The sequence below is a fragment of the Papaver somniferum genome, chromosome 7 (genome assembly GCF_003573695.1).
Source record: "Papaver somniferum cultivar HN1 chromosome 7, ASM357369v1, whole genome shotgun sequence".
NCBI classification, from domain to species: Eukaryota; Viridiplantae; Streptophyta; class Magnoliopsida; order Ranunculales; family Papaveraceae; genus Papaver; species Papaver somniferum.
The window spans coordinates 72,367,804-72,439,892 of record NC_039364.1 but is presented as its reverse complement, the minus strand read 5'-3'; the positions used below and the strand labels follow the sequence as shown (position 1 = coordinate 72,439,892).

General features: G+C 36.6%; 1 protein-coding gene and 1 long non-coding RNA gene across 2 annotated transcripts; one reads left to right on the top strand and one right to left on the bottom strand.

Moving 5' to 3' along the window:
• The first annotated feature begins 31,629 nt into the window (after nt 1–31,629).
• LOC113294756 lies at nt 31,630–35,710 on the top strand. The gene is made up of 4 exons (XM_026543132.1): nt 31,630–32,574; nt 32,721–34,418; nt 34,506–34,662; nt 34,896–35,710. The coding sequence occupies exons 1-4, from the start codon at nt 31,630–31,632 to the stop codon at nt 35,708–35,710; spliced, it is 3,615 nt and encodes a 1,204-aa protein (XP_026398917.1).
• Nucleotides 35,711–41,117: 5,407 nt separating this feature from the next.
• Nucleotides 41,118–42,669, bottom strand: LOC113292734. The gene is made up of 3 exons (XR_003331845.1): nt 42,398–42,669; nt 41,954–42,071; nt 41,118–41,576 (listed from the first exon to the last, which is right to left on the bottom strand). It is a non-coding gene; the product is annotated as an uncharacterized LOC113292734 (long non-coding RNA).
• Between the last annotated feature and the right edge of the window lie 29,420 nt (nt 42,670–72,089).

Sequence of the window (72,089 nt, the reverse complement as noted above, 5' to 3'; positions counted from 1 at the left end):
AAGTCCAATAATAATATGTCCACCAAGCCCATATGTGAGGAATGCCCAAGTGAAAATATGTCCCAAAAGATAGTCGCCGGAAAACGGGTACATGTGCCGGAAATTGGCTGGAGAAGTCACCGGAAAAGAGCTCAGGTGACCGGCAAAGTCAAACCGGTCACCAGTCAACGAGTCAACTCATTCAAAGGCACCGAGTCAGATGACTCAACTCAGTGATGTCAGATTGTGTCTAGTCAGACCTGAGTCAGGGTCTGAGTCACCTTGGCTTAAGCCACAGTTGCAAAGGCTTGAGCCATTTCACATGATAGATTCTGTGCTGCACCATCATTGTGCATCACTGCCAGCCATGATGTCTATTCATCTTGTCTGCACTCAGGTTCAAGACTGAGCTCAAAACCTCTAACCCATAGAACTGCAACTCTGACACTCAACTGCAACATTCAAAAGCTCCACCAGCTTCACTATAGCCTGCAATTCAGTGCCACCAGTTCCTTCTCAAGCAACACAACATCATTCTTATTAAAACTGCACCTGCAATCTCTCCATAACTAGCAAACCAGCACCAAGCACCTCCTGTAACTTTATTAGCCGCAGCTCACTAACAGAATTCACCACCTGCAATTTGTAGCTCTTATAGCTTATTCTTGTCTATCTGCATCAACTCCATAACAAACCCTCTGCACCTCATAATGTCACAGCACTACAGTTTGTGTAACAGCCGCAATTGTAAACACCCACCAGCATAGACCTCCACCATTACTCATACATTTCCAGAACCAATTTCAGTCACTTGCATTCATACCCATCTCAGTTCATCTCAGCTTCTTCAACACCACCTGAACTGTCACAAATGACACAGCCTAACCACCAGCTTTGCAATTGCACTCAACTGCAACTTCAGCCTGTTGCAGAAACCAACAATCACCACCAACTCTGTCTTGAGCAAATTTACAGCTCCATGTGCATCTCAGCAACTGCAATTGCACTTCCCTGTAACCAACACCTTAAGAAAAACCTAAGCATACATCTAAGCATTTCAACTCCTCCTGCATTCACATCTCAACCACCATTTGTAGCTCCCTCTTCAGTTTCATTACCACCTGCATCTGACCTTCACCAATGTCACTAGGTCTAACTCAACATCAGTTTCTTTTCTCCCATTGGCTGCAACATCACCTACAACAATCTCAGACACTATCATTAGCAGCTCAACCTTCAGCTGCTACATAACACAGCAGCACCAGCACAATCCCAACATCCATATCCACACAACATCACTTGTATCTTCACCATTTAGCTGCCAACATATATTCAACTGCAAACCAAACCTTACCACCATACTATTCTTCATCTGACTTGCAACCCCATTCTCAGATCACTTCACAATAGCTCACCCATCTTCTCAAATCTCTTCTCCATCAGGTGACTAATCAAAACCCATTTGAATCTCGACTTTAATCTTCACTTTCATCACCAGTACACAACAACAATTCATCATTTAAATCTCATCAACATAACTCTAATTTCTTCAGCTCAGTTCTCGATTGAGAGTTCAAACTCGACAAAACCCTAGCTTCAGAAACTCAGAAACTTCTCTATTCATGCTCAAATGCAATTCCAAAACCCAAATATAAAATCAACCCAGATTCAACATCTACTAACCCTAAATCATTATCAGTTGTTCCATCATCGTTTTGAACAAAACCCATGTCAGATTTCTTCCTCCATTCAACTCCAGCTGCAGCGTCTTCTTAATTTTGTTCTTGACTGCAACAGATTCAAAACCCCCATCTCAATTCGTCTGAATCTTCTCTCATATGTGTTCTTCTCGCAAACCCTAACAATCAATACATATCTTATCTCTAACAACTTCATCTCCTTCTCTGCTCAAATTCTACCACTCTGAATTTCCTTTCTGTGAAGATAATGAAGCCGCCAGGTAATGAAGATAATGATGAGAAGAATTGTCTCCTCTCTGAATTTTAGGGTATGTGTAGGAGTATAAATTGACAAGGACACTCAGGTGCAGTCGATAAGGGCCACCCAATTCATCTTTGGCTTGTCAGTTTCGCAGAACTAACTGCCTACTATGTTTTCTTGCTCAATTGTCAGTTGCACGGAACTGACAGATATTATTCACCATTTTGCTGCATCACTTTAGCTAGCTCCAAGTATCACTCGCCTTGAATTGGTCTTTTTGCCATTTTCGCTCCAAATGAATGATTTCTCCTTCTTTTGCTTCCAATGAGTCCATTGCACCTAATAAACTCAAACTCACACATAAGATACATAATTCTCAAGAAAAATAGCAAAGAAAACATAAACATAGATATAAAATTAGGTGTTTTACAACACCTATCATGGGACCGGCCACGACTAGGGCATAGCCGGTCGGCTAGTAGACACGGTCCCACGACACCTTTCCCAATTTTATATTATTTCCTTGATGCGAAGGAAACACCATGAAATCGAGGAGTTTCTTTAAAACGAAGGATATTTGTTCAAATGAAGGGATTTTCATGAGATCAAGGAAAATAATAAAAATATGATAAAATATAGAATTGGGCGTGGGACTGGCCACGACACGACCGGCCGGCCGGTGGGCCCAGTCCCCCAGCGCCTTGATTAATATTTTATTATTTATTATTTTTGTTCCTTGCATAGGTTCATCGTTCCTTCGTGTTTTTGGAATGCTCGTTCGTGCATTTAGATGCTCGTTAGTGCATTACTGCTGAGTACACTTGCACCATTTTGGTCGGGGCTTACTCGATAGTAGCTCAGATGCCCGTGTGTTGAATATTTATTACTAACCCATGGAATTTTGCTGGGAAGAACCATGAATTGAAGTAATGAAATATTATGGAAAACATAGAATACTTTCCAGGGATTCAGTTAATGAATCTGATGATTTAAGATTAATTAATTAAAGGCTCTATACTAGTACGATCGTCTAGGAGCATTAATTATTCATGAATTGAGTGATATGAGCTTGTTGAAGCGTCATACTTCTTTTATATAGTCAGGGAAAACAATTGTTACATCCTGAAGACGTTATTGCTCTATACTAGCAGGCAAGCTGTCTAGGAGCCGTCCAATCTTTCGATTCTATATATAAATAATTACTGAAATTGCTCAGTATTCATAAGATATGTTGTTACCTCAACTGAGAGACTACACATCTACATATACTCTGAGAGACAGTATTCTCAGTCAGAGATCTTTGTGGCATGAGCTTTCACGCTTTCGATAAGATACATGAGCCTCAATACTCATCTGATTGCTGGATCAGGAGTATGTATAATTATGGGTTTACGATTTTACCCTTTGTCGAAAATCCACCATCTACATTAAGTCCCCTGCTTAGTGAGGGACAGTCATGTTCCTCAGTCACCACTGAATGGTGATTTTCCGGTTACAAACAATATAAGCAATTGAACTTTTGCCATAAGATGATACTTTACCGGATTTTTGATAGTACGAGCAAACCACGGCTTGAACGAAGATTCTGGTGGCATCATATAGCATCGCCTAATGATCATGAATTTGTGTTGAACCGCTGATTTTGATGACGGGACCTTGGTCATTTTAGGATTCACGGGCAGGGCCCAATAAGGAAATCCTTGTGAGATTAGGTTTTGGAAATAAAATTTGATATAAAAGGGAATTAATCCTTTTTTTATATTTATTTCTCTCCCACGACCGACCACCACCTTGACCTCTTCACCTTCTTCACGCCCGAGCAGAGGAAGAAAGTAGATAATTTTCGCCGGAGCTTTCTAGCCGGAACAGCCGCCGTCCGATCACCGTCCGACCATATTCCGGCTGACGCCGACAGGTGAGCGATTTTAAAAAAAAAAAAAAAAACTGGCAGTTTGTTTATGAGTTGTTCGTGCTTTGATCATGTTGAAGTTATATACATGTGTATATATGAGTGTGAGTTTTGTAGAAAACCCTTGTTTTTAGAAAAGGTATGTTCGTTCAATCCTTAGTTTAAGAAACTAATAATAATCCCTGACTTAGGAGAGATATTTTTTTTATACATAGACTTGTGTCCAGTGATAAAATTTTGTGTACGAGCTTTCATGAGAACCAAAACTTTATCTTAAAAGGTGTGAGTTTTCACAAAATCGAAATAAACCCTCGTTTCGAAGACGTATGATAGTACGAAGGAAAAATATTTTTTTTTTTATAAAACCATGGCCTGTTCATGGATTTTTTTTTTGATGAAACCGTGGAATATCCGCAAATTTTATTTACGTGAGCCTTGCTCACGTCACAATTTTTATTTACGTGAATAAATCACGTTTTTTTTAATTTATATATATATGAATATATATATTAAAAATCAAAACTTGAATTTTGTGTAGTCATTATAAGTAAACAATTATTTATGATGAAATAATGTTTTAGTTTTCATAACTCCATGGTGAATGTTCATACCGTAGAAATGTTCATGATTTCATGAAAATCTGAGTTTTGCTCGTCTTTTGTAGATCATTTTGGTAGAGGCTAGTTGAGCATTTTTCCATTTGTATGATTCCATCATCTCTTGTCGAAGTTTGTATCTGGATGATGTAGTGAAGTAGAATGTTATGTGAACTTTACAGCTACTTCGCAAAGATGTCCGATTCTCAAGCTAATGACGCCTCCAGAGATGATACATGTGTGGACAATGATGCCTCCAGGGAAGATTCATATATAGATAATGATGCCTCTAAGGATGATTCATGATGTAGTTGCTTTGTTGCATCTTCCAATCACGGGTAACCTTCCTGAAGGTCTTTCTTCATCAGAGGAAATTGAAATATCTAACATCTTGACAACCACAATGGAGGAGATTAATAAGGCATCCAGCAGAAAAGGTTGTTATGCTCATTGGTTAATACACTGGTGGCCAAGAGATACTCCTCTGGAGTGGCCTGTTGACGGTACGTAATCTATTGCTGCTTTCTTGTGTTTATGGCTGTCCATAGATGTATTTGAAGATGCTGGAAATTTGTTGAAGCCGTTCGTGATTACCTTTGCAATTAATATGGCTCAGGGTGAGCAACTCCCAATAGGTAGTTTGTTTATGGGTTCTTTGTACTCTAACTTGGACTCCTTGATTATAAACTCCAGCATCTCGAGTGGTTTTATGAAGATTGAATGCTATGCCAATACAATGTTTCTTCAAGCTTTGATATGGGAGCGTTTCAAGAATTATGCTCCCATTCCATGTACTATTTTGCAAAGATTGAACGCTGATGCTCGCCATGTTTTCTCTGAGAAGGCCAATGCCAGGATCATGCGCTGGTCCACAAAGCAACCTCGGCTCAAGACATCGACCGTCAATCTGAATTCAACTTCCACTCATGGGTGTCAGTTCCTTCTTACATCTCTCAGTTGACAACTTTTAATGATGAAGAGAGTATGACTTTGAAATCTGGTGCTGATTTGAACGACGGCGAGAGGTCTTTTATGCTAAGTTGTACTCCTTGTCATTTGATATCCATAATTCATGGCGAATTCTTAGTGGAAGAATACAATATTGATAGGGCGTCTCGGAAAATGGGTATGGATCAGTATGTTCCGACTTTTCGAAAGAGGAAACCATCAGTTGAGAAACTCATGACCCGTTTAGACCGCACACATGTTGAAGGAAGTGAATACTGGTTCCCTAGCTCTGAGCGAATCACATATGTAACTCCAGGTTACATAAACTTTTGGGATCATCAACTCGAGCGCTTGCATAATTTTGTGAAAGATGATCAGCCTTTGGTGAAGGAGCCTCCTTCTCCTGAGATGATTGCTACTCGCCCAAGACTGAAGCATTTCCCTGGTGGTGATAAGCGAAAAACGTCTCCGGGAGGTTCACAAGTAAGTATTCTTTACGAAGTATTCATAAGATTATGATAATTGTATTTTGATTATTGCATCAAAATTTTCCACAGGACGGTCGTAACGTAAGACCTCGAATCGATGTAGATCTCTCAGAAACTGAAGCGACTATTCATGGTGGAGAGGGAAGGAATAAGAATTATAAGATGTCACCTAACAACATAAAGTCCCCAGTGATTTCTTTGGTGAGTCGTAGATATATTTTCCACCATGACTTCTTCTCATCCGTGTAATTAGGATCGTAAAACCAATGTTCGTTACTTTGTTACAGAATTTTACCCCATCGAGTATTGTCGGTCTTCAGTTCTCTGCTGCTGGGCAAACAACTTCTGATTTGAGTGATGGAGAAGAGGCCGTAAGTATTTCTTCATACAAAAAATTATGATGCTTTGTAGATAAAATGATAATTGTTAAGAATATATCCAGTTAGATGTCTCCATGGAAGTGGAGAGCACTGATGATGTTCGTTTGGAGGATGGCGATAAAGGAAACTCCCAAAGCTCGAAACTGAATGAAAATAATGGTGATGTTGATGCTGATACGAGCAATTCTGATTCTTCAAACGCTTCAGAGGTCACTCAAGTAAGTATTTCCCTTGAATTTTATCCATAGAAGCGTAAACTTGTTGATTTATGATTGAATAAATGAGAATGCATTTGAATATATGAAAAGCTTTGCCGAAAATACATCACCGGAAAATTCAGAGCTCAGCCTTTTAGCAAAATCGCCATAAAATCTTCGTCCGGTGTCAGATTTTCGCGATCCACGTATGTATCCTTATTCCCAGGAAATTTCCAAGCTTTAGCGAAGAATATTTTTAAGTTTTGAGCACTTATAAGTGTCGAAATAGATGAAACAATAAACATTCAGGAGACTTTCAGGAAATTTTCAGCTGTCATGTAGTCAGATGTTTGGCCACATCGTTTTGCTCGTTCATCCGATTACTATGAAATTTTTACATGTTGTAGGTAACATCCATACAAAGAGAATGGTATATAAATCAACCATTTATTCTTCACCAATTGCTCCCAGTTCATCGTTTTGTACAGGGCTGTTAAAATATTCTCAGACGAGCTTATCGTAAAATATGTTTTTGTGACTTTCACGTTGTTTGCTGATGTTTAGCATGTAACATGAAGAAATTTGATGATGTTAGACCACTTGTATGTTATAGTTAATGATTTCCTTTGGTTTCATGCTTGGATGATCCTAATCTCATGTAATCTTCGTATTAGGTGCAAAATACTGAAGTTGAGAATGAAGGAGCCAATAATGAAACGAGCAACCCTAGGGTTATTGATAAAGAGGTAACCATCTCAGAACTTCAAGGCCATGAGAGTGTTGTTGTTTAAGAGATCGAGGCTTCAATTGTTGTTGCTTCAGTAGCAGAAGAAGCTGAACCACGCATTGAAGAAATTGTTGCTATGACTGTAGAAGTTGCTCCAGTGATTGAGAATCGTATAGTGGTGCATGAATACCCGAGCACAGGGATTGATTTTGATCCTCCATTTGATGCATCACTCCCATATCACGAACTGGTTGGTGGATTCAGCGTTCCCATTGGATATGCCGGCTTGTACAAGAAAATATGGAAGAAATTTGGTCACATCATCGTTACCAGAGATCCCAAGCGTTCTTATTATTAATAATGCAAGTAAGTGTTATCTTGCGTGTTGTAAGTGACATATGCGCTAGGGTCAGAAATACTGTCACTCCAGATGTACTCTTTGATTGGGATTTCAACTTGGAGAATTCTGAGAGACATGGCTTCAACGTGAAGTGGCTTCGTAAGAAGATAAATGCTATCAAGGACTCATGTGAGAATAACATACCCTTTCCCAATGATGCTGTGATGGAGAAAGAAGAGAAGATCGCTCGGATGACTGAAGAATTGAACATGGAGAAGGCGGCTTCACAAGTCCTGAAGGATGCGGAGGAGCAAAAATCCTTCTTTGCTGATTTTCTTTGATTTCTTTTCCATAATCTCTTGAACTTTTGAACTTCTGAGAGATGTGAGGTTTTATTTCTGGTTTTTATTGATTTTGGATAAGTAAATGATTGAGGATTTTCTTTGGATCTGACAGAGATTTTCTTTAAGTAAACTGAATTTTGATAAATTGCTGAATTTAAACTACTGGATGCAAGTATTGCAAACATTTTGGAGGAAATTGAAATACAGTGAAAGAAAATTCTAAAAGCCAAATTCAGGTATTTAGAGACGTCCATGTCTTGAAACCGAATACCTCAAATATCCAATAATCTCACGCATCAAATGCTTTGAGCCAATTCTCATGTATTATTGCCACGTTCGACTTGCCATCCATGTTGATCAATCTGTGGTACCCACCAGCAACATGCCTAGAGATCATAAAAGGTCCTTCCCAGTTGGAATTCTTTGCAGAATGAGAATTACGCTTAGTTTCTTTGAGAACTAAATCTCCTTCTTGGAACTTGTTAAGCTTGGCCGTCCGTGCTCTGAACATCTTCTGCTGATTCAGAATTCCTCGTGTAGTAGAGTTCCATGGTTGTGGTATGTATGGACATTCATGCAGAGGAGAGTATTTGAGATATTGTTTGTCATGTTTGGCTATGTCCTCAGCAATAAGCTTTCCGATAGTATGCTCAATTTGAAGAAGCCCTGGACTTAACCATTTGGTGAAATATTGCTGAGACGAGGTTATCCATTCGTAGCATTTTTCAATTGCTAAGTTGTTGGTGGAGTAGAGCCCTCGAACCAAAGCAGCATATTTGAAAACTGACACTATGGACACATGAGGAGGAATAAGACTTGCCTGACCGTGAAACCTTTTGATGAAAGCATTTACATTTTCTTCAGGATTTTGTGTCAGTTCCGTCAAGGCTTTGATTTCCTTTAGATACTCAAACGGTGGAGTATCCTCTATTTCTTCTTCCGAATCAGAGCTTTCATCAACGGAAAAATGTGCAACTGAAGTTGAAGGTGTTGGGGTTACCTTTCCAACATGAATCCACGTACATCTAAGAATCATATAATATCCTGGATCTTCACGGATTATGTAAAATTTTGTTTCTGTCCAGGCTGAGTTTATGTTCACACTGATTCAAGGTACAATTGCGCTCCTTATGTCTCTGATCCCATCAGGATACTACGCACTTGATTCCCTTGGCTGATCTCACCCACAACCAAGAGCTGCTACAACCCAAAGTCGAAGAATTTAATAAACAAATTTGTATCACACAGAAAAGTCTATGATGATAGATAAATCTGTCTCCCACAGATAAACCTAAAAGTTTTGTTCTGTCTTTTGATAAAATCAAGGTGAACAGGAACCAATTGATAACCCGGACTTATATTCCCGAAGAACAGCCTAGAATTATCAATCAACTTACAATAATCTAAATCTTATGGTAGTGAAACTAGATATCGTGGAATCACAAACGATGAGACGAAGATGTTTGTGATTTTTTTTTATCTTGCCCCATCGGAGATATAATCTCAAGTCAATTACTTAATTGAAATCGTACGATAGAAAATGGCAAGATCAGATCGCTCAACTACAAGAGAAGTAGTTTCGCCTGGCTTCACAATCCCAATGAAGTCTTTCAGTCGTTAACCTACAAGGTCTCGAGAAGAAACCTAAGGTTAAAGGAGAACCAACTCTAGAAAAAGCAACTAATATCACACAGGAGGTGTGGGGATCCGTTTTCCAGTTGCTAGATGTCTCCTTTATATAGTTTTCAAATCAGGGTTTGCAATCTTAGTTACCTTGGTAACAAAGCATTCAATATTCACCGTTAAATGAAAAACCTGATTTAACCAAGCTAATATCTTTCAACCGTTAGATCAAAACTTAGCTTTTCACACACAAATAAAATGTATTTCATTTAGGTTTGAGTAACCGTACCTAAACGTGTACACTTAGTTGGTTCACAAATAGTTAACCAATGGTTAGCCATATGAGTACTTTCATATTAACTGTATTCATCTTCTTCACATAACTAGTTCAAATGACTCATAAGAACTAGTTGAAGATTTGTTCAATTGCTTAGGTCTTTCAGAATAGACACAATTGAAACAAAATCGGTTTGATTTACTTGAATCAATTCATGAACAATATAGCCACGGTTTGCAAAGATTGTATTCCTTATTGATTTATTGTTTAAGTTCATGAACTTCTGATTTGAGAAATATAACCAGCTTGGATACACGTACGGGTACGTGTACCGTAGCTATCGGATTTGAGTTTAGAAACTCAGCAGAAATTTTCGGTCTAAAACTTTCGTGGGTACGCGTACCTAAGGTGACTGGTTTAACAGTTTGCAAACTTACAAACTCAGCAGAAATTTTCGGTTCAAAAACTTCCGCTGGTACGCGTACCCAACCTGTCTCCTTCACCAATACCGTATGCACACATATGCATACACTTGGTTTCCGGCACATGGATTTATACACTAATGTGCGAACACACTATATATGCTTATATCCATAGTTGGTTACGTAATCTCAACTCTACATCTCAATCATTGAAACGTTCTTCTATAATGTTATAATAGTCGCTATTCACAACTATCGTCATCAAAGCTATTTTCAAGATTGAAACGTCATCATGACTTTCGTCACATGTTAAGATGAAAAGTGGTTAAAGCAAAAACTTACCAACACATATTTCGAGAAAAATATAGGCGAGTAAACTCGGCTCGAAATAGCAAATGTGTATGTATTAAAGCTATCATACTTATACGACTTTGTCTCAAGAGTAGGAGATAGAGTAGATAGACTTTTGAGTGATAGATAAGTTCAAGTATCCACATACCTTTTAGTCGGATGAATTTCCACTGGTTCCTTGAGTAGTTCTTCGTCTTCGTAAGATGATCACCATGGAGTCTGGAGCTCAACTACACTAAACTGTCCTAAACCTAGACTTAGCCATAAGTAGTCTAGAAATCACGACATATAGTTTTGACAACTAAACTTGAAAAACATGCTTGAGATAGCAACACATGCGAGTTCGACCGAGCAATACTCTAACAGACGTATGCTCATGATCAAAGATCTTTAGCTTCCCAAACAACGTATTTCTGGATAGCGTTGCGAGATTATTCCCTTCAACGATGGCATGCTTCTTAGAATCGTATCTAGATGGCAGAGATCTGAGAATTTTCATCACAATGTCCTTTTCAGGAATAGTCTTACCCAATGCAAAAGATGCATTAATAATTTCAGACACTTTGTGATTAAACTCATCAAATGATTCTTCATGTACCATACGAAGGTTTTCCCAATAAGAATTTAGGTTTTGAAGCCTAGCTTATTTCTCACTGGTATTTCCTTCAAATACGGTTTCTAAGATATCCCAGTCTTCTTTAGACTTAGTGCACATAGTCACATGGTGCTGAAGATCTGGGGTAATGGCATGTATGATAGCATTTAATCCGTCAGACTTTTTTTTTGCAGCAAGAATTTCTTCTGGACTATATCTACCAATATCCTTAGGTATAGATACATTGCCTTCTGTATTTACCGAAGGATCATAGCCATTAACAACACATACCCATGTTTGAAAATCACGAGCTTTAAGAAAAGCACGCATAGCAATTTTCCACCATAAGTAGTTTGAGCCATCGAAGACTGGTGGTGCGTTTATGGAGATAGAATTCCTGTCCATAAAGTCAGGTCGCTACAAACACAGACTTTTAAGGTCTTTAAACATGTTTGCCTGCTATGATATCAATTGAAAAAGCGGGGGGTCTAACAAACACACCCAATATTTCGCTTAGCAATCTGTATGGACTAACTCCAATATACTTTTAATAGAATCGACTAGACCGTCAGACTCAATCTTAATAAAAGTAAATCAAAGACTTATATATCACTTTCTCAATTCAATACTTACTCAAGCAAATAGAAATCTGCGAGTCTAATTGAATACAAGAGAAATCACTTGAACGGTACCAAAGACCAATGTTCAAGGATCAATCAATTTCAATCAACAACCAAAGGTTGGATTTCCCAATTGATCGATTCAACGCACAACCTGTGATATTTCAATTATATAAAAAAATATAATGTGGAAAAGAAATAACACAGACATCAGAAGTTTTGTTAACGAGGAAACCGCAAATGCAGAAAAACCCCGGGACCTAGTCCAGATTGAACACATATTGTATTAAGCCGCTACGGACACTAGCCTACTACAAACTAACTTCGGTCTGGACTGTAGTTGAACCCCAATCAATCTCACACTGATCAAAGGTACAGTTGCGCTTTTTACGTCTCCGATCCCAACAAGATACTACACACTTGATTCCCTTAGCTGATCTCACCCACAACTAAGAGTTGCTATGACCCAAAGTCGAAGACTTTAATAAACAAATCTGTATCACACAGAAAAGTCTACGGTAATAGATAAATCTGTCTCCCACAGAAATACGTACGAGTTTTTTGTTCCGTCTTTTGATAAATCAAGGTGAACAGGAACCAACTGATAATGCGGACTTATATTCCCGAAGAACAACCTAGAATTATCAATCACCTCACAATAATCTTAATCGAATAGCGAAATAAGATATTGCGGAATCACAAGCGATGAGACGAAGGTGTTTCTGACTTCTTTTATATCCTGCCTATCGGAGAAATCAATCTCAAGCCAATCTTACGATTGTACTCAAACACGATAGAAACAGCAAGATCAGATCACGCAACTACAAATAAAATAGTTGGGTCTGGCTTCACAATCCCAATGAACTCTTCAAGTCGTTAACCTACAGGGTCTCGAGAAGAAACCTAAGGTTAAAGGAGAATCGAATGTAGCTAATACAACTAGTATCACACAGAAGGTGTGGGGATTAGGTTTACCAGTTTCTAGAGTACTCCTTTATATAGACTTTCAAATCAGGGTTTGCAATCTAAGTTACCTTGGTAACAAAGCATTCAATATTCACCGTTAGATGAAAACCTGATTAGATTCAAGCTAATATATTTCAACCGTTAGATCGAAACTTATCTTGTTACACAAAAATGAAATGCACGTTTTAGGTTTGTGTAACCGTACCCAAACATGTACATTTAGTTGGTTCAACAGTAGTTAACCAAATGGTTAGCCATATGAGCACTTTCATATCAACCATATTCTTCTTTACCATAACTAGTTCAAATGACTCAAATGAACTAGTTAGAGAGTTTTTCAATTGCTTAGATCTTATAGAAGTATACAAGACACAATCGAAGCAAAAACAATTTGATTCACTCGAACCGATTCATGAACTTTATAGCCACGGTTTGTAAATATGCATTCCTTAGTTTATATAAGTTTAAGTTCACGAATAATCGTTTTTAGAAAATAACCAACCTAAGTACGCGAACTTAATTACCCGGAATAAGTTTGTTTTCAGTTTACAAACTCCAGCAGATTTTCACGGGACGTGAGCTTCCGATGGTGCGCGTACTGGTACGCGGACTTTAGTTCCGGTTTTCCTGATCAGCAAAGTACGCATGCTTTGGTTCAAGGAATAAGGACTTACACACGTATGAGTTATCACACAATGTTTATATCCAACAATGGTTATATATTCTAAACTCCCATTTCAATCATTGACACATTCTTAGAGGACTTTATATATTTGTTATTCACAAACCATTTTTCGTCAAAGAAATTTTGAAGTAATTGAAACTTAATATGACCTTTGTCACCAGTAGAGATGAACTTGGCCAAAGCGAAAGCTTACCAACACATGTTTCGAGAAATAGATAAGCGAGATAAAATCGGCTCGAAATAGCAAATGTGTATAATCATAGTCTATATAGCAATACGACTTTTGTCTCAAGATTGGAGATAGAGTAGATAGACTTTCGGGTGATACATAAGTTCAAGTCTCCACATACCTTTTAGTCGATGAAGTTCCACCAGTTCCTTGAGTAGTTCTTCGTCTTTGTATGATGATCGCCATGGAGTCTAGAGCTCAACTACACTAGTCCGAGACTTAGCTATAAGTAGACTAGAAATCAAGACTTATAGTTTTGATCACTAACATTGACAAACATGCTTGAGATAGAAACGCATGCGAGTTCGACCGAGTAGTGCTTTAACATCATCAAAATGATAGAATTAAATAATCAAGCGTAACTTAAACTTGAATCACCATCAAAATGAAAAATTGTTAAGAAGATAAAAATTCAAATTATGATAAAACTGTTAAAAGAAGAAATGTTTTCTAATAAAAATGGCTCACTTACAACAAGAACAAGATTATTTAAGGTGTAAAACAAAATTTCTGTAGTACCCCACCCAACGAGAATTCTATGTACATGAAAAATTTTCATAGTGCCCCACCCAACAAAATTTCTTAGCTTGTTACACACAAATGAAATGCACATTTATTTAGGTTTGTGTAACCGTACCCAAACATGTACACTTAGTTGGTTCAACAGTAGTTAACCAAATGGTTAGCCATATGAGCACTTACATATCAACCATATTCTTCTCTACCACAACTAGTTCAAATGACTCAAATGAACTAGTTAGAGAGTTTTTCAATTGCTTAGATATTACAGAAGTATACAAGACACAACCGAAGCAAAAACGATTTGATTCACTCGAATCAATTCATGAACTTTATAGCCACGGTTTGCAAGTATGCATTCCTTAGTTTATATAAAATTTAAGTTCACGAATAATCGTTTTTAGAAAATAACCAACTTAAGTACGCATACTAGTACGTGGACTTAAGTACCCGGAATAAGTTTGTTTTCAGTTCACAAACTCCAGCAGAAATTCACGGGACGTGAACTTCCGGCAGTGCGCGTACTGGTACGCGGACTTTAGTTCCGGTTTTCCTGAGCAGCAAAGTACGCATACTTTGGTTCGTGGAATAAGGACTTACACACGTATGTGTTACCACACAATGTTTATATCCTTCCAAGGTTATATATTCTAAACTCTCATTTCAATCATTGAAACATTCTTAGAGGACGTTATATAGTTGTTGTTCACAAGCTATTTTTCGTCAAAGCGATTTTCAAATAATTGAAACTAATATGACTTTCGTCACTAGTAAAGATGAACTTGGCCAAAGCGAAAGCTTACCAACACATATTTCGAGAAATAGATAAGCGAGATAAACTCGGCTCGAAATAGAAAATGTGTATAATCAAAGTCTATTTAGCAATACTACTTTTGTCTCAAGATAGGAGATAGAGTAGATAGACTTTTGATTGATAGATAAGTTCAAGTCTCCACATACCTTTTAGTCGATGAAGTTCCACCAGTTCCTTCAGTAGTTCTTCGTTTTTGTATGATGATCACCATGGAGTCTTGAGCTCAACTACACTTTCTATCCTAGTCCGAGACTTAGCTATAAGTAGATTAGAAATCAAGACTTATAGTTTTGGTCACTAACATTGACAAACATGCTTAAGATAGCAACGCATGCGAGTTCGACCGAGCAGTGCTCTAACACTAATAACCACAAATGGAGAGACTTGGCATTTCGATTCAACTACATTAAAAGTGCAATGCGAGAGTACGTAAAAGTTAGAAATATGGTGTACGACCATCATCCAGAGCTCCTCTTAGGGGAAAGTGAGTAATCCGATAATATTTTTACTTTTGTCATCATTAAAAGTTACTAACGTTTAAGATTCATCGTTTAATTTCAGCTAGAACGTTTCAATGGGTTATGGAAAATTCGTAATGGGGAAACTAAGATCATTCACCACAAAGAATATACAACGTTGTATCGACGTGCAAGAAGGTTTATTGACGAATACTTGATGTGTCAGATTCCAGATTACCCATACTAGCTCTTTTGTAATGCGAGATTGATGTAATGTTATCTTCTTAATGAAATCCATGGACTTTTTCCTTCCAATTCAAAGTTTCTACAAAGGGTCTTCAACACCTTAAATCTATGTAGTGACGATCCTTGTTTGATAGGTAGAGTCATTCATGCATAATTATAAGGTTGACGACCCTTGCACTAATTTTTTTTAGGTATCTCCTGGAAGTTTTGTTATGAAGGAGTCGTTATTTGGCTCTAAATATCAAGCTGACGACTCTAAGGCTGAAAAACAAAATTAATTTGTTAGGTTTAGAGTCGTCATCCTTAACGACTCTAGGACTGAGATGGAATATTTCAACTTGTCAGCTTTCGGGTCGTTATTCTGCTAAATATACAGTTGACGACCCTTACGCTGCCACAGTATTCATCTTGTCAGCTTCATAGTCCTTATTCATTCTAACAAACAATTAAACAAAGAAACTTCTAAACATCGTTATAAAATATTAGGAAAGCAAAATAGTTTCAACAAACTATTCAAACCAAAACCCTAGTATCTATTACAAAAAATAGTTGCATCTAAGAAAAGTTAAAGAAATATAAGTTCAAGTCGACAGTAACATCTCCTCACTCAGGACCACCACCTCGACCTCCGCCTCAACCACTTTGACCTCCCTGATTTGATGATTTTCGGCTTCTCTTAGGACCCTGACTTCTACTGCCCCCTAAGGAACCACCATCTTCTCTATTGCCTTGTTCATCATGAGGTTGGCTACCTTGTCCCTGTTCAACACGTTCTTCTCTTAGTTGGCTACGTGTTTTCCTGGTCATCTTACCTACCTTATCCATCTCACTAAAAATTTTCTTTGCATTGGGATTTTCAACATGTCTGCAGTAATCAACATACCGATGTTGTTTGTCATAATCGAATACTTCCCCTTTGTCAGCCGAGCAATACAATGCCTTGACAAAAAGCTTCATTCGTTCCCTCTATTTGCATTCAAATACAAATTCACATTAACAAACTTATATTTGTATGTATATGAATAACACAATTACGAAAATAAATACTCACCACAAGCTTAAGAATGGTAGAATCGTCTCTAGTGTCATCTAGCCTAGAGTGTTTAGTATTCCAATGCATGGTATCAGGTTCAGGTTCGTAAACCACCTTCATGCCTGACACGTCAGCCTCGCATTTGTCTAACTTGTGCTTGAACGTAGGTACATAGTCATCATCGGGTGAATCTTGAATAAACCCAAGTTGACGCATGATTCTCAGTGGACTATACATTGAAAATCCGTAAGGGTAAAACAGAGGTCCATGGTAATACACGACATCTTCCATTGTGCCAACTCTACCATTCTTGTACGGATCAAAGATTACCTCTTTCGCTGTGATGTTGTCCAATTTTTGGCGCATTTCTAACAACGCGTTAGTTTGTTCCTTATCCTGAGACCTAGTGAACAAGTATCGGGTTCCTCTTGAATTAGGATTGCTCCATTCTGGGTTGAGTTGCACATCTTCATTATCTTTGAACAATGAGGGGAAATGATCGTAAATTCACATCTATAACAAGCAAAGTTGAAAAAATTAAAAAAATCCAATAAACATAAAAATATTCAAGGAAAAAATGTACACAAAGAAGACAACTTTCATAAATCCAAATACCCGGAGTAGAGCCAAATTCCCATTAATTTGAGAAGTTTGTTCCCGAGATGCCTGGGAAAGCTGACCATTCAAATGTGCTACTATGGAAGTCCCCCAAGAGTACGTTTTCACTTCTTCTAAAGGATCCAAAAGATGAAGTAGGTTGACGCTGACCCTGTTACCTTTGTTGGCTGGAAATACAACCGACGCAAGGACGTACAACAAATATGCAGCTGCCAAAGCACGAACTTCTGTTTCAGAGAGGAGGCCACAATTTTCTCCATCTTTGATCAATGACCCAGCATACATTTTCCTTATTTCTACAAGTCTGAACTCCTTCTTTGGGTATTTCTTTCCCGGCACGAAAAGGCCATCAGTCGTCTCTTTATCCCAGCCAAACAAGTTCCTGGTCGATTCATAAATTCTTTCCCAACTAAGCATTTTCTTAAACTTGTCATTGGTGGATTTACCTTCGACCTGCAGCCCTAATATCTGTTCTGCATCATCATGAGTCACAGTCATCTCTCTAAAAGGGAATTAGAATGTGTCGACTTCACTGTAATACCTCTCACAAAAACTAGATATTGCGACCTTGTCATACACAATCACAGAGTTCAGAACGACATTAAATAAACCGGAGTTTTCAACATAATCTCTAACTCTTGCACATTCACCTTCTAGCGGCCACAGTTTCATTCTCTTAAATTGGTTCCTGAAAAGACGTGTGGCATTCTTATGATCCTACAAAAAAGAAACAAGTAAATATAAAAAAAAATTAGAAAGTTAACATCAACTAATCAAATAACACGCAAAGTTGGGATTACGATTGTCTCATAGATGGTACGATCCCACGATCTGGGATATCCAAATAGAACTTCGCAACCACCTCTTGGTTCTCCTATGGATTTACCACTGCGAAGACGTTCCAGCTGCAAATGAATGGGGGAATGTGTCTCGCGCTGGATGCAATTTCCTTTCCATCCTTCCGTACCCGTGTCGGCTTTGACTGTTCATCCTCTTACTCCTCATCATTGTCACCATCATTATTACCTTCATCTTCTTCCTCCTCCTTATCACCAAAATCATTACCTTTATCCTCTTCCTCCTCATTATCACCAGCATCATTACCTTCATCCTCTTTATCCTCCTCATCACCACCATTACCATCAACCTCACTATCATCAGAATCATCACCACTACCATTATCTTCAACATCATTATCACTCTCTTCTTCTTCACCTCATACCGGAAGTTCTTCTTCTATATCATATTCTTCTTCATCGCTACCGTTAGCAGAAATAATAGGATAGGATGAATCTGACGAGTCCTACAACTCATTACCTTTGTCTCTTGGTTCGCTGATAGAAAAGGCTACCTCACCCGTCTTTTTTCCGCGTAATGGACCGACAATTAAGTATCCTTCGTGGTAGGGAGGTCTTGAAGGAGGAATTATCATGGAAACTTTTCTTTGGTCTTGGTACAATTGTCCAAGGAGAAAAAGGAACCAATAAGATATCATTTCTATGATACCAGTTAAAGGGTCATCAATGGGATAATCTTTAAAGCAAACGACCCTTCAAGAAAATATGACGACTCTAAGTTATTTTATGACGATTCTATATCAGATAATGATGGCTCTACCAATTACAGATGACGACCCTTCCAATTATTTAGACAAAGAGGTTGTAATTTATCTTACAGAGTCGTTATTGTTTAACAATGGGTCGTCAAAAAGGAAATGACGATTGGGATGATGACTCTAGAGCATATAGCTAAATGATAAATCTATGGGACCTAAGATGACGACACTATCATTTTTTGAAACAGAAGGTTGTTCGAGTTCCATCTAGAGTCGTTAACCAGTAAAAAAGGGTCGTCATATAAGGATCGTCAGAAGTTTCTATTATAGAGTAACGACTCTATTCTATGGCAAAAAATGTTGAAGTAGCAGAATTAGGGTCGTCATCTTCAACATAATACACTAACGATTTTTAATAGAATCCACATGTAAATAAAAAATCGTTATGGTTTATCAATTCGACAATAACGACCCATTCAGTGTAACTGCAAATTTTCAGTTGCCAAACTCAATTTCACAATCAAAACTCAAGAAAAAAACGAATAAAAGGTGGGTTTAAGTTCAAGTACCTTCTAATTGGAGCCATATCTTCCTCCGGCTTCGATTGATTTGATTTTTTTGGTTTTCCTCACAGAAACCTTTCTTTCGTTTCTTTTTATTACTTCAACAACATTAGGGTTATTAGGGTGCTTAATCGATAATCTAACGGTCTGCTTGGTACGAGCCATGTTTGTAGAAGAGGTTAATTGTCGACTAAAGTTTTCGCATCGACGATTACGCGATGAATCGGGTGAAGATTTTTTTTTCTTCACAGGGTTGCCAATGGTGGTGGAGAAGAGAAAGGGGAGGAGAAGAAAATGAAAGGAATAGGAGAACTGATTTTTGGTTTTAGGTTTAGAATAAAAATGAATTGGGGGCCTAATTAGAGTTTTTAATTAAGGGTTAAATGATTTTTAAGATTTAGGTTTAGTCAAGGGTAAAACAATATTTTCACAGTCGGTTTAATACGTCTCTGAATAATTTGGGGTGCAAATAAAATGACAAAGCCCCTAATTAGTTTTTAGGGTCCCCAATTAAATGAGGAAAAAGAACTCTGGTTTGTTAATTATTTTTGTTTTGAGATTGATTTCCCACCCCTTGGTTTTTTATTGGTGTGATGAGATAATTACTAATTTATTATGGATGTCTTGAAATTAAAAAGAAAAGTGTTTCTGGACATTTTTGAATCCTCAAATATACAAACTGGTTTGGTCAGTACGTAAATTTTGATTGCTTATAAGAATTTCTTGGACGCTTTTTATAGCTTAAATAAAGAACTAATTTGGACAGTCCATAAACTTTTAAATATGAAAAGTCTATGAACATTATGATGACAATTTGTTCACAAATTGTTTTGGGCAGTCCATGAACTCATTTAGTTTTTGAGAATTACTGAACTCCATGATTCCTTGATGGTTTCCAGATAACTTAACCATTGTTTTTGAGCTAACCATTTGATACACATAGCTTATATCGATACTCAAGAGCATCTCCTCTTTCTCTGCAAAGTTGCATTCTTAGTTTGGTCTTTACTGCTAGCCAACTCTTGTTGTGCTTGGGTCATTCCTCGTTCGGTAATGCAGTTAGCTCTTTGCTGGCACAATACTAATTTTTCACACAATGGAAACTATAATCTGGAGATTAATTTTTGCTGCAATTTTCTGGTCCTTGTGGAAGGAACGCAACAGCCGTACCTTTGATGTAAATCACTTCTTTAAAACAGCCGATGATGCTAGATATTTTCAATAAACCCTTGAATTGAAGGCATTTAGGCTGTTCTAGGGTTCCCATTGTCAGTTAGAAAACTGAACAGAAAACTCGTTTCACCAATGGACGCATTGAAGGAAGAGACGCGCCTGTTCACTCTGAAAAGATGCCTGTATAGTTGAAGAGTCATCTCCAAAGGGTGTGATTTTCTCTTTAAATATGAGACTTGTTTTCATTCAAAAAACATCTCTCAACTTTCTTTGTTTTCTTTCTTACAAGCATCATCAGTATCAAAACCAGTGTGTTCTTGGTTGGATCAAGGTCGTACAAGCTTTGAATCCAACAACTGTTGTGGGGCTTCAAGTATCCTGACGGCGATATTCATTGACCTGTTTGTACTCGCCAATTCAATTGGGAAAGGGTCGAATAATTGTCGAAAAGAATCTTTCATTAGAGCCTTGAACCCTAATACAATATTCTTTTCTTCACCCTGTTTTAGTGTCTATTTTCCAACAGATGATCTGGGTAATGAAGTTAAAACCTCAATTCTTCTTTGTGCAATTTCACGTGAAGTTTTCTAGTTCTGTTATAAATGATTGGGATACTCTGTTCCTGTAATGCTACTTTTTTTCCCTCACTGACTACCTTTGGTAGTCTTTTGTAAATCCTCTTTTTTAAATATATATCCTCTTTTCTGATCAAAAATATCGATAATTATGCGGGTGCATAATCTTCTTTCTTGTGACAGCCCGGGTTTTCGGACTTCCAGCAGACACGGATTCGAACTTGTGGGTCAATTCCGATCTAGCTAGCAAGTCCAAATTTCCGGACCGCCATTCGTGTAGGACCAGATTTTTCGTTCCAAAAGATTTTAGTGAAATACAAAACTCAACTCAAATGATATTTATAAAATAAAATATAATATTACTTTTAAAATTACAAAACTGTAAAATAATAATTACAAAATCAAAGTATATTAAAACAAACCAACACTCTTGTTTAATTCAAAATGCGCAAACACCAAATCCTCATGAATATAAAGAATAATTTCTTTTACGGCTAGTGTTTATTTATTCTCTGGGAAAAAGGGAGGAAAAGGGGTGAGCAAACCACAACCCAGTAGGAAGTTTCCAAAAATAATAGAATGCATCGAAAATCAAACACATGCAACCGATACCATAATTTAAACCATGCATAAAAATTGGCAATAATACTTACGCCATTTTAACCATAAATATTTAACACTTTCTTACTCAAATCTTCAACCTTAAAATCAAGATCATTAATCTAGTTGTCATAGTTATTCCGGTAAACAAACCACTACTATTCCCCGAACAGTCTTCTTTTTCTTTATTCAAATGATTTTTAATCTAGATGTCATAGTTATTTCGGTAATAAACCATTACTGTTCACCGGACATTCTTCCCAGGGTAGCCACCAGTGGTGGGATGCCATAAAGACCTGACATTTCAGCAACAAACATATATATTTTTCTATAACTCATTTCAAATAAGTGCATTTAATCCCACACGCACCAAACCATGTTGAGAATCCCAAAAACTTAATCGAAGTAAGATCCATTCACTAATGCATTAAACTCACTTTCGCAAATCTAAACTCAATTTTGTTCACTAATATATATAATACACCATTGTAGCTTTCAAAAACCACAACTTAATAATTATGCATTAATATACTTTTATACTAATAATTAAAAAAAAGGTATTACCTAGATATAATGTTTAAAATCAAAATCTTGAAAAATTAACCATAATGATTAGTAATTAATCAATACATATAATTTTGTAAGTGAATCAGTTTATACAAAATAACATAATAAATTTTAAAACAAACACCATGATTATTAACAAGAAAATCAAAAGAAATCAATATAATTATAATGATAAAATAGGTTTTGATTTTTGTATTAGGTAGAAACCCATACCTCAAATAGCAATCCACAAATTTTGTTGCAAGTACAAACATCTATTTCCAAGAATAATAAATCTAATGCTTTTATTATCTTTTTCTTGTATAAATAAGACTATGAGAAGAAGGTACTAAAAGTGATAGGAAAAAGAGTTTTGTTTTCTTTTGTTGTTTCAAGGGTACGTTATTTATATGTCCTTACTTTTGACACCCAATAAATATATCCTTATACAACAATAAATATATCCATACTTCTTAATAACTATATCCATTTAAAATTAGATTACCTTAATACCCTCACTCATATAATATTTTTCTTTATTTCAAAATGGAACAAATTTCTTCCTCTACCACTTCACCACCACTACTAGCACCATCACCACCAACATTCAACTACCATTCCACCACCACCGTTCAACAACCACCACCTACCAACCGCCACCACCATTAATATTCCACCACCACTCCTTCACCACCACCATTACACCACCTCCAGTCCTCCGCAACCACTAGTCCGTTGCCGCCGCCACCACTAGTCCGCCGCCGCCGCCACCGCCGCCCCACCACCGTCGCCGTCGCGGCCACCACTGGTTCAGATATTTTTGTATCAACAACAGTAGTTGATCCAAATAAAAATAGAACCAATAGTAGAAGTTGATCCAATTTAGGGGATCAACAATGGTAGCTGATCCAAAAAAAAAGGATCAACAGTAGAAGTTGATCCATGTAAATGGAGTAAACTTGGCATGAGTCGAACACACATCATCTGACATGGGGTCAGTCATGCTACCATTGCACCACAAGTTCAACATTGGAAGAAATTTACATGATTTAAACTACAAGCATGATTATACTAATCCAAGGAAATAATGTCAATAATAGGAGTTGATCGGATCAACAACAATAGTTGATCTCATAAAATATTGGGTCAACAACAACAATTGGTCCCATAAAAACATATAAACAACAATAATTGATCATCACCTGTAGCTTCATAAACAACAACGACTTCAACACCATTAATTCGAGTCATTCATTATCAACACCAGTGCATATCCAACCATTTTTCCATAAATCCCATAACAGCACCGCAACAAACACCACTGCAGCATTCAGATTCACAACACCATGTATTTATTCTGTTAGAGCATAGCTCGGTTGAACCCACCAAGCGTTGGTATGTCAAGTTTGGTTGTCATATTTCAGTGAATCAAAACTCATTTAAAGAGTCGCTTGATTATGTACTAGAGTCAACTTCGTATAGGTTAGCTTGAAAGTATTAGGATATGAGACATTACAAGTATTGCGAAGACTTGAAGAAGTAAAAAGCTGCAACGACAACATCATCCTTCCACTTGAGGTTAGTGATATTTGACTTGAACTGTTTCATTCCCTAACGTATCTTTCAATTCGTGCATATTAAAAATAAAACTGTGAAGCATGAACACTCTAGATAGACATAGTATTAAGGAATACAATACGAGGTTTATTGCTTAACCATTAAACTTTGTAGATAAGACATCGACATAATCGTTTAAATGCTATTGTGATTATATATGGGTATAAGGTGAGGATTTCATCCTAGGAAACAATGTTATTGTGATTACCATTAAACTTTGTGTTCTTGGTAAAACTATTCACAAAGGCCTGACTTATGTATTGGTATGACTTTTATTAGTGAAACTGATCTTAAGTAATCACCTGAGATGGTATGATCGAGTTTGTGATTTTGTGTAAGACCGACTCTGGGTAAAGGGGAACTGATCCTAGTAAGAGGTGCAATACATCACAAAGGGGAATCGAACCTTGTATGAGGTGCAGCATGGTTTAGCAGAAAGGGGAACCGATCTTATGGACATGCGCAACACGTTTTTAGGCAAAGGGAAACCGATACTATGGACATATGCAACACATTCAACTTAGATACCATATATATGTGGGGAACCGATCTTAGTACCTAGTCAACCGAATTTTGGAAAGCTAGGGTAACTATGCACAGTACTAACATGGAGGTAGAACCGAAACTTTTTTTGGTAGAACCGTTAAACCCATGATTTGTGATTGAGTGTTCTTGATCAATCACATAGTTCTTGAAAGTCAGATGAACCAATTCTAAACTTGTTTGGAGATGTGTCAAATCGGTTTCAAGATTGTAAGTATGAAAGAGGACTTACAGAGTAAAGATGTCGACATACTTTGAACATGTGTTGTAACGCTTATCTTTAATTGTTCAAAGTTATTCCTTAATAGATAAAGGAAGAAAATCCCAGGATCGAAATATAAATAAGTTAAAAATCTTTTATTTAAGGTTTTTAATTTTATTTTAGGAAAACGAGAATTAGTAATGTGCATTTACTAGTTAAAGATTTTACAAAGAGATTTTCGGTCATTATTTTAGACAGAGCATTTCCAGGAATTATGGAAACCGAATTTGGAATATATTGCATATCTTGAGAATATTTTCGGTTTTGGAAATTCCTTGGTGTCCAAACTTCCTTTTCTATAAATACTTGAAGTTTGCATTTCTAGCAAACTAATCCTTCGTGACAGCAAACTTCCTCGGTTGTCTTGTTACTGGTGAAGCCGCCTATTCGGAAAGGAGAGTAACCTAATTAGGCGAAATCTCTTACAACCGCTCAGTTTAAAGTCTTCTTTGGGATTGAGAAGCTCTATTAGTAGCGTTGGTGGGAAACTAGATAATTGCGGTTTATCTTGTGTTTTCGATTGATTTGATTGACTAACAGTGGTTGAACTTTGATTGCACCTAGTTTGTTTATGCTTGAGAATCTTCTCTTCTGATATAAGATTCACTCAAACTAGATCGAAGTTTCGACAGGGATATTTAGACTGTTTGTTGATCTAAAGACATCTTGTGATAATCCATTGTTAACAGACTCCTTTCCGTGCGTGATTGATCACAAGAGATTCAAGTTGTTGTGTGCAGGTATTTAATGAAGATCTAAGAAGATTTGAAGACAAAGAAGATATTGAAGATTTCTGATTTGGGGTTCATAATCTTTGGTGTGCACAATACTTGTTTCGGTATAGAGGATCCAACTATAATCGGTTTATCCTTGTGGTAGATTGGATTGATTAGTTGTGTAGATCGGCATCAATACAATTATCTGTGATTAAAAGTATTGATTGCAAAATCTTAACAATTACCTTTGGTAGTTGAGAATAAGATAAATCTAAGAACCTGACGAAGGAGTTTATTGAGATAAACAAAAGAGCCTTTGTCGAACTCACATCACTTGGTTGAAGAGAGTTGCTACCAAACAGATTTGTTGTTCCTTTACTGTTTGGAATACGAACCAAAGGAATTGTTCCAAGTACGTGACTTATTCATAAGTTGGAGGCGTGGGAATACAGACGGAACTAGGTGAACTATAGGTTTAGTTGCTTGGTCTCAATTATACGAATTTGGTTTAATTTTGTGTAGCGGCTTAATCCTGAGAGTATTCAATTCTGGATAAGGTCCCGGGGTTTTTCTACATTTGCGGTTTCCTCGTTAACCAAATCTTGCTGTGTCATTTACTTTTATTTTCGGCATTATAATTGTTTTATTATAATTAAAGTAAATTACACAAACGTTAATTCCTATTTACTTGATAGCAATACTATTGTGTTTGGTTAAATCCGAACCTCTTATCAAGTAAACATACTTCGTTGTTGTATTATGTCGATCTCGTATCCATAGAAGATCACACGAAGTGTGAACCGATTAGTTGTATTATCTCGACTCAGTCCATAGACAATCACTTTCGGAGAAAGGACTTATAGGTAGGAAAAGTTTTAGCTTGAGGTATATTTGGGTACCCTCGCCTTTTCAATTGGTATCAGAGCAGGCAAACACGAAAAGATCTAACAATCTATGTTTGGTGCGATCCAACCTATAAGAATGAACTCGAGCTCTCATGAATCGACTTCAGTTAACGTACTGCCAAGATTTGACGGAACAAACTATCTATGGTGGAAATATTCTATGAGATCTTTTCTTCAATCACGATACTTTAATACTTTGCTATTAGTCATCGATGGTTATATTCGTCCAAAGACAGAAAATTCAGAAACTGAGTTTAAACGCTTAGTATATTTTTCAAACGAAAGAAGCTTGAATACTATAATACATACTGTAAGTCGTGATCTACAACATCATGTATCAACATGTCAAACTTCGAAAGAAGCTTGGGATAATCTTCAAATCGTATTCGAAGGAAACACTTCAGAGAAAGAAGCTGGACTTCAAACTCTTACGTCCGATTTGAAAAACCTTCGAATGGATGACAACGACATTTTTGAAGAGTTTCATCTTAAACTCTCTGAGATAATTAATTCTTGTTTCTCTCTTGGAAAGAATATCTCTGAAAAAGATATAGTGTGCAAAATTCTCAGATCGTTGCCACCAAGATATGATTCTAAGAAGCATGCAATCATAGAAGCAAATGATCTATCAACTCTCTCAGGAAGCACACTCGTTGGAAAGTTAAATATCTTTGATCATGAATTACAGTCTAATCAAAATAAAGGAATTGCTTTTAAATCTGCAAAAATTCCGAAAGCTCCAATGGAGAGGAATAGACAGATGGATGATTCAGATGAACAGATTGCAGAAAATTCTGATGATGAAATTGAACAATCATTATCATTGATTACCAGACAGTTTCGAGACCTCTTAAAGAAAAGAAATAAGAGATTCATAAAGGATACTCATCGATCTTCTCGTCCAGATGATCGAGTTCCTGTCAAAAAGGATCATGAAGAAGATGATGAATATCAGCCGCAATGCTTTAAGTCTATAGGGTTTGGTCATATTGCTAAAGACTGTCCCAATCTTAAGAAATACACTGGAAGCAAGGCTTTGGATGTAACTCTAGATGAGACCTCTGATTCATACGATTCTGAAGAAGAGGAAACAACTAATATTGCATTAGTTGTCAATTTTATTTCTTCCTCCTACGTTAATAATTTACCCATTTTAAATATGGACATGTCTTCCGATATTATTAAATCATCTAATGGTAAAGGGAATAATAAGACAAGATGCAAAAACTGTCTTAAAAACAGAATTGCTAAAAGTTGCATAGGCAACCTAAGTCAATCTCAAGATACTTCGCTAGTTCGAGGTAACAAGAAGAGAATTTCTCATACGATACTAGATCAAGGACACTCTGGTTGTTCGAAATCCCATAATGAGAGAAAATCTCATACTAATACCACTTGATCGATATTAGAATTCTTTCCTCACCTTGTGTGCCAAATTGAGTGAGGAAGAAGGAAAATCAAGGCACTTATGTGTAGATTATAGGGATAAAATCTAGTATTTAAAAATATTTGATATATTCGTATTTATAGGAATATTATATTTTCGGAAGTATGAAAATTATAAAAAGATCCTTCCCCTTCTTTGGTCATTCCTTGTCCGAACCATGAGTCTAGATCCAACATTTTCTTATGGCAAGATGCTAGATCAGAAAGATCAACTTAAGATTAAGTTTGGATCTTCTCTTGATATCAAGAGTAAAATCAAAAAGGGAGATTGGCTTACCAAGAAGGAAAGAGAGAATACGCTGAGGAAAGGCCAATGTATTGAAGCATTGACACACTTTTGTGTTCAATCAAATACAGAATTACATGCTCTTGTAGAGTCATTCGCAAAGATTTCCCACCTGCAAGAAGTTCTGGTCAAGCAACAAGGTTTTCTACTTGAAGAAATTCACAAGCTGAAGACTGAAAGTAGTAATCCGCCTTCATTTAGCACTGATATGAAGGACTGAATTGCAAAAAGAAGTAGACATCAATTTTTGATTTCTTTCAATGATTGTATTAAGTCTATTATGAATAAAATTATTTGATTTATAATTTTTCATGTGATAGTTTTTGATTTACATAGCCTTTGCTTGAATGCTTAGTGATTATTTCTATGTATATTTATGGGATGTTTGATTTCGGTTTTATTACCTTGATATTCGATCTCATAATGTTGTGAACCCTTATGGTATGGGTGACTTTTTGATTTAGCAGGATTAAGTTCTAGCCCATGTTGGTAGGCTTTATCAAAGGATCATGAGGGGTTCTGATAGAAATAATATGTGAAAAAGTCACAATATGTTGAATCGGTTTTGGTTTAGCATAAAAGCATATGTTTTTCGGGGGTTTTCAACTTTTGCTTGCAATAGTTAAAAACCGGTTTTCAACCTTTCTCTGGTAAAGGTTGGTTGTTGGTATTCTTTTGTTTTGCATAAGTATGACAACATAATGATATTTCAATATCAATTCTCCCTGGAAGAAGATGCAAACATATTGGAGAAGAGGATCCAAAATTTGAGGTAACAATCTTGCTAGTTAATTGTTTTCCTGTTTAAGAAAAGCCTGATTTTTATTTCATATATTTATTGCTTTTGCTTAACAAAATTTCGGTACAATTGATGTTTTATTCCATTATGTGCGTATGGATGTGTATGTGATTCAATTGGTTCCGGTTAAGAAAAACTGTTGTTATCTTGCTTTATTGTGTGGTATCAATTGTTTAGGCTTACAAAATTTTGGTGCAATTGCGGTGCTATAATGTCTATGTTGTTTCGATTGCTTCCGGTTGAGGTGAATAATTATGCAAGTTGATTTATTTTGGTTTGTATGAATTGTTTATGGCTTAACGAAAGAAAAGGTTTACGGGGTGAATTGTTTAGTCCAATTCGATTCCGGATAAGAAAAACTAAGTTAATTCTGATCTTAGTTAGATTTATCAAAGTGGAGGTTTCGGTTATTCAAGTCTAATCGAATGCCTTAACAAGAAATACTAGTTAACTAACCTAGTACTTGTCTTGTTTAAAACTGAAAGGTCTAAGTTATACGGATAATTAGAGCCTGATGAGAAAAATAGAGTTATCTTTATTTTGGTCTTATAGAACAAGCGATTGTACTTGTACAATGGTATCACTAAGGAAAAGAACATTGGTGCTTAAACGTTTATCTAAGGAAAGAGTGAAAGCATAGACTAAGGGGGAGTAACATATCATTACAAATGAATAACAAACACGTGCGGATTGATAAAATCTATCTATCTTACCTTTAGGGGGAGTAATATTCTTTGTTATCATAATGTCAACAACGACATTTAAGGATTGAATGTATACAGGTTATTTTGTTGTTGAATTCGGGAATCAAGCGTATGTGTAATGAATTCTTGTAATTTGTTTATCCATATGATGTAAGAGTTTTGCCACTAATTGACAAAGGGGGAGATTGTTAGAGTATAGCTCGGTTGAACCCACCAAGCGTTGGTATGTCAAGTTTGTTTGTCATATTTTGGTGAATCAAAAATCATTTAAAGAGTCGCTTGATTATGTACTAGAGCGAAACTCATTTATCGTATAAGTTAGCTTGAAAGTATTAGGATATGAGACATTATAAGTATTGAGAAGACTTGAAGAAGTGAAGAAGTAAGAAGCTACAACGACAACATCATCCTTCCACTTGAGGTTAGTGATATTTGACTTGAACTGTTTCATTCCTAACGTATCTTTCAAGTGGTGCATATTGAGAACAAAACTGCGAAGCATGAACACTCTAGATAGATATAGTATTAAGGAATACAATACGAGGTTTATTGCTTAACCATTAAACTTTGTAGATAAGACATCGACATAATCGGATCCTACTCAGGCGAATCGAAGTCAACTCAGGCGACTGAATCGTTTTTTCGTCTTCTCGAAAATTTCTAGTTTTTTGTGTTTCATTCATTAAATTCAAGTGTTTTTCAAACAGATCTGATGATTGGTGATGTACCATTACAAATATTTTCTATCTAAATTACATTAATTCTTCAGAAGGAATGAAAAATCGACCAGAAAAGAATTGTTTTTCTAGGTCTTTATCAGGAAATTCTGAATCAATTTTTTCACACTTTAATAATTCTGAACATGTTTCTGAGCCAGTTTCAAGTAATCCAGTTTGCTATATACCAGATGAAGTGATTGGACAAATGGTGATTTAGCCTAATTGGAAGATTGGATTTAGTAAAGCTCAAATTTGATTCTGCAGTAACGACTCTGAAGAAACAATGGAACATAAAAGGTACAGTACAATGTATTGCTCTTGGAAAAGGTTTCTTCATAATTAAATTAGATAATGCTGAAGATAAACACCATATTTGGGAGGGGTATTGGCCAGTTGAAGATCAAACCCTGAAATTAAGAGCATGGGAACCCAATTTTAATCCTGCAAACCAGAAATCTTCTACAGATTTTGTTTGGGTTCATTTCCCTGGTTTAAGTATTGAATACTGGAAGGAAAATATTTTAATGCAAATTAGTAGGTCGATTGGTAAACCATTTAAAGTGGATGAAACAACTCTCAAGAGGGAGATTGGTTATTATGCTAGAGTTCTAGTGGAGATTGATCTTTCAAAGGCTATCCCTAGTATGGTGCAAGTTGAAACTAAGTATGGAGGTTTTGAACAAGCTGTGCAAATTCCAAATTGCCCAAAATTTTGTAGTCATTGCTCTGTAATAGGTCATTATGTTATGGAGTGTAGAACTAAAAGAAAAGAACATAATCAACAAAAGGATGCTGGACCTGTTAAAAATGCAAAGGAATGAAGAATTGTGAACCATAAACAAAAGAATAAAGGTTTTGATATTTTCTTTTCTACTGAGGAGTTAAATAAGAAACATTATGCAGCTCAGCAAGAAGAAACTACTAATTCAGGTGGAGTGCAAGATTCTCAAGAAGAAAATACTATTCACAATATATCTCCTTCAGTACATGTAGCAGAATGCTCTAAAAATCAGGAGACAGTTATTAATTCTGGTAAATTTCAAGTGCTTCAATTCATGAATGACAATATTTTGGAACCCAATAGTGAATTTCCTACATTATCAATTAATCAAGTTACTCAAGCAGTGGTTAGTTCTCCATCCATCAATTCTACTGTTAAAATAACACCTCCAGTGGGGAAGAATATTACAAATTCTATTGGTATGGCACCTACAAAACAGAAAAACAAAGTGGATAAAGTTACCACAAGACAGCAGGCTGCTACATTAAGTTTAACAGGACTGAGGAGCAATCCTTCTCAGTCACTCCCTTCTCAATGAAGATAGTATTTTGGAACATCAGAGGCTTGAAGAGATTAAATGCTAAAGATAAACTCAAAAGTTTAGTTCACTCTTCTTGTCCCTCTGTAGTTTTTGTTGCTGAACCAAAGGTGAGAGCTACTTCTGATTTTTGCAAGAAATTGAATTTACCTAACATGCATCATAAAGTAATTCATAATTCTACTAATACTAAGAAAGGTAATATTTGGATGTCCTGGAATGTGAACATATCTGCCCCTAAATTTTTTTCTATTACTGCTCAATCCATTACTGTTGAAGTAGGAGGTTGTTTGGTAACTGGAATTCATGCTGCCTGTTTAACTGTTGATAGAAGAGAACTTTGGGAGGAGTTGGAATTTTTGAATTCTCAAGATAAACCTTGGATTGCCATTGGTGATTTTAATACAATAATGAGTGTTAATGAGAAGAAGGGAGGAAGGAGTCCTTTAACTATATCCATGCAAGAGTTTAATGATTGTCTTAATACTTGTGGTTTAATTCAAGCACCTAAATCTGGAGTGGAGTTCTCTTGGTGTAACAATAGAGCTGGTACAAAGAGGATCATGTGCAATTTGGATAGAGCTGTATATAATGCAAAATGGCTAGAAAAGTATCCTGGTTGGAGTTATAAGGTGAATGCTAGGGGGACTTCTGATCATAGTGCTTTATTAGGAGCAAATGCAGTAATGCCAAAACCTGACAATGTTCCTTTTAGAGCCTTGAAAGCGTGGCTTACTCATCCATATTTTCTGAAGTTAATAAAAGAAACTTGGGAATATAATTTAATTGGTAATCCGGTTTTTATTTTCTTATCCAAGCTGAAAAGAGTAAAACAAATTGTTAAAGATTGGAATTGGAATGATGTCAGAGCTCAGCTACAAAAAGCAGAAAAGGAGGTGATCAAGGCAACATTAATTTCAGACAACCAACCAGAAAATACAGTATTATTGAATAATCTTGTAGTTGCAAGAGGGAAGCAAGAAATATTGGAACAAAGAAATAGAGAAATTGCTCAAAAAAAAAAGCAAGAATTAAATGGATGAAATAAGGGGCATCTAATTCTAATTTTTTCCATACTTCAATCAAGAAAAGACAAAGCCACAATGCAATAACAGAATTGGAGAATTCAGCAGGTAGCATCATTTCAACAGAGCAAGAGATTTCAGAAACTCTGGTGGAACATTTTGAGAACAAATTTAAGAAACAAGAAGTAAACTTTGCTGAAGGTATTTTTGATAATATCCCAAAGATCATTAATGAAGAAGATAAAAACATGCTTAATGTTATTCCAACTAGAAAAGAAATTTATACTGCAGTAAAAGAAATGGATCCAGACAGTGCTCCTGGTCCAGATGGCTTTGCTGGTTGGTTCTACACGAGCACATGGGATATAATTGGTGATGATTTAACCCTTGCAATTCAGTTTTGTTGGAGTAGAGGTTTTATCCCCAAAGTAATGAATGCAAATTTTCTTACTCTGCTGCCTAAAGTTCAAGGTGCCAAGAAAGCTTCTCAATTTAGACCCATTGGGATGAGTAATTTCTGCTTCAATATTTTCAAAAAAATCATTACTACAAGAATAGGCGGGGTCATAGAGAAAATTGTATCTCCACAGCAAGGTGCTTTTATCAAAGGGAGGAATATTCAAAATCAAATAGTGTTAGCTTCTGAATTAATAAATGAGATGGAGACAACTAGAAGAGGGTGGAATGTTGGTTTGAAACTGGATATTACACAGGCATATGACTCTCTCAGTTGGGACTTCTTATTTCAAGCTATGTACACTTTTGGATTTTCAGCTAAATTCATTCAATGGTTACTAGTACTCTTTCAGTCTACTAGAATATCAGTCATGGTAAATGGAGGCCCAGGTGGTTTTTTTCCTATTGGTAGAGGTTTGAAGCAAGGTGATCCTCTTTCACCTATTTTGTTTATCATTGCTCAGGAAATTCTAAGTAGAAAATTAACTCAGATGGTGCAAGAAAAGAAATTGATTCCAATGGTAACTAGAAATGGTATTCTGCCATCACATATTTTCTTTGCTGATGACATTTTTCTGTTTTTCAACGGAGATAAGATAAACATTGGTAATCTAGTAAAACTCTTGAAGGACTATCAACAATCATCTGGTCAAATAGTGAGTATGGAAAAGAGCAAATGCTTTGTAGGTGGCACTTCTGAAGCTAGGAAAAACCAAATTGCAGAATATTTTGGTATGTCCTTATCTAAATTTCCTGATAAATACTTGGGTGTTAACTTGGTTCCTGGGAAAATTAAATCATCTCATGTATGGGAATGTGTAGAAGCATTACAAAGTAAAATGCCTGGCTGGATGGGTAAAATGCTGTCATTTCAAGAAAGATTAATATTGGTGAAGCATGTTTTATGTAGCATACCAATTTACAATATGTCAGTGTATAAATGGCTTAGGAAAGTCTTGTCAGCATGTGATAGGATAATTAGAAACTCTCTTTGGTCAGGTGATCCATCTAAGAAGAAGTTATTGACAGTAAAATGGGAAGAAATAAATGCTCCTTTTGCAGAAGAGGGGCTTGGATTGAGAATTTTAAAAGATATTAATAAGTCTCTACTGATGAAGTTAACTTGGAAAATGCAAAATGATGAAGATGAATGGGCTAAATTCTTTCAAGCAAAATTTCAAGATAAACATGGAGAGTGGATCAATTACTATAAAAAATCTTCTATTTGGATTGGGATCAAATGGGTTCTTGATGAAGTTTTTATTAACTCAAGATGGATTGTGGGGGATGGGAAAAATATCTCAGTATGGAATGATATTTAGATCACAAGTCAGCCTTTGAGAACTTTATTTTCTGATCATTCTTTTCTACTTCAAACTCCTCAACTTAAGGTGCAAGATTTATTAGCAAATGGGGAGTGGGTAATTCCAGCTGAGCTATCTAATATGATAAATGTGGAAGAACTGCCTGTGGTAGATGGTCAAAAAGATAGGAAAATATGGATATGGTCAAAAACTGGAGAATTCACAGTGGCAACTGCAGTGGAGTGTATAAGAAAGAAATTCATTGAACTACAATGGACTAAGAAAATATGGAAAAACAGCATTCATCCTAGTGTCTCTAGTAACATATGGAAAATTATTAGAGATGTTTGGTCCACAGATGAGAATATGAAGAGAAAGGGTTTTAACATTGTCTCCAGATGTTCATTTTGCAAGCAAGAAGAGGAAACTACAGACCATATACTATGGTAATGTAATTTTAGTAAGATAATTTGGCAGTGGCTGGGTGGAACTTTTTCATTCTTTATCCTATATCTTTTGATGAAGTATTCTCCATGGCAAAGTCTAAAAGCCCAGCTGTGAAGGAAATTTGGATGTCTGCTGCTCTTATAACTATAAAAGAGTTATGTTTTCATAGAAACAGAGTGGTGTATGATGGATTCCAACCAAATGAAGAAGAGGTGAAGAGCAGAATCTTTCATTTTACAAAGGAATGTGAAGTCAGGATGAAAGGGTGTATGTGGAACACAATTGAAGACTTGCAGATTCTCAATTTTTTTGGGATGAAATGCAGGACAGTAAAGAATTCCAGAATACAACAATGTTTTTTCTCTTTACCCATTGATGATAAAATCTTACTATGCTGTGATGGTGCTTCAAGAAACAATCCAGGTGAAGCAGGATATGGCTTTATTGGCAGAGACAATACAGGTGGATGTTTGATTGTTGTTGCAAGGGGGATAGGCATTGCAACTAACTACATGGCAGAATTTTTTGCAGTCATAAATGCATGTGAATGGGCCATTAGTAAGGGTTTCTTACAAGTATGTATCAGGACCGACTCAGCATCAATACTCAATTCTTTGGTAACCAAGAGAATTCCATGGTATATTCAAACTAGATGGAATAAGATTATTTCTACCCTGGTTAGCTGTGAATTCATTCACAGTTATAGGGAAGTGAATTTTTCAGCAGATGGGCTTGCAAAATTGGGAGCTACATTACTGAGAGGTGAAAAGAGGATTTTTTTGCATAAGCCTTCTTTCTTGGGTAGATTGGAACAAACAAATAAGGCATATTATAGATTCATGTAATTGTTGTTTCTTTCTGTTGTATCTCTTTTTCTGATAAACCTTTTGTAATCTCTTTTTGAAAATCAATATAATTTCATTATTAAGAAAAAGAAAAATCGACATAATCTTTTAAATGCTATTGTGATTATGTATGAGTATAAGGTGAGGATTTCATCCTAGGAAACAATGTTTTACATGTGTTTTAAGGAAGTAAATTCATGAATTTGTTTTGTGAATCGAAAAGGAAATCGCCAGGCGTTATTGGTATTGTTATTCATTGCATATCTTGTGAAAAACCAATATGTGTGATTAGTATAAGCACTCATGACTTGTTTGTGTTCTTGGTAAAACTATTCACAAAGGCATGACTTATGTATTGGTATGACTTTTATTAGTGAAACCGATCTTAAGTAATCACCTGAGATGGTATGATTGAGTTTGTGATTTTGTGTAAGACCGACTCTGGGTAAAGGGGAACCGATCCTAGTAAGAGGTGCAACGCATCACAAAGGGAAATCGATCCTTGTATGAGGTGCAGCATGGTTTAGCAAAAAGGGGAACCGATCCTATGGACATGTGCAATACGTTTTTAGGCAAAGGGGAACCGATCCTATGGACATGTGCAACACATTCAAGTTAGATACCATATATATGTGGGGAACCGATCCTATTACCTAGTCAATCGAATTTTGGAAAGCTAGTATAACTATGCACAATACTCACATGGAGGTAGAACCGTTAAACCCATGATTTGTGATTGAGTGTTCTTGATCAATCACATAGTTCTTGAAAATCAGATGAACCAATTATAAACTTGTTTGGAAGTGTGGCAAATCGGTTTCAAGATTGTAAGTATGAAAGAGGACTTACAGAGTAAGGATGTCGACATACTTTGAACATGTGCTGTAACGCTTATCTTTAATTGTTCAAAGTTATTCCTTAATATCTAAAGGAAGAAAATCCCAGGATCGAAACATATGTAAGTTATGAATCTTTTATTTAAGGTTTTTAATTTTATCTTAGGAAAACGAGAATTAGTAATGTGCATTTACTAGTTAAAGATTTTCCAAAGAAATTTTCGGTCATTATTCTGGACAGAGCATTTCCAGGAATTATGGAAACCGAATTTGGAATATATTGCATATCTTGAGAATATTTTCAGTTTTAGAAATTCCTTGGTGTACAAAATTCCTTTTCTATAAATACTTGAAGTTTGCATTTCTAGAAAACTAATCCTTCATGACAGCAAGCTTCCTCGGTTGTATTGTTACTGGTGAAGCCGCCTATTCGGAGAGGAGAGTAACCTAATTAGGCGAAATCTCTTACGGCCGCTCAGTTTAAAGTCTTCTTTGAGATTGAGAAGCTCTATTAGTACCGTTGGTGGGAAACTAGATAATTGCGGTTTATCTTGTGTTTTCGATTGATTTGATTGACTAACGGTGGTTGAACTTTGGTTGCACCTAGTTTGTTTATGCTTGAGAATCTTCTCTTCTGATATAAGATTCACTCAAACTAGATCGAAGTTTCGACAGGTATCTTTAGACTGTATGTAGATCTAAAGACGTTGTGTGATAATTCGTTGTTAACAGACTCCGTTCTGTGCGTGATTGATCACAAGAGATTCAAGTTGTTGTGTGCAGGTGTTTATTGAAGATCTAAGAAGATTTGAAGACAAAGAAGATATTGAAGATTTCTGATTTGAGGTTCATAATCTTTGGTGTGCACAATACTTGTTTCGGTATAGAGGATCCAACTATAATCGGTTTATCCTTGTGGTAGATTGGATTGATTAGTTGTGTAGATCGGCATCAATACAATTATCTGTGATTAAAAGTATTGATTGCAAAATCTTAACAATTACCTTTGGTAGTTGAGAATAAGATAAATCTAAGAGCCTGACGAAGGAGTTTATTGAGATAAATAGAAGAGCCTTTGTCGAACTCACGTCACTTGGTTGAAGAGAGTTGCTACCAAAAAGATTTTTTGTTCCTTTACTGTTTGGAATACGAACCAAAGGAATTGTTCCAAGTACGTGACTTATTCATAAGTTGGAGGCGTGGGAATACAGACGGAACTAGGTGAACTATAGGTTTAGTTGCTTGGTCTCAACTATACGAAGTTGGTTTAATTTTGTGTAGCGGCTTAATCCTGAGAGTATTCAATTCTGGAAAACATCTTGAGGTTTTTCTACATTTGCGGTTTCCTTGTTAAACAAATCTTGCTGTGTCATTTACTTTTATTTTCCGCATTATAATTGTTTTATTATAATTAAAGTAAACTACACAAACGTTAATTCCTATTTACTTGATAGCAATCCTATTGTGTTTGGTTAAATCCGAACCTCTTATCAAGTAAACATACTTCGTTGTTGTATTGTCTCGATCTCATATCCATAGACGATCACATGAAGTGTGAACCGATTAGTTGTATTCTCTCGACTCAGTCCATAGACAATCACTTTCGGAGAAAGGACTTATAGGTAGGAAAAGTTTTTGCTTGAGGTATATTTGGGTACCCTCGCCTTTTCATATTCCCTGCCAAACAATCACTACCGCATCTCCATAGTTATCTTGTATCAAATCAAGCCCATTTCCAATCCTTTTAATCGTTATATGAAAAAACGAATTCCACATCAACTCAGCAGAAACTCCATGCCCTTGAATCTCCTCCCCAACCACACTGTAATATGTAGCTTCAATCCCACCTGTTGACTCACTCTTATCAATTTATGATACTGTAATATATAGCTTCAGTATTTCAGCCAAAATGTTAACTCACTCTTATCCATCTGTATAAGCTTAGAAACTCCATTAATTGATCTCCTTCATCGATGTTTCATCAAAAACTCCATATTCAAACTCTTCTCAAATCCTGGAAACAACAACCCTAGAAAAATTGGTTTTTTTTCTTCGAAATTTTATTGCAAAACAAAGATTGAGACGAGATAGTTATAGATCTATGCTTTAATCATGAAACAAGTTAGAACATCGATATGAAATCGACGAAATTAGGTTTTCGAAACTCACGAATGTTTTTCTGGAATCTATTTTGAAACCAAAAGATTTCTAATCACTTTATGATAGTGGTGGCGGACGTGACGGAGATGGTGGTGCTGGTTCTGGTGGAGACGATCGAGATAATAGTGGTGGAGGAAGCGGCAGAGATGGTGGTGGTGGGAACGATTAAATATCCTGAGTTGTAAGAAAGAAAAAAGAACGAAAGTTAGAGAGAAGGTCAAATGAGGAATCATATAGATTATGATTCTCTTTAGAAATTTCGATTTTGCCATTAGGGATATTTGTGAAGTCTGTTAGGTATATTTATGAAGGCCCATCAGAAGGAGGGACAATAATTCAATTTCCACTTGTTTCAAAAGAAAAATAGAAAGAGGAAGAGAAAAAGAGAGATATGAAAATGATAGCTAACTTTTTTGTTTTCATTCTGCTATAAGTAACGTTTACTAAAAAAGGACAGACAAATAAAACCCGTTGATTTATATTTTATTTTCTGATTTAAATTTTATCAACTACAATTAAGTGACAACCTATGCATGCTATTATTAATTCAAACTTACTAAAGTAAAATAAAATTTTTATTTAATATGGAAACTTAGGTAAAATAAGGGTCTGGATTCCCTATTTCCTATCTCTGTGTGCCCTCATGTCCCTCCAACTAGGTGTTGACATGTGGCGTCATTGTCTTCCCTTATATTTATTTTCGGATTATCTAGTTAATTTGAGAAAGAAAATCTGAAATATATATGGGATAATATATATGTACTTCCTTTTTGCGGCATGAAACCATTTGGAAACCTATACATCCTTTTCAATCAAAGTTTATCTATAAAGTAAGTATTATCTTCCAATAGCTTGGTGCACTCAATAAACCAAAAATGCAATTACAATGTTTTTGAGCCATAATCAAACTAAAACAACTAAAAAGATTTTAAAACCTATAAAATTTGTGGTTTTATAGAATTTACAAATGGATGTTAATCATTTAGAAAATGATCACCAAAATTTTAATCATGTGAAAGATGATCACCGAAATTTTAATCATTTAGAAGATGATCACCAAACTTAACCTTGTTATGTTTTTATTTAATGTACCTCACTGTTTCATAGCAATCAGGGGAAAGATGAACAACAGTAAAAGAAAAAAAGATGAACAAGAAGATGTAGGTTAGGAATAAGTTCGGAAGATTTTGACAGAACTGGTAAGTTTTGAACTATATTAATTCATTTTCCTATATTTACTCAATTTGATTGCCGGTTTAATAATACTGAATTTAAGGTAATCAGATAATGACACATGGAAAATTTACATTGGTGGGACACGGGGAGACAAGAAACAAGGAGACAGGGGATCCAGAGCTGTAAAATAATTCTTTACTTCCTAACACAAAGAAATTTCTTAAATTGTTATCAATGATGTTTCTATTCTTATCCAAATATACCTTTCATACATGTAAACATAATTTCATATTTATATACTAAAGAAAATTCTTTTAATTTTGCTAACATTTAATAGACACGTAAATAAGAAAAACTCATCTAATTTTGCATTATCATGTACATGCAATTAGTACTAATCAATCATTTTTTTAATTTATCTTTGTAAACTTAAATATATATATATACATATTCTTTACTTACCTATTAATTAATATAAGAGATATGCACAAATATTTTTCATAAGAGTCAAATCATTAAATTGCCAAAATAAATCAAATCTTTCATTTTCAATTTTCTTATGTATTTCAAATTCATGCTACAATTAGCGACTTAAAAATAATAAATCTCTTTACTAACATTAATAAAAATGTCTAAAATTAATTACATGTAACTACCAATCAATGCATTAATTGTTTCTATAGTAATAATTTTATTCAGCCCACTCAGTCAAACCGCTGAGGTAGCAATGACTTAGCTTGACTTTTCCCTTTTCCATGTTTTCTTCTCTCTTCTTACGTGGGTTTTGAATTTTTAGTTTCCGATTTTCTTAAAAACCGAAAGTTAAGAACACCAACCAAGAAGTGATTCAACCTCGTCAACATCTGTAGTTTCTTCCTTTTGCTATAAACAAGATTCTGGCTTCAGATAAAGCTCTAATCAACGTTTCATGCCTTCCTTTGCTTTATTCAAACAAATCTGGCACAAAGAAATAAACCAAAATCTTGAACCTAAGTTAAAAGAACTGGCCAATAGAAGAAGAAGATTATTTACTTGAACTTACTAATTAGTTTATATGGAAGTTCTGAAACTTACATTAGTTTATTTGCAGTCAGAATTTTTGCTGTAGAAACTCATCGATATACTTAAATGGTTCAGCTTTATGTGGTTACTGAAACTTATTATAGTTCTGTTTCTGATTGTTCATATTACTCAAACTCTAAACTAAGAAGAACTTTCTTAAGCATAAGGAGAAATACCATATCTTTTACATTACTGATTAAACATTTTATACATATGATATGTCTTACAATAGTGTGTGTTTGAAGTTTACATTTTCTGTTATGAAAAAACACTGTACAATGGATAAGCTAGCAATAAAGACAAGTTCTAATCATAGACTTTAGGCCACGAAATGATTAAAGCTTTGACATTTCAAGCCAACTTGTGTGCAGTTTAATGGTGTAGAGGTTGATAGAGTAGCAATGTTCGCAAAGCAATGGGATAAAGGTTTTGCTGATGGCGTGAAGAGAAGAGATCGTTTGCTGGTTCTCTGTTGTTGCTCATGGTTGAACCTGAAAGGAGCCTAGTAGAAGCTCCAGTGGTTGTGCGATGTTCTTGCGGCGGTAAAGGGTGGTCGTGGTTTCCTTCATAAGCTGTAATCTTAGCCGTCTTGTCCTCTGAACATCTCTGCACCTGCTTCCGTACTGGGCATCCTACAACCATTGTGCACCCATAGTAAGCACGTGGACAAGGATTACCCTTGGCCATTTTTTGTCATTAATGTTTAAACCAGTAAGACCATATTACTGCTGCATTTGATGATTCAGTTAGCCGACATACACTTGTTTTCGGCTCAAACTTTGGCAAACATTGAGACTTGTTTGTAAATTAACTAAACCGCTCCATATGATTTATATGCTCCTCTACAGGTTCATGGCATGATAATTTGGTTAAAAAAATTTGATGTCTACACCTCTTGGAAGGGGCTGCTGTTAGCAATGATTTGACTGACAATAAATTGATTGTAAAAGAACCGATGAGACTACAAACAAAGTGTAGAGAGATAAAACTAACTTAATTGATAAATTACCTGAACTGATTTCAAGTTAACAATCTTTTAGTACATTGAGCATCTATCGCGGAAACATCAGTCGTAATATTTGGTTCAAGACTTGTGCTCGAAAAGCAAAAAGGCTGCCAATGGTTACCTGGATCCATAATACAACAATGTCAATGTATGTGGAAACTTCACTATCCCACGAATATGCAATCCATGTTAGACGAATGATAAATTAAGCTAACATTCTGGTCAGGTGTTCAATGTTTGTCTTCCATCAAAATCTCAAATACAATCTATGTTAGACGAATATGCATCCATGAGGATATTCTATGGAAGTTATAAGATCATCAAAGCCTGAACTCAAACAACAACAATAACCTTCATTGAAAATTCCCCATATAAAGCAAAACTCACGTGAAATTTCAATAAAAATTGTCAATTGAAAACAAGCAAAAGGAATTTGAAGTGAATTACCTTCGAAGTTAACACCTTAAGGAGACAACAACCCATTATTTTTACAGCATTAACGCAGCTTTGCTGGTGCCCAGTTGAAATATAAAAACCCTAGAGATTTGGGGGTTTTCTGGAGTTGGATCGAAGAGAGGAGAGAGAAAAAGAAAAGAATCCTAAAACACTAATAAAAAAGCAAAAATCCTACGTTCAAGTACCAAACACCTTTGTTCCGTGGATCCGGTTACCAAAGGTTTCATTGTTAATACTTCTTTTTCAGCCTGAACAAAGGAATATCAAAGAAGAAAAATGAAAAGATTGACACGTTAGCAGAAACAAAAATAAAATAAAAAATAAAGAGTCAAGCCACGCCAACGCCACTTCAGCAGTGGGTTTGACCAGTGGGTTAAATAGAACTATTGTTTTTATAGTTAATTAAAGGGAAAAATACCGTTTGGTCCTTTTTTAGGTGGTCCCAAGTCAGTATGGTCCTTTCAGAAATCACCTTTTCCATTTGGTCCATAATTATTTAAAAATATTAAATGGACCAAAGTACCCTTCTGTGTTAATTTCTACTTATTTTTTGTAGCAGTTCATTCTGTCTGATGAACTCCAGAGTTCATTCCTTCAAATGAAAACCTAATAAAACCAAACTAAATTTCCTACTTATGTTTTGTGTTGATGAACTCCGGAGTTCATTCCTTCAAATGAACTCCTAATAAAACCAAACTAAATTTCCTAATTATTTTTTGTGTGGAGTTCATTCCTTCAAATGAACACCTAGTAATTCAACATGAGTTCATCTTCAACATGAGTTCGTTATTTACATGAACACCTACTAAAAAACTGAGTTCATCTTCAACACAAGTTCATTCTTTACATGAACACCTAGTAATTCAAGATCTAAAAAACAGAGTTCATTTTTTACTAAAAACCAGAGTTCATTCCAGAAATGAACTTCGTCATCTTCATCTTCTTCATCAGCAACAAAAATTCATCTTCATCATCTTCATCGTCTCCATCATCAGTAGCAACAACAGACGAAAAAACATCAAAATCTTCATCACAAACCAGAGTTCATTCCAGAAATGAACTTCGTCATCTTCATCTTTTTCATCAGCAGCAACAACTCATCTTCATCGTCTCCATCATCAGCAGCAACAATAGACGAAAAAACATCAAAATCTTCACCACAAACCAGAGTTCATTCCAGAAATGAAATTCGTCATCTTCATCTTCTTCATCAGGAGAAGCAACTCATATGCATCGTCTCCATCATCAGCAACAACAACATGCGAAAAAACATCAAAATCTTCATCACAAACCATAGCTCATTCCAGAAATTAACTTCGTCATCTTCATCTTCTTCATCAACAGCAACAACTCATCTTCAACAACAACAACAGCAGATCCAAAAATCAAGAACAAAAGATCCAAAGTGATGATGAAGAAAAAGAAAAAGATGAAGAAATCAAAGGATTTCAAGGTTCTTTTGTAGATCTGAAACTTACCCAAGCATGTGAAAATGATAAAGGTTCATTATCATCATAAATAGCAGCAGAATCTTTAACATCACCGTCTTCATCATCAAAACAACAATAAATATAAAAAGAAAAAACCGCAAAACTTCATCGTATTCATCATCATCATAGTTCATCTTCTTCATCACTAGCAGAGAGAAAAAATGGAGAGAAGAAGAATCATTCATCATCATCTTCATCTTCTTCATCACTAGCAGGAAAAAAATGGAAAAATGAGAGAAAATGAGAGAAACTAGATATGAAAACAAGAAGAGAGAGAAAGTAAATATGAAAATATATTATTTTCTAGGGTCTTTTCTATATACGTGGTCCCAAAAGGATATTTCTATCACCACACAATGACAATTACATCATCCATGACGTCATCCTAGGACCAAACTGTAAAATATATTTTGAAAATGGACCAAACAGACAGTTGACTCAGTCAACTGGACCAAACTCTCTCTAATATACTATTTCTATGACCTATTAGTATTTCCTACTTAATTAAATCCTAATTAATTAATTAATCAAAATGGAAAATGATTTATATTTTGAAGAGATATTAAGAACATAGTAAATTAACATTTTTTTTTAATTTGACAACCATAAGTATACCCATAACTAAATATTTATTCCTTATTGATTAATTTTCAGATTAAAAATCCGAATAAGTGATCTGGATCATATTAAGAAAACTATGGGGGTTTACATTTGTAATTCAAGGCAAACTTCTCACATGCTTACATGATGAATCTATATTGAGAAGCAGAGCTTACTTGGTGTCAAATTAATTCGTAAATGCGGAAACTATTTCACGAACTCAGCTTTGATTGTAAGCTCCGAAGCTTTGTTCATCATTAAAAATAGATGACTCTCTGCAAATTAGAATCCCAGTCCTGAATTTCTCGAAGGGTCGTTCAATCTCAACTACATTGCAGTCTGAAGTCTGATAGTAGTCTAGTGTTTGTAGCGGCTTAACACAGTGAGTGTTCACACTGGACTAGAATCCGGGGTTTTCCTATAAGATTGTAGTTTCCTCGTTAACAAAATTCCTGGTGTCTTGTGTTATTTCTTTTACAATTTTTTTTATCTCTAAGATAGAATAATCATAAGTAGTATGTTAAACAACTTCGACAGTTTTTAAGCTCACACTGTATAGAACCTGCAAGACTTGTTCTTATAAACGTAAATTACAAGACTTTTTTTTTTGCTAAAATTCGGTTCGTATATAGTTCGGGTACATACTAGGTTGTTCTTGGATATTGATTTTTGAGGTTGTCCAAAAAATTTGTTTTATAATCGGGTATAAAGAACTTTTTTGTTGACCTATACTTTTTTATTGTAACAAGTAATTGTGCATACAGGTTCACGGGCGAAAATTTAGTGGTTTACGAGGTACACTCTGTTTTTGAGGTTGCATTAGTGGAGGATAGCGTGCATTTGCACGTCGTAAAGATAATGGTTGATTATTTGTAATACATGCACAAAATAATTTTCAGCATAACTTGATTAGCAAAGTCAGACAACCTCTTTGCACTTTTTTCATAAATGTGTATATAACCAAAATGACCACTACTTCTTAGATACCTCCAAAATCATTGAGGTCAAAATTGATCTGACTCGTCCTTTAACCGACTATCATTAAGAAGAACATGTATTTTGTATTTGGGTACGAGTATATTTTCTCCAGCAGTTAACTACTACTCAATGAATTCCAAGTGATTAGTTGTCCCTAAGGCTCATGATTGTCAAGTGTCACAAATGTCACTTGTTCTTGTATGTCTCTTCACAACTTGCACATTTTTCAAGTACCTCAACACCCCACGTTATTTGAATCAACATAACAACAATGAATCATAGCTAATTGTGAGGCCCAAAATATAAATATTTTGGACTTCGAGCATTAAATCCGTCATATTCAGATAAGGTGAATATGTGACGAGGAATCACAATTGAATGTGCTTACACAGCCTTCAGCTCTACATTACATTTAAGACTGTACTCAACACCTTATAGTCGCTCAAAAGTTAATTTAAGCTTAAAAACTCTCAAATGGATCGCTTGAAACATGAGGTATTTGAAGGATCACCTGAATTGAAGCAGTAACCTACTAATATCTTATAAATTATCAAGTGAGTAACCTATAATACCCTTTTCCCGCCATATTTTTAGTGTCAAACGATCATATGTAATGTCCTTGTTTGTACCTAAAATTACTTTTAGGCACAAAACACGATTGATTGGTGATGATCAAAAAAAATTAGGATTTGAAAACAAATTAAAGATAACAAAAGAGACACGAATTTAATGTGATTCAGCGAATGATGCCTACATCCACGGATGAATCCTCTAAAGGAGAGATATTTTATTGATAAGAATTACAATCGTTTTCTCTCTTTGTGGAAAGTCCCCCCTTTTCAATAGTTGTACAGACTTGTTTATAAAATAATTTGGAATACTCTAGAATGTTCTTCTAGGATTTCAGGAATAGACCGGTAGAAACGGGTCGTTGAAAATGGGTCAGCAAACTGGACCAATATACAAGCTTCCAGGCTTGGGCCGACATATATTTTCCATCAATAATGATATGGTAGCCCGTATTGGTACTCCAATATTATGGTACAAACGTCGCCCCCTCTTAACTTCTAACATGTTGTGGGGTTAAGAAATTATTTCAAATCCTCTTGTCGACCCGTAGATTGTGTGATGCTATAAACCATTCGCCCCCGTTAGTAACAACAATATCTGGCTCGGAGTATGGTGGATAGCAGACACTTATAGGGTGCTCAACGCTGTTTCGACAGTGGTATAGACCCTGGTGCCGTGTCTCTAACGCAGGGATGCGCAAGGTTGTCTTGCTTATTGGGCCCTTCCAGCGCAGGTCCATTTAACTCTCACAGATATTCCTATGTCCTGCTCGATCTGTGCCCGAGAAAAATCCCTAAAAATTTAGGTCTCATGACTCTCATCATTTCCTCTCGAATTACAGAAAAATAAAGGTATTCACTGATTTCACCAGATCTCTTGTTGTTAGAAAGGATATTAGCCACCGAGAGGAACCGGAACTATCGCACTGAAGCTCTGCTGCTGTTTTAAGGTATAAAAATCTCTTGGGAATTATGACTTGGATTCCGCTTATAATTGAATTCGGTAGTAGAAAAATGATCACTCCTCAGATAAAATGTGATGAAATCATAGGTAGCTCTGACTTACTGTTTCCTTTATCCATTAGTGGACCTTCATGTATAAGCTGACAAGAGGAAAACTTAAATAAGCCACCAAATTTTGACGCCCCAAAATCAATCAAGTTTAACCATTTCCACTGGCTCACAATTGACCCCGTAGAACTGTGAATCCACTTCCTTGTAAAGTTAGATAACTTAACTTTCTTTTAATTTCAGTTGCCACTTGATTTTGCCATACACCAATTTGTAGGCGTACAAATTGATTTTATGTGTATGTGTACTGTACTTGCAGAAATGAGTTTTCATCTTCGGATACTGATAGCGAACTCGTCTAACCTGGTGGCACTTTAAAGCGCATCTCAAATGCTGGTTGGCCTGCTATCGGTGAAGAGAATGACTGATCCCCTAGGTAACTACAAGGTGGTAGTTAGTCTTCATCAACTGGCTTGTGGTCTTCAAACAGATTGATTCTTTTACTTGTGCGCTTTTTAATGCATGGGGAATCACAATACCTCAACTGCATCCATCGCTTTGGCTTGCGCTGGCAGGTATAAGGTCGCCCTTGGAAAATCTTCTCTTGTGAATGGTAAAATAGAAATTCAAGATTCCGGATCAACGGGGTTTACCAAAAATTATAGAGAGTTGGATAAGCAATTTTCACAAATTTCAGAGATGGCGAAAGGAACATACAGACAACGTCCATGCTACTCCAACTGGTATCATCTGTCTTTGCCACTGTTTTGTCTTCGTGCAAATCTTTCTCTCATAATAATTATGTTTTTCTGACTAACCTTTGATAACATGCAGATAAAAAACTCGGTAGTGATCTCCTCACCGATGGTAACAATGGTGAGAGTGATGATGGAATGAAACGCTTCTTTAATTAACGGACAGATTATTCGAATTTTCTCTTTCCAGTGAGTATGTTGAATGTAAACGAAGTCTTGCTCCCAACTAATGTTTTTCCTCTTACTAGAAGACCAGGGGTCACAATCACTGATTCAGACTCTAACAGTGATGAATGTAGCTTTCCTATGGTAAAAAATATCAACCCAGTGAACACCCATTACAGTCAAGAGACTTCTTCTTCTAGCATAATGAGAATATCTCGGAATATATACAAGACACGTCCAATCAGGGACAAGATCTTAGTCGTCAGTCGTTCTGAAACATGCCGAGGTGAGGCAAAGCTCAAAAGGCTTCGCAAAGGAATTCAGCCTAAGTCCGTCACACTCCCATCATCGTCTGAAAAGGTCTCAGGTTTGTTGAATCTCCTACTGACTTTTTTTGTTCCTCTCCGGGAGAAAATTGAGAGTGAGAGCCCGAACGGCTCCAAAATCGGTGATTGCTCTGAGAACCCCCTTGAGGATGAAACCCCAAGGGCGGTTCCTACTGTTGATACGTAATCGATCAAGGGTACCTAGAGTCAGTGTTGTTTAATAGGATGTTAGGAAGAACACAAAAGAAAAGATAATAAAACACAAAGAAAAGAACACGATTGATTCTTCTAACTTCTTCTTCTTTATAACTGTGAAAGAAAAAACTCTATTACAAACCAAAACTATGGCTGCACTCTCTCTCGAGTTTCTCTCCACCTGCTAACTTCTTCTTCTTAATTGCTTGAAAGAAAGTTGTATTACAATCAATAACTGACTGCTATCCCTCTTGTTTTCTCTATCTTTCTAGCCTACAAGTCTCCCCCTTTTATATCGGTGTAAACTTGCTGGAAAAGAATTAAAGCTATGAGTTTTTAGAACTCATCTAAACTAGGAATCCAATCTAGTTAGGAAACCTCAAACTTCTAGGCCAAGTTATCAAACTTACACCTCTTCTAGTACCTTTTATATACTCTGAACTAGGAATCCAATCTAGTTAGGAAACCTCGAACTTCTAGGCTAAGTTAACAACTTACACCTCTTCTAGTACATTCTATATACTCTCTAGCCGTAATATGGCTAAATTAAACCTAGGCTAATGATTAGCCTCATCTGGCAGCCTTAGTTGTCCCTCTGCTTCTGTTATTTGCTTGTGTGAATATAATCTTCACACCACTTAAGTTTTGTGCGTATGATCTGCACATCCAACTATCTAGCCGTTGATACAGCTCTGTGAAGATAATCTTCACGTCACTCTTCTAGCCTTAATATGGCTCAACTTCTGCTACGATACTCCTGTATCATGGCTCCCCCATTTTAAGAAGCTGAAACTCCTGTGTAAGCTCTAAACTGAAGGTGGGAAAACCCAGTCTCCCCCTGTTCCTTTTTGAACCACCTTTCTTTACTTAGGTTAAAAACCCATTACCCTCTGTATTCCGCTTTAAAACTTAATTTCTACCTCAGTTGTCTCGAGCTCATTCTCTAGTACTCTTGCGTAACATCCAGCTGATTTCCCACGGTCATAAACAAACCCAAATCTTCGCTTCTAGTACTGAGCTTAGTTACACCAATAGCAAACATCGACTCCTTCTTCTCGTCTTTGGAATCTAAACATACTAATCTCTGATCATCATCTTCTGTTTTGAAATCAGTGACCACCATATTTCTTCTCTTCTTTCCTCGATCAAAAACAAAACTCGTAGCCCTAAAGATTCTAAAACGCCATAAGCAATGAATGGTGTCCAACGTATCATAATACATCTCTGTTGCTTTCCCACGATCGAACACAAAACCTAAAGTTTATTTGTTGACTTCATACGATGGTAAGACAACATCCACTGCCACAGTTTTCTTCTTATTGATGGTTGCACACCCCTCCTGATGGGTACGGCTTATGCCATCAACATAAGATTATCCTTCTTTACTAATTTGCTTTATGAAAGAAAATGCTACTGGATCAACGCCATCTTGTGGATGATATTCGTACTCAACCTCATATAGTTTATTAGAAACAGTAGTCGCAACTTCAGAAAAACAAACATCAACTTTCTTTGATGATACGACATCCTGGACTTGGTGCGTCTTCTTGATCATGTCTGGATTGCTTTTCACCAACCTAGTAATGTTTTCCAAACCAAAATAATGGCTGTCAAATGCAAAATTCCTCATCAAATCCAAATCACCCAACATCTCATGGATGTTCTTACCGTTAACACATTGAACCGTACATGCCGCGTCGATTGTACGTGTCGAACTAGTTTTTCTTGGCATAATCTGAAAAATAGGTACACAAACCCGTCTACAGTTTTTCTTGCAGACATAGCACTCAGTTAGAGTGTTTTGGTACCACACAACCAAAAACCCAATAAAAACTTGTAGCATCATGACGACAACAACAGTAGAAACAACTCTAGAGAAACCAACAAGAAATGGCAAACTTCTACAAACCAGATTTGTTATTGCTAAATAGCCTCCATCTGGTGTGCCATCTCCCTCCCCTGTTGTTGCGGGCCATGGCACGATAGTCTCCTTCAAGAAAGTACCAACGTCATGGTAGGCTATGATGTTAATTTTGATCTGTTCTACCAAATCATCTGCCACAGTATTCCTCCTGGAATTCAAGAAAATTCTTCCTCGAATTCGACTTGTATAATTTTCGACACAAGTTTCCTTGTGACAAAATTTTCTCTTGTACCACTCTGAATTCCAACTAATAGTTTCTGCCATATATGAAACTTGAGTTCCATGACTGCCACTTTCGTAACATATTGGTGGAATATTTAAACAATAGTTTGTTAAATCCCTCATCAACGTATTTCTCCTGGTGTTAAGTAAAATTCTCCCATGAATCTTACTTCTGTAATTTTCTCTACCAACTTCCTTGTGATAGTCTGATCTTAAACTAAGATTATCAACCGTACATAAAGTTTGTACTGTATATCGAGCTTGAGATTTCAAACTAAAATCATCTACCGGATGTGTAGCTTGATTCTCATAAACTGAGTGAGTTTGGTTAACATGAGTACTTACGATTTCTGTACGTTCCTGCGTAACATGGTCGATACAACCTGATTGAAAGAAAACTTCATCTTCCGCTCCCACGTAACCGTCTTCCTTGATAGAAGGATCAATACCAACAGTAGTAAATAAAACTGTGTCTTCAACTTCTGAAAAACTATCGCAAGGTTCTCTACAGATTTCTTCAATACTAACCTCTTCTTTATAAGAATTTACGACTTCGTTCTCTTCCCTAATAAGGGTATCAATAACATCAGATGTAAAAATGACTCCGTCTTCAACTTCTCCTTTTTCTCTTTTTGTACTTTCTTTTCTACGCTTAGGTTTTCGTTTGACAACACTTGCTTTCATGAACGCAACTAAGATATCTATTATATCTTGTATCTTAAGTTCAAGTTTAGCAAACTTGTCCTCATCTGTTAGTTTCCTCTCGTCTTCTTCACTTCCCATCTTGGTTCTAATACTTCCTCTAGGTTTCCTTGTGTCTGTTAAAACAACAGTATCTTCCCCTGATCGCGTACACTGAATTCGTGTTGAGTCCATGCACCACATCTAACCCAAGAAGTCAGAACGTGGCTCTGATACCACTTGATACGTAATCGATCAAGGGTACCTAGAGTCAGTGTTGTTTAATAGGAAATTAGGAAGAACAAAAAAGAAAAGATGATAGAACACAAAGAAAAGAACACGATTGATTCTTCTAACTTCTTCTTCTTTATAAATGTGAAAGAAAAAACTCTATTACAAACCAAAACTATGGCTGCACTCTCTCTCGAGTTTCTCTCCACCTGCTAACTTCTTCTTCTTAATTGCTTGAAAGAAAACTCTATTACAATCAATAACTGACTGCTCTCCCTCTCGTTTTCTCTACCTTTCTAGCCTACAAGTCTCCCCCTTTTATATCGGTGTAAACTTGCTGGAAAAGAATTAAAGCTATGAGTTTTTAGAACTCATCTAAACTAGGAATCCAATCTAGTTAGGAAACCTCAAACTTCTAGGCCAAGTTATCAAACTTACACCTCTTCTAGTACCTTTTATATACTCTGAACTAGGAATCCAATCTAGTTAGGAAACCTCAAACTTCTAGGCTAAGTTAACAACTTACACCTCTTCTAGTACCTTTTAGATACTCTAAACTAGGAATCTAATCTAGTTAGGAAACCTCAAACTTCTAGGCTAAGTTCACAACTCACACCTCTTCTAGTACATTCTAGATACTCTCTAGCCGTAATATGGCTCAATTAAACCTAGGCTAATGATTAGCCTCATCTGGCAGCCTTAGTTGTCCCTCTGCTTCTCTTATTTGCTTGTGTGAATATAAGCTTCACACCACTTAAGTTTTGTGTGTATGATCTGCACATCCAACTATCTAGCCGTTGATACAGCTCTGTGAAGATAATCTTCACGTCACTCTTCTAGCCTTAATATGGCTCAACTTCTGCTACGTTACTCCTGTATCATGGCTCCCCAATTTTAGGAAGCTGAAACTCCTGTGTAAGCTCTAAACTGAAGGTGGGAAAACCCAGTCTCCCCCTGTTCCTTGTTGAACCACCTTTCTTTGTTAAAAACCCATTACCCTCTGTATCCCGCTTTAAAACTTAATTTCTAGCTCAGTTGTCTCGAGCTCATTCTCTAGTACTCTTGCGTAACATCCAGCTGATTTCCCACGGTCATAAACAAACCCAAATCTTCGCTTCTAGTACTGAGCTTAGTTACACCAATAGCAAACATAGACTCCTTCTTCTCGTCTTTGGAATCTAAACATACTAATCTCTGATCATCATCTTCTGTTTTGAAATCAGTGACCACCATATTTCTTCTCTTCTTTCCTCGATCAAAAACAAAACTCGTAGCCCTAAAGATTCTAAGACGCCATAAGCAATGAATGGTGTCCAACGTATCATAAGACATCTCTGTTGCTTTCCCACGATCGAACACAAAACCTAAAGTTTCTTTGTTGACTTCATACGATGGTAAGACAACATCCACTGCCACCGTTTTCTTCTTATTGATGGTTGCACACCCCTCCTGATGGGTACGGCTTATGCCATCAACATAAGATTCTCCTTCTTTACTAATTTGCTTTGTGAAAGAAAATGCTACTGGATCAACGCCATCTTGTGGATGATATTCGTACTCAACCTCATATAGTTTATTAGAAACAGTAGTCGCAACTTCCGAAAAACAAACATCAACTTTCTTTGATGATACGACATCCTGGACTTGGTGTGTCTTCTTGATCATGTCTGGATTGCTTTTCACCAACCTAGTAATGTTTTCCAAACCAAAATAATGGCTGTCAAATGCAAAATTCCTCATCAAATCCAAATCACCCAACATCTCATGGATGTTCTTACCGTTAACACATTGAACCGTACATGCCGCGTCGATTGTACGTGTCGAACTAGTTTTTCTTGGCATAATCTGAAAAAAAGGTACACAAACCCGTCTACAGTTTTTCTTGCAGACATAGCATTCAGTTAGAGTGTTTTGGAACCACACAACCAAAAACCCAATAAAAACTTGTAGCATCATGACGACAACAGCAGTAGAAACAACTCTAGAGAAACCAACAAGAAATGGCAAACTTCTATAAACCAGATTTGTTATTGCTAAATAGCCTCCATCTGGTGTGCCATCTCCCTCCCCTGTTGTTGCGGGCCATGGCACGATAGTCTCCTTCAAGTAAGTACCAACGTCATGGTAGGCTATGATGTTAATTTTGAACTGTTCTACCAAATCATCTGCCACAGTATTCCTCCTGGAATTCAAGAAAATTCTTCCTCGAATTCGACTTGTATAATTTTCGACACAAGTTTCCTTGTGACAAAATTTTCTCTTGTACCAGTCTGAATTCCAACTAATACTTTCTGCCATATATGAAACTTGAGTTCCATGACTGCCACTTTCGTAACATATTGATGGAATATTTAAACAATAGTTTTTAAATCCCTCATCAACGTATTTCTCCTGGTTTTAAGTAAAATTCTCCCATGAATCTTACTTCTGTAATTTTCTCTACAAAACTCCTTGTGATAGTCTGATCTTAAACTAAGATTGTCAACAGTACATAAAGTTTGTACTGTTATCGAGCTTGAGATTTCAAACTAAAATCATCTACCGGATGTGTCTTGATTCTCATAAACTGAGTGAGTCTGGTTAACATGAGTACTTCGATTTCTGTACGTTCCTGCGTAACATGGTCGATACAACCTGATTGAAAGAAAACTTCATCTTCCGCTCCCACGTAACCGTCTTCCTTGATAGAAGGATCAATATCAACAGTAGTAAATAAAACTGTGTCTTCAACTTCTGAAACACTATCGCAAGGTTCTCTACAGATCTTCAATACTAACCTCTTCTTTATAAGAATTTACGACTTCGTTCTCATCCCTAATAAGGGTATCAATAACATCAGATGTAAAAATAACTCCGTCTTCAACTTCTGGATAGTTGTCTTCATCTTCAACTTCTCCTTTTTCTCTCTTTGTACTTTCTTTTCTACGCTTAGGTTTTCGTTTGACAACACTTGCTTTCATGAACGCAGCTAAGATATCTATTATATCTTGTATCTTAAGTTCAAGTTTAGCAAACTTGTCCTCATCTGTTAGTTTCCTTCGTCTTCTTCACTTCCCATCTTGGTTCTAATACTTCCTAGGTTTCCTTGTGTCTGTAAAAACAGTATCTTCCCCTGATCGCGTACACTGAATTCGTGTTGAGTCCATGCACCATCTAACCTTAGAAGTCAGAACGTGGCTCTGATACCACTTGATACGTAATCGATCAAGGGTACCTAGAGTCAGTGTTGTTTAATAGGAAATTAGGAAGAACACAAAAGAAAAGATGATAGAACACAAAGAAAAGAACACGATTGATTCTTCTAACTTCTTCTTCTTTATAAATGTGAAAGAAAAAACTCTATTACAAACCAAAACTATGGCTGCACTCTCTCTCGAGTTTCTCTCCGCTGCTAACTTCTTCTTCTTAATTGCTTGAAAGAAAACTCTATTACAATCAATAACTGTCTCTCTCCCTCTCGTTTTCTCTACCTTTCTAGCCTACAAGTCTCCCCCTTTTATATCGGTGTAAACTTGCTGGAAAAGAATTAAAGCTATGAGTTTTTAGAACTCATCTAAACTAGGAATTCAATCTAGTTAGGAAACCTCAAACTTCTAGGTCAAGTTATCAAACTTACACCTCTTCTAGTACCTTTATATCTCTGAACTAGGAATCCAATCTAGTTAGGAAACCTCAAACTTCTAGGCTAAGTTAACAACTTACACCTCTTCTAGTACATTCTAGATACTCTCTAGCCGTAATATGGCTCAATTAAACCTAGGCTAATGATTAGCCTCATCTGGCAGCCTTAGTTGTCCCTCTGCTTCTCTTATTTGCTTGTGTGAATATAAGCTTCACACCACTTAAGTTTTGTGTGTATGATCTGCACATCCAACTATCTAGCCGTTGATACAGCTCTGTGAAGATAATCTTCACGCACTCTTCTAGCCTTAATATGGCTCAACTTCTGCTACGATACTCCTGTATCATGGCTCCCCATTTTAGGAAGTTGAAACTCCTGTGTAAGCTCTAAACTGAAGGTGGGAAAACCCAGTCTCCCCTGTTCCTTGTTGAACCACCTTTCTTTACTTAGGTTAAAAATCCTTACCCTATGTATTCCGCTTTAAAACTTAATTTCTAGCTCAGTTGTCTCGAGCTTTCTCTAGTACTCTTGCGTAACATCCAGCTGATTTCCCACGGTCATAAACAAACCCAAATCTTCGCTTCTAGTACTGAGCTTAGTTACACCAATAGCAAACATAGACTCCTTCTTCTCGTCTTTGGAATCTAAACATACTAATCTCTGATCATCATCTTCTGTTTTGAAATCAGTGACCACCATATTTCTTCTCTTCTTTCCTCGATCAAAAACAAAACTCGTAGCCCTAAAGATTCTAAGACGCCATAAGCAATGAATGGTGTCCAACGTATCATAAGACATCTCTGTTGCTTTCCCCGATCGAACACAAAACCTAAAGTTTCTTTGTTGACTTCATACGATGGTAAGACAACATCCACTGCCACCGTTTTCTTCTTATTGATGGTTGCACACCCCTCCTGATGGGTACGGCTTATGCCATCAACATAAGATTCTCCTTCTTTACTAATTTGCTTTGTGAAAGAAAATGCTACTGGATCAACGCCATCTTGTGGATGATATTCGTACTCAACCTCATTAGTTTAGAAACAGTAGTCGCAACTTCCGAAAAACAAACATCAACTTTCTTTGATGATACGACATCCTGGACTTGGTGTGTCTTCTTGATCATGTCTGGATTGCTTTTCACCAACCTAGTAATGTTTTCCAAACCAAAATAATGGCTGTCAAATGCAAAATTCCTCATCAAATCCAAATCACCCAACATCTCATGGATGTTCTTACCGTTAACACATTGAACCGTACATGCCGCGTCGATTGTACGTGTCGAACTAGTTTTTCTTGGCATAATCTGAAAAAAAGGTACACAAACCCGTCTACAGTTTTTCTTGCAGACATAGCATTCAGTTAGAGTGTTTTGGAACCACACAACCAAAAACCCAATAAAAACTTGTAGCATCATGACGACAACAGCAGTAGAAACAACTCTAGAGAAACCAACAAGAAATGGCAAACTTCTATAAACCAGATTTGTTATTGCTAAATAGCCTCCATCTGGTGTGCCATCTCCCTCCCCTGTTGTTGCGGGCCATGGCACGATAGTCTCCTTCAAGTAAGTACCAACGTCATGGTAGGCTATGATGTTAATTTTGAACTGTTCTACCAAATCATCTGCCACAGTATTCCTCCTGGAATTCAAGAAAATTCTTCCTCGAATTCGACTTGTATAATTTTCGACACAAGTTTCCTTGTGACAAAATTTTCTCTTGTACCAGTCTGAATTCCAACTAATACTTTCTGCCATATATGAAACTTGAGTTCCATGACTGCCACTTTCGTAACATATTGATGGAATATTTAAACAATAGTTTGTTAAATCCCTCATCAACGTATTTCTCCTGGTTTTAAGTAAAATTCTCCCATGAATCTTACTTCTGTAATTTTCTCTACAAACTTCCTTGTGATAGTCTGATCTTAAACTAAGATTGTCAACAGTACATAAAGTTTGTACTGTATATCGAGCTTGAGATTTCAAACTAAAATCATCTACCGGATGTGTAGCTTGATTCTCATAAACTGAGTGAGTCTGGTTAACATGAGTACTTACGATTTCTGTACGTTCCTGCGTAACATGGTCGATACAACCTGATTGAAAGAAAACTTCATCTTCCGCTCCCACGTAACCGTCTTCCTTGATAGAAGGATCAATATCAACAGTAGTAAATAAAACTGTGTCTTCAACTTCTGAAACACTATCGCAAGGTTCTCTACAGATTTCTTCAATACTAACCTCTTCTTTATAAGAATTTACGACTTCGTTCTCATCCCTAATAAGGGTATCAATAACATCAGATGTAAAAATAACTCCGTCTTCAACTTCTGGATAGTTGTCTTCATCTTCAACTTCTCCTTTTTCTCTCTTTGTACTTTCTTTTCTACGCTTAGGTTTTCGTTTGACAACACTTGCTTTCATGAACGCAGCTAAGATATCTATTATATCTTGTATCTTAAGTTCAAGTTTAGCAAACTTGTCCTCATCTGTTAGTTTCCTCTCGTCTTCTTCACTTCCCATCTTGGTTCTAATACTTCCTATAGGTTTCCTTGTGTCTGTAAAAACAACAGTATCTTCCCCTGATCGCGTACACTGAATTCGTGTTGAGTCCATGCACCACATCTAACCTTAGAAGTCAGAACGTGGCTCTGATACCACTTGATACGTAATCGATCAAGGGTACCTAGAGTCAGTGTTGTTTAATAGGAAATTAGGAAGAACACAAAAGAAAAGATGATAGAACACAAAGAAAAGAACACGATTGATTCTTCTAACTTCTTCTTCTTTATAAATGTGAAAGAAAAAACTCTATTACAAACCAAAACTATGGCTGCACTCTCTCTCGAGTTTCTCTCCGCCTGCTAACTTCTTCTTCTTAATTGCTTGAAAGAAAACTCTATTACAATCAATAACTGTCTCCTCTCCCTCTCGTTTTCTCTACCTTTCTAGCCTACAAGTCTCCCCCTTTTATATCGGTGTAAACTTGCTGGAAAAGAATTAAAGCTATGAGTTTTTAGAACTCATCTAAACTAGGAATTCAATCTAGTTAGGAAACCTCAAACTTCTAGGTCAAGTTATCAAACTTACACCTCTTCTAGTACCTTTTATATACTCTGAACTAGGAATCCAATCTAGTTAGGAAACCTCAAACTTCTAGGCTAAGTTAACAACTTACACCTCTTCTAGTACATTCTAGATACTCTCTAGCCGTAATATGGCTCAATTAAACCTAGGCTAATGATTAGCCTCATCTGGCAGCCTTAGTTGTCCCTCTGCTTCTCTTATTTGCTTGTGTGAATATAAGCTTCACACCACTTAAGTTTTGTGTGTATGATCTGCACATCCAACTATCTAGCCGTTGATACAGCTCTGTGAAGATAATCTTCACGCCACTCTTCTAGCCTTAATATGGCTCAACTTCTGCTACGATACTCCTGTATCATGGTTCCCCCATTTTAGGAAGTTGAAACTCCTGTGTAAGCTCTAAACTGAAGGTGGGAAAACCCAGTCTCCCCCTGTTCCTTGTTGAACCACCTTTCTTTACTTAGGTTAAAAATCCATTACCCTATGTATTCCGCTTTAAAACTTAATTTCTAGCTCAGTTGTCTCGAGCTCATTCTCTAGTACTCTTGCGTAACATCCAGCTGATTTCCCACGGTCATAAACAAACCCAAATCTTCGCTTCTAGTACTGAGCTTAGTTACACCAATAGCAAACATAGACTCCTTCTTCTCGTCTTTGGAATCTAAACATACTAATCTCTGATCATCATCTTCTGTTTTGAAATCAGTGACCACCATATTTCTTCTCTTCTTTCCTCGATCAAAAACAAAACTCGTAGCCCTAAAGATTCTAAGACGCCATAAGCAATGAATGGTGTCCAACGTATCATAAGACATCTCTGTTGCTTTCCCACGATCGAACACAAAACCTAAAGTTTCTTTGTTGACTTCATACGATGGTAAGACAACATCCACTGCCACTTTTTTCTTCTTATTGATGGTTTCACACCCCTCCTGATGGGTGGCTTATGCCATCAACATAAGATTTTCCTTCTTCACTAATTTGCTTTATCAAAGAAAATGCTACTGGATCAACGCCATGTTGTGGATGATATTCATACTTAGCCTCATATAGTTTATTAGCAACTGTAGTCACAACTTCAGAAAAACAAACATCAACTTTCTTTGATGATATGACATCCTGGACTTGGTGCGTCTTCTTGATCATGTCTGGATTGCTTTTCACCAACCTAGTATTGTTTTCCAAACCAAAATTCTGGCTATCAAATGCAAAATTCCTCATCAAATCCAAATCACCCAACATCTCATGGTTGTTCTTACTGTTAACACATTGAACCGTACATGCCGCGTCGATTGTACGTGTCGAACTAGTTTTTCTTGGCATAATCTGAAAAATAGGTGCACAAACCCGTCTACAGTTTTTCTTGCAGACATAGCATTCAGTTAGAGTGTTTTGGTACCACACAACCAAAAACCCAATAAAAACTTGTAGCATCATGACGACAACAGCAGTAGAAACAACTCTAGAGAAACCAACAAGAAATGGCAAACTTCTACAAGCCAGATTTGTTATTGCTAAATAGCCTCCATCTGGTGTACCATCTCCCTCCCCTGTTGTTGCGGGCCATGGCACGATAGTCTCCTTCAAGTAAGTACCAACGTCATGGTAGGCTATGATGTTAATTTTGAACTGTTCTACCAAATCATCTGCCACAGTATTCCTCCTGTAATTCAAGAAAATTCTTCCTCGAATTCGACTTGTATAATTTTCGACACAAGTTTCCTTGTAACAAAATTTTCTCTTGTACCAGTCTGAATTCAAACTAATATTTTCTGCCATATATGAAACTTGAGTTCCATGATTGCCACTTTCGTAACATATTGATGGAATATTTAAACAATAGTTTGTTAAACCCCTCATCAACGTATTTCTCCTAGTGTTAAGTAAAATTCTCCCATGAATCTTACTTCTGTAATTTTCTTTACCAACTTCCTTGTAATAGTCTGATCTTAAACTAAGATTGTCAACAGTACATAAAGTTTGTACTGTATATCGAGCTTGAGATTTCAAACTAAAATCATCTACCGGATGTGTAGCTTGATTCTCATAAACTGAGTGAGTTTGGTTAACATGAGTACTTACGATTTCTGTACGTTCCTGCGTAACATGGTCGATACAACCTGATTGAAAGAAAACTTCATCTTCCGCTCCCACGTAACCGTCTTCCTTGATAGAAGGATCAATATCAACAGTAGTAAATAAAACTGTGTCTTCAACTTCTGAAACACTATCGCAAGGTTCTCTACAGATTTCTTCAATACTAACCTCTTCTTTATAAGAATTTACGACTTCGTTCTCATCCCTAATAAGGGTATCAATAACATCAGATGTAAAAATAACTCCGTCTTCAACTTCTGGATAGTTGTCTTCATCTTCAACTTCTCCTTTTTCTCTCTTTGTACTTTCTTTTCTACGCTTAGGTTTTCGTTTGACAACACTTGCTTTCATGAACGCAGCTAAGATATCTATTATATCTTGTATCTTAAGTTCAAGTTTAGCAAACTTGTCCTCATCTGTTAGTTTCCTCTCGTCTTCTTCACTTCCCATCTTGGTTCTAATACTTCCTATAGGTTTCCTTGTGTCTGTAAAAACAACAGTATCTTCCCCTGATCGCGTACACTGAATTCGTGTTGAGTCCATGCACCACATCTAACCTTAGAAGTCAGAACGTGGCTCTGATACCACTTGATACGTAATCGATCAAGGGTACCTAGAGTCAGTGTTGTTTAATAGGAAATTAGGAAGAACACAAAAGAAAAGATGATAGAACACAAAGAAAAGAACACGATTGATTCTTCTAACTTCTTCTTCTTTATAAATGTGAAAGAAAAAACTCTATTACAAACCAAAACTATGGCTGCACTCTCTCTCGAGTTTCTCTCCGCCTGCTAACTTCTTCTTCTTAATTGCTTGAAAGAAAACTCTATTACAATCAATAACTGTCTCCTCTCCCTCTCGTTTTCTCTACCTTTCTAGCCTACAAGTCTCCCCCTTTTATATCGGTGTAAACTTGCTGGAAAAGAATTAAAGCTATGAGTTTTTAGAACTCATCTAAACTAGGAATTCAATCTAGTTAGGAAACCTCAAACTTCTAGGTCAAGTTATCAAACTTACACCTCTTCTAGTACCTTTTATATACTCTGAACTAGGAATCCAATCTAGTTAGGAAACCTCAAACTTCTAGGCTAAGTTAACAACTTACACCTCTTCTAGTACATTCTAGATACTCTCTAGCCGTAATATGGCTCAATTAAACCTAGGCTAATGATTAGCCTCATCTGGCAGCCTTAGTTGTCCCTCTGCTTCTCTTATTTGCTTGTGTGAATATAAGCTTCACACCACTTAAGTTTTGTGTGTATGATCTGCACATCCAACTATCTAGCCGTTGATACAGCTCTGTGAAGATAATCTTCACGCCACTCTTCTAGCCTTAATATGGCTCAACTTCTGCTACGATACTCCTGTATCATGGTTCCCCCATTTTAGGAAGTTGAAACTCCTGTGTAAGCTCTAAACTGAAGGTGGGAAAACCCAGTCTCCCCCTGTTCCTTGTTGAACCACCTTTCTTTACTTAGGTTAAAAATCCATTACCCTATGTATTCCGCTTTAAAACTTAATTTCTAGCTCAGTTGTCTCGAGCTTATTCTCTAGTACTCTTGCGTAACATCCAGCTGATTTCCCACGGTCATAAACAAACCCAAATCTTCGCTTCTAGTACTGAGCTTAGTTACACCAATAGCAAACATAGACTCCTTCTTCTCGTCTTTGGAATCTAAACATACTAATCTCTGATCATCATCTTCTGTTTTGAAATCAGTGACCACCATATTTCTTCTCTTCTTTCCTCGATCAAAAACAAAACTCGTAGCCCTAAAGATTCTAAGACGCCATAAGCAATGAATGGTGTCCAACGTATCATAAGACATCTCTGTTGCTTTCCCACGATCGAACACAAAACCTAAAGTTTCTTTGTTGACTTCATACGATGGTAAGACAACATCCACTGCCACCGTTTTCTTCTTATTGATGGTTGCACACCCCTCCTGATGGGTACGGCTTATGCCATCAACATAAGATTCTCCTTCTTTACTAATTTGCTTTGTGAAAGAAAATGCTACTGGATCAACGCCATCTTGTGGATGATATTCGTACTCAACCTCATATAGTTTATTAGAAACAGTAGTCGCAACTTCCGAAAAACAAACATCAACTTTCTTTGATGATACGACATCCTGGACTTGGTGTGTCTTCTTGATCATGTCTGGATTGCTTTTCACCAACCTAGTAATGTTTTCCAAACCAAAATAATGGCTGTCAAATGCAAAATTCCTCATCAAATCCAAATCACCCAACATCTCATGGATGTTCTTACCGTTAACACATTGAACCGTACATGCCGCGTCGATTGTACGCGTCGAACTAGTTTTTCTTGGCATAATCTGAAAAAAAGGTACACAAACCCGTCTACAGTTTTTCTTGCAGACATAGCATTCAGTTAGAGTGTTTTGGAACCACACAACCAAAAACCCAATAAAAACTTGTAGCATCATGACGACAACAGCAGTAGAAACAACTCTAGAGAAACCAACAAGAAATGGCAAACTTCTATAAACCAGATTTGTTATTGCTAAATAGCCTCCATCTGGTGTGCCATCTCCCTCCCCTGTTGTTGCGGGCCATGGCACGATAGTCTCCTTCAAGTAAGTACCAACGTCATGGTAGGCTATGATGTTAATTTTGAACTGTTCTACCAAATCATCTGCCACAGTATTCCTCCTGGAATTCAAGAAAATTCTTCCTCGAATTCGACTTGTATAATTTTCGACACAAGTTTCCTTGTGACAAAATTTTCTCTTGTACCAGTCTGAATTCCAACTAATACTTTCTGCCATATATGAAACTTGAGTTCCATGATTGCCACTTTCGTAACATATTGATGGAATATTTAAACAATAGTTTTTTAAATCCCTCATCAACGTATTTCTCCTGGTGTTAAGTAAAATTCTCCCATGAATCTTAATTCTGTAATTTTCTCTACCAACTTCCTTGTGATAGTCTGATCTTAAACTAAGATTGTCAACAGTACATAAAGTTTGTATTTTATATCGAGCTTGATATTTCAAACTAAAATCATCTACTGGATGTGTATATTGGTTCTCATAAACTGAGTGAGTTTGGTTAACATGAGTACTTACGATTTCTGTACGTTCCTGCGTAACATGGTCGATACAACCTGATTGAAAGAAAACTTCATCTTCCGCTCCCACGTAACCGTCTTCCTTGATAGAAGGATCAATACCAACAGTAGTAAATAAAACTGTGTCTTCAACTTCTGAAAAACTATCACAAGGTTCTCTACAGATTTCTTCAATACTAACCTCTTCTTTATAAGAATTTACGACTTCGTTCTCTTCCCTAATAAGGGTATAAATAGCATCAGATGTAAAAACAAATCCGTCTTCAACTTTTGGATAATTGTCTTCATCTTCAACTTCTCCTTTTTCTCTCTTTGTACTTTCTTTTCTACGCTTAGGTTTTCGTTTGACAACACTTGCTTTCATGAACGCAGCTAAGGTATCTATTATATCTTGTATCTTAAGTTCAAGTTTAGCAAACTTGTCCTCATCTGTTAGTTTCCTCTCGTCTTCCTCACTTCCCATCTTGGTTCTAATACTTCCTCTAGGTTTCCTTGTGTCTGTTAAAGCAACAGTATCTTCCCCTGATCGCGTACACTGAATTCGTGTTGAGTCCATGCACTACATCTAACCCTAGAAGTCAGAACGTGGCTCTGATACCACTTGATACGTAATCGATCAAGGGTACCTAGAGTCAGGGTTGTTTAATAGGAAATTTGGAAGAACACAAAAGAAAAGATAATGGAACACAAAGAAAAGAACACGATTGATTCTTCTAACTTCTTCTTCTATATAACTGTGAAAGAAAAAACTCTATTACAAACCAAAACTATGGCTGCACTCTCTCTCGAGTTTCTCTCCGCCTGCTAACTTCTTCTTCTTAATTGCTTGAAAGAAAACTCTATTACAATCAATAACTGTCTCCTCTCCCTCTCGTTTTCTCTACCTTTCTAGCCTACAAGTCTCCTCCTTTTATATCGGTGTAAACTTGCTGGAAAAGAATTAAAGCTATGAGTTTTTAGAACTCATCTAAACTAGGAATTCAATCTAGTTAGGAAACCTCAAACTTCTAGGTCAAGTTATCAAACTTACACCTCTTCTAGTACCTTTTATATACTCTGAACTAGGAATCCAATCTAGTTAGGAAACCTCAAACTTCTAGGCTAAGTTAACAACTTACACCTCTTCTAGTACATTCTAGATACTCTCTAGCCGTAATATGGCTCAATTAAACCTAGGCTAATGATTAGCCTCATCTGGCAGCCTTAGTTGTCCCTCTGCTTCTCTTATTTGCTTGTGTGAATATAAGCTTCACACCACTTAAGTTTTGTGTGTATGATCTGCACATCCAACTATCTAGCCGTTGATACATCTCTGTGAAGATAATCTTCACGCCACTCTTCTAGCCTTAATATGGCTCAACTTCTGCTACGATACTCCTGTATCATGGCTCCCCCATTTTAGGAAGTTGAAACTCCTGTGTAAGCTCTAAACTGAAGGTGGGAAAACCCAGTCTCCCCCTGTTCCTTGTTGAACCACCTTTCTTTACTTAGGTTAAAAACCCATTACCCTCTGTATTCCGCTTTAAAACTTAATTTCTAGCTCAGTTGTCTCGAGCTCATTCTCTAGTACTCTTGCGTAACATCCAGCTGATTTCCCACGGTCATAAACAAACCCAAATCTTCGCTTCTAGTACTGAGCTTAGTTACACCAATAGCAAACATAGACTCCTTCTTCTCGTCTTTGGAATCTAAACATACTAATCTCTGATCATCATCTTCTGTTTTGAAATCAGTGACCACCATATTTCTTCTCTTCTTTCCTCGATCAAAAACAAAACTCGTATCCCTAAAGATTCTAAGACGCCATAAGCAATGAATGGTGTCCAACGTATCATAAGACATCTCTGTTGCTTTCCCACGATCGAACACAAAACCTAAAGTTTCTTTGTTGACTTCATACGATGGTAAGAAAACAACCACTGCCACCGTTTTCTTCTTATTGATGGTTGCACACCCCTCCTGATGGGTACGGCTTATGCCATCAACATAAGATTCTCCTTCTTTACTAATTTGCTTTATGAAAGAAAATGCTACTGGATCAACGCCATCTTGTGGATGATATTCGTACTCAGCCTCATATAGTTTATTAGCAACAGTAGTCGCAACTTCAGAAAAACAAACATCAACTTTCTTTGATGATACGACATCCTGGACTTGGTGCGTCTTCTTGATCATGTCTGGATTGCTTTTCACCAACCTAGTAATGTTTTCCAAACCAAAATAATGGCTGTCAAATGCAAAATTCCTCATCAAATCCATTCACCCAACATCTCATGGATGTTCTTACCGTTAACACATTGAACCGTACATGCCGCGTCGATTGTACGTGTCGAACTAGTTTTTCTTGGCATAATCTGAAAAATAGGTACACAAACCCGTCTACAGTTTTTCTTGCAGACATAGCATTCAGTTAGAGTGTTTTGGTACCACACAACCAAAAACCCAATAAAAACTTGTAGCATCATGACGACAACAGCAGTAGAAACAACTCTAGAGAAACCAACAAGAAATGGCAAACTTCTACAAACCAGATTTGTTATTGCTAAATAGCCTCCATCTGGTGTGCCATCTCCCTCCCTTGTTTTTGCGGGCCATGGCACGATAGTCTCCTTCAAGTAAGTACCAACGTCATGCTAGGCTATGATGTTAATTTTGAACTGTTCTACCAAATAATCTGCCACAGTATTCCTCCTGGAATTCAAGAAAATTCTTCCTCGAATTCGACTTGTATAATTTTCGACACAAGTTTCCTTGTGACAAAATTTTCTCTTGTACCAGTCTGAATTCAAACTAATACTTTCTGCCATATATGAAACTTGAGTTCCATGATTGCCACTTTCGTAACATATTGATGAAATATTTAAACAATAGTTTTTTAAATCCCTCATCAACGTATTTCTCCTGGTGTTAAGTAAAATTCTCCCATGAATCTTAATTCTGTAATTTTCTCTACCAACTTCCTTGTGATAGTCTGATCTTAAACTAAGATTGTCAACAGTACATAAAGTTTGTATTTTATATCGAGCTTGATATTTCAAACTAAAATCATCTACTGGATGTGTATATTGGTTCTCATAAACTGAGTGAGTTTGGTTAACATGAGTACTTACGATTTCTGTACGTTCCTGCGTAACATGGTCGATACAACCTGATTGAAAGAAAACTTCATCTTCCGCTCCCACGTAACCGTCTTCCTTGATAGAAGGATCAATACCAACAGTAGTAAATAAAACTGTGTCTTCAACTTCTGAAAAACTATCACAAGGTTCTCTACATATTTCTTCAATACTAACCTCTTCTTTATAAGAATTTACGACTTCGTTCTCTTCCCTAATAAGGGTATAAATAGCATCAGATGTAAAAACAAATCCGTCTTCAACTTTTGGATAATTGTCTTCATCTTCAACTTCTCATTTTTCTCTCTTTGTACTTTCTTTTCTACGCTTAGGTTTTCGTTTGACAGCACTTGCTTTCATGAACGCAGCTAAGGTATCTATTATATCTTGTATCTTAAGTTCAAGTTTAGCAAACTTGTCCTCATCTGTTAGTTTCCTCTCGTCTTCCTCACTTCCCATCTTGGTTCTAATACTTCCTCTAGGTTTCCTTGTGTCTGTTAAAGCAACAGTATCTTCCCCTGATCGCGTACACTGAATTCGTGTTGAGTCCATGCACTACATCTAACCCTAGAAGTCAGAACGTGGCTCTGATACCACTTGATACGTAATCGATCAAGGGTACCTAGAGTCAGGGTTGTTTAATAGGAAATTTGGAAGAACACAAAAGAAAAGATAATGGAACACAAAGAAAAGAACACGATTGATTCTTCTAACTTCTTCTTCTATATAACTGTGAAAGAAAAAACTCTATTACAAACCAAAACTATGGCTGCACTCTCTCTCGAGTTTCTCTCCACCTGCTAACTTCTTCTTCTTAATTGCTTGAAAGAAAACTCTATTACAATCAATAACTGACTGCTCTCCCTCTCGTTTTCTCTACCTTGCTAGCCTACAAGTCTCCCCCTTTTATATCGGTGTAAACTTGCTGGAAAAGAATTAAATCTATGAGTTTTTTGAACTTATCTAAACTAGGAATCCAATCTAGTTAGGAAACCTCAAACTTCTAGGCCAAGTTATCAAACTTACTCCTCTTCTAGTACCTTTTAGATACTCTAAACTAGGAATACAATCTAGTTAGGAAACGTCAAACTTCTAGGCTAAGTTAACAACTTACACCTCTTCTAGTACATTCTAGATACTTTCTAGCCGTAATATGGCTCAATTAAACCTAGGATAATGATTAGCCTCATCTGGCAGCCTTAGTTGTCCCTCTGCTTCTGTTATTTACTTATGTGAATATAATCTTCACACCACTTAAGTTCTGTGCGTATGATCTGCACATCCAACTATCTAGCCGTTGATACAGCTCTGTGAAGATAATCTTCACGTCACTCGTCTAGCCTTAATATGGCTCAACTTCTGCTACGATACTCTTGTATCATGGCTCCCCCATTTTAGGAAGCTGAAACTCCTGTGTAAGCTCTAAACTGAAGGTGGGAAAACCCATTCTCCCCTTGTTCCTTGTTGAACCAGCTTGCTTTACTTAGGTTAAAAACCCATTACCCTTTATATTCCTCTTTAAAACTTAATTTCTAGCTCAGTTGTCTCGAGATCATTCTCTAGTACTCTTGCGTAACATCCAGCTGACTTCCCACGGTCATAAACAAACCCAAATCTTCGCTTCTAGTATTGAGCTTAGTTACACCAATAGCAAACATCGACTCCTTCTTCTCGTCTTTGGAATCTAAACATACTAATCTCTGATCATCATCTTCTGTTTTGAAACCAGTGACCACCATATTTCTTCTCTTCTTTCCTCGATCAAAAAAAAAAAACTCGTAGCCCTAAAGATTGTAAGACGCCATAAGCAATGAATGGTGTCCAACGTATCATAAGACATCTCTGTTTCTTTCCCACGATCGAACACAAAACCTAAAGTTTCTTTGTTGACTTCATACGATGGTAAGACAACATCCACTGCCACCTTTTTCTTCTTATTGATGGTTGCACACCCCTCCTGATGGGTACGGCTTATGCCATCAACATAAGATTTTCCTTCTTCACTAATTTTCTTTATCAAAGAAAATGCTACTGGATCAACGCCATGTTGTGGATGATATTCTTAATCAGCCTCATATAGTTTATTAGCAATAGTAGTCACAACTTCAGAAAAACAAACATCAACTTTTTTTGATGATATGACATCCTGGACTTGGTGCGCCTTCTTGATCATGTCTGGATTGCTTTTCACCAACCTAGTAATGTTTTCCAAATCGAAATTCTGGCTATCAAATGCAAAATTCCTCATCAAATCCAAATCACCCAACATCTCATGGTTGTTCTTACTGTTAACACATTGAACCGTACATGCCGCGTCGATTGTACGTGTCGAACTAGTTTTTCTTGACATAATCTGAAAAATAGGTACACAAACCCGTCTACAGTTTTTCTTGCAGACATAGCATTCAGTTAGAGTGTTTTGGTACCACACAACCAAAAACCCAATAAAAACTTGTAGCATCATGAAGACAACAGCAGTAGAAACAACTCTAGAGAAACCAACAAGAAATAGCAAACTTCTACAAGCCAGATTTGTTATTGCTAAATAGTCTCCATCTGGTGTACCATCTCCCTCCCCTGTTGTTGCGGGCCATAGAACGATAGTCTCCTTCAAGTAAGTACCAACGTCATGGTAGGCTATGATGCTAATTTTGAACTGTTCTACCAAATCATCTGCCACAGTATTCCTCCTATAATTCAAGAAAATTCTTCCTCGAATTCGACTTGTATAATTTTCGACACAAGTTTCCTTGTGACAAAATTTTCTCTTGTACCTGTCTGAATTCAAACTAATACTTTCTGCCATATATGAAACTTGAGTTCCATGATTGCCACTTTCGTAACATATTGATGGAATATTTAAATCCCTCATCAACGTATTTCTCCTGGTGTTAAGTAAAATTCTCCCATGAATCTTAATCATGTAATTTTCTCTACCAACTTCCTTGTGATAGTCTGATCTTAAACTAAGATTGTCAACAGTACATAAAGTTTGTACTGTATATCGAGCTTGAGATTTCAAACTAAAATCATCTACCGGATGTGTATATTGGTTCTCATAAACTGAGTGAGTTTGGTTAACATGAGTACTTACGATTTCTGTACGTTCCTGCGTAACATGGTCGATACAACCTGATTGAAAGAAAACTTCTTCTTCCGCTCCCACGTAACCGTCTTCCTTGATAGAAGGATCAATACCAACAATAGTAAATAAAACTGTATCTTCAAATTCTGATAAACTATCGCAAGGTTCTCTATAGATTTCTTCAATACTAACCTCTTCTTTATAAGAATTTACGACTTCGTTCTCTTCCCTAATAAGGGTATCAATAGCATCAGATGTAAAAACAACTCCGTATTCAACTTCTGGATAATTGTCTTCATCTTCAACTTTTCCTTTTTCTCTCTTTGTACTTTCTTTTCTACGCTTAGGTTTTCGTTTGACAGCACTTGCTTTCATGAACGCAGCTAAGGTATCTATTATATCTTGTATCTTAAGTTCAAGTTTAGCAAACTTGTCCTCATCTGTTAGTTTCCTCTCGTCTTCTTCACTTCCCATCTTGGTTCTAATACTTCCTCTAGGTTTCCTTGTGTCTGATAAAACATCAATATCTTCCCATGATCGCGTACACTGAATTCGTGTTGAGTCCATGCACCACATCTAACCCTAGAAGTCAGAACGTGGATCTAATACCACTTGATACGTAATCGATCAAGGGTACTTAGAGTCAGTGTTGTTTAATAGGAAATTAGGAAGAACACAAAAGAAAAGATAATAGAACACAAAGAAAAAAACACGATTGATTCTTCTAACTTCTTCTTCTTTATAACTGTGAAAGAAAAAACTCTATTACAAACCAAAACTATGGCTGCACTCTCTCTCGAGTTTCTCTCCACCTGCTAACTTCTTCTTCTTAATTGCTTGAAAGAAAACTGTACTACAATCAATAACTGACTGCTCTCCCTCTCGTTTTCTCTACCTTTCTAGCCTACAAGTCTCCCCCTTTTATATCGGTGTAAACTTGCTGGAAAAGAATTAAAGCTATGAGTTTTTTGAACTCATCTAAACTAGGAATCCAATCTAGTTAGGAAACCTCAAACTTCTAGGCCAAGTTATCAAACTTACACCTCTTCTAGTACCTTTTAGATACTCTAAACTAGGAATCCAATATAGTTAGGAAACGTCAAACTTCTAGGCTAAGTTAAAAACTTACACCTCTTCTAGTACATTCTAGATACTCTCTAGTCGTAATATGGCTCAATTAAACCTAGGCTAATGATTAGCCTCATCTGGCAGCCTTAGTTTTCCCTCTGCTTCTATTATTTGCTTATGTGAATATAATATTCACACTACTTAAGTTCTGTGCGTATTATCTGCACATCCAACTATCTAGCCGTTGATACAGCTCTGTCAAGATAATCTTCACTTTACTCTTCTAGCCTTAATATGGCTCAACTTCTGCTACGATACTCCTGTTTCATGGCTCCCCCATTTTAGGAAGCTGAAACTCCTGTGTAAGCTCTAAACTGAAGGTGGGAAAACCCAGTCTCCCCCTGTTCCTTGTTGAACCACCTTGCTTTACTTAGGTTAAAAACCCATTACCCTTTATATTCCTCTTTAAAACTTAATTTCTAGCTCAGTTGTCTCGAGCTCATTCTCTAGTACTCTTGCGTAACATCCAGTTGACTTCCCACGGTCATAAACAAACCCAAATCTTCGCTTCTTGTACTGAGCTTAGTTACACCAATAGCAAACATCGACTCCTTCTTCTCGTCTTTGGAATCTAAACATACTAATCTTTGATCATCATCTTCTGTTTTGAAACCAGTGACCACCATATTTCTTCTCTTCTTTCCTCGATCAAAAACAAAACTCGTGGCCCTAAAGATTCTAAGACGCCATAAGCAATGAATGGTGTCCAACGTATCATAAGACATCTCTGTTGCTTTCCCACGATCGAACACAAAACCTAAAGTTTCTTTGTTGACTTCATACGATGGTAAGACAACATCCACTGCCACTTTTTTCTTCTTATTGATGGTTTCACACCCCTCCTGATGGGTGGCTTATGCCATCAACATAAGATTTTCCTTCTTCACTAATTTGCTTTATCAAAGAAAATGCTACTGGATCAACGCCATGTTGTGGATGATATTCATACTTAGCCTCATATAGTTTATTAGCAACTGTAGTCACAACTTCAGAAAAACAAACATCAACTTTCTTTGATGATATGACATCCTGGACTTGGTGCGTCTTCTTGATCATGTCTGGATTGCTTTTCACCAACCTAGTATTGTTTTCCAAACCAAAATTCTGGCTATCAAATGCAAAATTCCTCATCAAATCCAAATCACCCAACATCTCATGGTTGTTCTTACTGTTAACACATTGAACCGTACATGCCGCGTCGATTGTACGTGTCGAACTAGTTTTTCTTGGCATAATCTGAAAAATAGGTGCACAAACCCGTCTACAGTTTTTCTTGCAGACATAGCATTCAGTTAGA

Excerpts from the sequence above, each read along its gene's own strand:
- LOC113294756 (XM_026543132.1), top strand. The coding sequence starts at position 31,630 with ATGAAGATAGTATTTTGGAACATCAGAGGCTTGAAGAGATTAAATGCT. Across the intron at positions 32,575-32,720 it reads ACAACCAACCAGAAAATACA|AAAAGACAAAGCCACAATGC; the intron begins GTATTATTGAAT and ends ACTTCAATCAAG. Across the intron at positions 34,419-34,505 it reads GGGATGGGAAAAATATCTCA|GTGCAAGATTTATTAGCAAA; the intron begins GTATGGAATGAT and ends CCTCAACTTAAG.